General features: G+C 32.6%; 4 protein-coding genes across 8 annotated transcripts in view; 3 read left to right on the top strand and 1 right to left on the bottom strand.

Annotated features, from left to right (window-relative positions):
• LOC126702192 (uncharacterized) overlaps window positions 1-988 on the bottom strand; it is a 2,631-nt gene extending 1,643 nt beyond the window's left edge. The window contains exon 1 of the mRNA XM_050400848.1: window positions 1-988. This exon is cut by the window's left edge and continues 1,643 nt beyond it. Coding sequence (XP_050256805.1) covers window positions 1-439 — 439 coding nt within the window. The 5' untranslated portion in view covers window positions 440-988.
• A 23,394-nt stretch (window positions 989-24,382) lies between these two features.
• Window positions 24,383-40,065, top strand: LOC126701490 (CMP-sialic acid transporter 2). Of its 4 annotated transcripts, none has more exons than XM_050399620.1 (16): window positions 24,383-24,725; window positions 25,459-25,680; window positions 26,446-26,562; window positions 26,949-27,005; window positions 27,961-28,038; window positions 29,301-29,345; window positions 31,112-31,171; window positions 31,365-31,487; window positions 31,649-31,726; window positions 32,566-32,635; window positions 38,060-38,167; window positions 38,405-38,538; window positions 38,642-38,721; window positions 38,871-38,916; window positions 39,007-39,071; window positions 39,665-40,065. In XM_050399620.1, exons 2-15 carry the CDS (start codon window positions 25,513-25,515, stop codon window positions 39,055-39,057), a joined length of 1,215 nt encoding a protein of 404 aa, XP_050255577.1. In that variant the 5' UTR covers window positions 24,383-24,725; window positions 25,459-25,512; the 3' UTR covers window positions 39,058-39,071; window positions 39,665-40,065. The 4 variants fall into 4 exon arrangements, with proteins under 4 accessions (XP_050255577.1, XP_050255576.1, XP_050255575.1 ...); XM_050399619.1 differs by having other exon boundaries at window positions 25,472-25,680; XM_050399618.1 differs by having other exon boundaries at window positions 24,383-24,720.
• Window positions 40,066-45,079: 5,014 nt separating this feature from the next.
• Window positions 45,080-56,171, top strand: LOC126703723 (uncharacterized). 2 transcript variants are annotated; one of them, XM_050402805.1, is made up of 8 exons: window positions 45,080-46,017; window positions 47,849-47,904; window positions 51,790-51,899; window positions 52,008-52,167; window positions 53,426-53,518; window positions 54,494-54,625; window positions 55,182-55,235; window positions 55,826-56,171. In XM_050402805.1, the coding sequence occupies exons 1-7, from the start codon at window positions 45,243-45,245 to the stop codon at window positions 55,230-55,232; spliced, it is 1,377 nt and encodes a 458-aa protein (XP_050258762.1). In that variant the 5' UTR covers window positions 45,080-45,242; the 3' UTR covers window positions 55,233-55,235; window positions 55,826-56,171. The 2 variants fall into 2 exon arrangements, with proteins under 2 accessions (XP_050258762.1, XP_050258761.1); XM_050402804.1 differs by lacking the exon at window positions 55,826-56,171 and having other exon boundaries at window positions 55,182-55,322.
• A 2,024-nt stretch (window positions 56,172-58,195) lies between these two features.
• Window positions 58,196-59,302, top strand: LOC126703855 (mitogen-activated protein kinase kinase kinase 20-like). The gene has a single exon (XM_050402921.1). The coding sequence runs from the start codon at window positions 58,196-58,198 to the stop codon at window positions 59,300-59,302; it is 1,107 nt and encodes a 368-aa protein (XP_050258878.1).
• Window positions 59,303-72,089: the final 12,787 nt, after the last annotated feature.

Consider the following 72,089-nt stretch of genomic DNA (forward strand, 5'->3'; position numbering starts at 1 on the left):
CATGAAAACTAGTCCCAAAAATCTCTCGCAAAACAGAGTTGCCAGCAACACATTCATACCTCTCCTTATTAATCTTATCAACAAAACATCGTTTAAGCACTCCAAACGAAGAAGTGGGAACTGCACCATCTCTCAATTCACTCTCTTCAGATTGAATTTCTGTAAGGGATGAATTGCTCACCTGGGCCACAACAGCATCAGGTCTAACTTCCCTAATTAAACACTCAGCATCTATAGCTGATCGCTCGGATAAATTCTGAGCAGCCAATATATAAATCACAGACTGAGTTTCGGGCTCACGAACCGCAAAAATGAAACGTTTTGTATGTTCGGGTACCGAAAGTTTACGAACCAGTTCATCAGACAATCTCAAGTCATCATATTTCAGCAAAGAAAAAGGCCATAGATTTTGTATGTTCGAGAAAAACCCAAGTGCCATTTCACAAACATTAACACCCTGTTTGGTTACTCAAGAAAACCCCGGAACAAAAATTCCTGTCTTTAACACCCTATTCTCCAAAACTGTTTGTTGGGCAAAATTGAGTGGACATTCACATTACTGCTTTTATAAGACCCAGATAAAGAACAAAACAAAACGACTTCAAAAAAAGATAAAGAACAAAACCCAACTTTAATTTTTTCGATTCCTACCTTTTTTTTCTCAGCAACCAAACGGGGAATAATGAAAAACCCAATATAAACCCTAAACTTTCATAGTGATTAGTTGAACCCAGAAGAAAGAATCATCAATAAAATTTGGAGATTGAGATGGAGGCACAATCTTAAAAAACAAAAATAAGATTTAGATATGATTTGGGTATTGGGTTTTGGTACCTGGTTGTTTGCGTTGAGTTGTGTCTTTGTCTACAACGATCTCTCTGTCGATGTCCAAAGTGCACTCGTAGAACTTGAGAAGTGCCTAGTACTTTGGTTCCGAACATGCGTGAGTTTTGAGAAATTACAGAATTTGATACCAGGTCAGCAATGTTACGGGTCCTCTCAATTCAATAAAAAAATTATTAGTGTTTTTTTTTTTCTTTTCTCTTTAGAATCAATAAAGTGTTTGTTTTTTTTTATAAAAAATAATAATAATTAGTGTTTTAATTTATTAAAAAAAAATAAGAGTTTTAATTTGATGACTCTTTTGTATTAAGACCGATACAATTTACTCGTGTCCAAATGGTCGTGTGTTTGCATCATGTTTCGTCTAGTACATTGAAGTGCTGAATATAAGTTGTTTTGCCCTAATTTGATGCATCGAATCAAGTTGTTAACTGACTTTATACAAGATTGAATCATTTGTATCTATAATTGGGTCTCGTTGAGATTGGTTACATCAAGATTCACCTCAGTCCAATCCTCAGGATGCCCACTTTAGTCTCATCTCACATTTTGTTTGAATCAAAAGTCATTAATAAATTGTGAAATTTATTATGTTTTTATTTTTTGTCAATGTGAAATTTATTATGTTTGTAGTATTATTCATAGTTGTCAAAAAATGAATCCATTCATGAATCCATTTTTTTAATTTTTTTTTTTCTATTATGTATCAAAAGATATACAAACACTATATAAAATTTATGAAAAATTAGAAATATATATATAATGTATTGGATTCGGAAAGTTAGTTACTTGATCTTTTAATTCTCTTTAACACCCCTAATATTTAATTCAAATAAATAAATAATTGAGGATATAAAAGTAATTTGAACTTCTTATATTTAGGATAAATTTAATTTAAACTCAAATGCAAATACATGTTACACGAATTTCACTATCCCACGTCTTAACTCATATAAAACTGCTTTACTGACAAATTTAAAATTTTTAACTGCTTTTTTCTTTAAAAATAAAAATAGCTGCTTTACTCACAAATTTAAAATTTTTAATTGCTCTTAACTTCTATCTACGAAAAAATGTTATTAACTTTTGATACTTATCCTCTATTGTTTATCTTCAAAAATAACTTCCGATACTTATCTAGATTTTTTTTTTTTTTTTTTTGGTCCCAACTAATCACAAAATTTGGCCAATGTAGCAGCGAAGCATAAAAGACCAAACTTCGGTTTTCTCTAACTTCATCGTCACTCTCACATGGTTGGCATGGTCTCTCTTTTGTTGAAGGTTTTTTTTTTTTTTCAATTTTAATTTTTTTTTGTGTTATAAATTTTTTCCATGATATTCACATAAGTGTTATTCCAAATTTACAATCTCTCCTTTTTTGTGCTTCTTTATTTTTTATTTTTTTTTATTTTTTAGGGTTTCTCTCCGCGTGTTAGATTTACATTGTAATTAATCGAGAATGAATGGCCGTCTAGAGCAAGACAATGGATTTTTGACAAGAGGAAGCAAACGATATTGTAATGTCCTTCGTGTAGGAAAAATATGTGTTTGTATCACATACAAAACATACGCAGTGGAAAATTAACAGATTTACTTCATTCGCAATTAATAACATGTACTATGTAAATTTCAAAATATAAGAACAAGAGAGTGTACCTTGGTATGGTGAATTTCAAAACAAATATCAGAAATACTTGGGAACACTTTTAATCTTCACTCCAATTCCACTTGATGCCCAAGAAGTGTAGTCTCTCAATCAGTTTATATGTTTGTGTTCAAGGGAGAATTAGAGAGTGTCCAACACTCGCATACAAACCATTTCAATTTTTTTTTTTTTAATTCTCTATGTTTCTCTCATTATAACTGATTATCTAATATGGCTAGCCTCTTCAGCCATTCCAATTGGCTTTAATATGTGACTTGGAGTGGGACCAAAAGGGAACAAATAAGACATTAGCTCCAATGAGCCTTGGGCTTTTCTGTCAACTTTTAACAAGTTCAAAATTACCATTAATTATATTTAATATCACTATATAAATATAATTGCACTCTAATCCTTATTAATAAATTATATCTCAAGACTTTATTGTACATGTAACCCCTTCATAAAATATTTGTAGTAATACAAAGTCATAAATATAGATTGTCACTTTGAAGATTACTGCATCTTAATCTTTGAGTACCCAGTTTAATCCTTTTAAGTTATTCATCATATATTTATGAAATCCAATTTCATAAATATATACTTTAGTAACTTCTTACTAAAGTGGTTAGGCCTAACACTCTGAATAACTAAACCCAGTAAATTTATCTCAATGGAATATTTTATATCTCCATTAAGAGATTATGAATTCCATCTTGAGAATATATGTTCTATCAACACTAAATGTGGCTACCCAACATGCTGAGGTTTTGATCATAACTTTAGATCTCACTTCTGATATATCAAAGTAACCTACACTTCATGATCAAGTTTATTATTCTCTCAGGATTAAGAGTTCATGTAAATAGAAGTCGTGAGATTTATTATTCAATTAACAGTCGTTAGGAGAATAATAAATCTCACAGCGGTCCAATTCAATATGTCTTAACTCTTAAAACATATCAACATACCAACTAGAAGTCTCCACTTCCATGATCAAGACAAATCATTTTAGTTAATATGTTATAGTCTTCGCAGATGAAATGCCCAATTTTATCACCGACTATGAACTAAAATTATGAGTTTACAAAGAACTTATGATTTATATCTTCTGTGACTAAATCACATAAATCATATACTATGCATTTTATGGACTATATGATAATGTCCAAATATTCATATTACCATTATTTTAGATAATAATAAAACAACTTTATTAATCACAACATTAAGTCCTGCATAATGTCATACATAACATCATATAATAGGATTTAATGGTACTAATCCTAACAATCTCTCACTTGCCCTAAAGACTATTGTGCATTAATCTAACTCTCATTCTCTCCAAATGTGACTCAAAAGTCCTTTGTGGCAAAACTTTGGTAAAGGGATCTGCTAGATTATTTGCACTGTCTATCTTTGCTACTACTACATCTCCACGAGCAACAATGTCTCAAATGATGTGGTACTTTCTTTCAATGTGCTTTCCTTTCTTGTGATTCCTTGAATCTTTGGATTGTGCAACCGCTCCACTATTGTAGCAAAACAATGTGATAGGAACTTACTCCATTCTCACAACACTAAAATCAAAAAGGAATTTCTTGAGCCAAACAGCTTCCTTTGCTGCTTCACAAGCAGTAACATATTCAACTTCCACGGTGGAGTCAGCAATACAAGATTGCCTAACACTCCTCCAACTTATGGCTCCACCTCCCAAGTTGAATACACAACTTGAAGTGGACTTTCTGAAATCAAGATCTGATTGAAAATCTGAATCTATGTAACCAATGGGAATCAAATCCTCACACCGGTACACAAGCATATATTCTCTCGTTCTCCGTAAATACTTGAGAATATGCTTCACAGCTTGCCAATGTTATGGTCCTGGATTTTATTGATATCGGCTGACCATGCCAACTAAATAATAGATATCTGATTTAGTACAAAGCATGACATACATGAGACTTCTCATTGTAGCAACATAAAGAACTCATCTCATCATATTTTCTTCCTCAAGAGTCTTAGGCCTTTGGTCATCAGACAGAGGAACTCTATGTCTGAAAGGAAGTAATCCTATCTTTGAGTTTTGCATGCTAAACCGTTCTAAAACCTTATCTATATATCCAGCTTGTAACAAGCCTAACATCTTATTCTTGCGATCTCGCCAAAACTTGATCCCTAGAATAAAGTCAGCCTCACCCAAGTCCTTCATATCAAATTAGCTTGACAACCAAATATTTACTGATAACATTACCCCTACATCATTTCCAATGAGTAGAATATCATCAACATAAAGCACTAGGAACATTACTATTTTATCTCGATGTCTTTTGTACACACATGGTTCATCAAGACTTTGTTCAAAACCAAATGACTTGATTGCTTAATCAAATTTGATGTTCCATGACTTAGATGCTTGCTTAAGTCCATAAATGGACCTTTTTAACTTGCATACCATATGCTTTTGGTTCTTTGCTATGAAATCTTCCGGTTGCAACATATAGATTTCTTCTTCAAGATTGCCATTTAGCCATTTAGAAAAGCAGTCTTGACATCCATTTGCCAAATCTCATAATCATAATGAGCAGCAATGGATAAGAGAATTCTAATAGATTTAAGCATTGCTACTGGTGAAAAGGTTTCTTCATAATCAATACCTTTTTTTTATGTTGTTGAGGACAAATTTTTTACACCACACGGCTTCATTTCATTGGCGACCCACACTACGTCAACACTATTATGGATTTTGGGAAAATCTCTTCTAAAGCCCAAAAGAAACCATATTTACACAAAAAGGTGTCAAAACCCATGCTTCAAGCTCATTGCACATCATCTCATTTTTTGGCTCATGATCCAAGCTCATGAGTCTCACTGGGGGAATTTTGGGAGTCGTGGTTTGGAGGGCCAAGAAGTATGTTTAATAAAACTCCAGTGGTTCAAAGTTGATAAAGAAAAGCATGTTGCTTGGCATGTCTTCCCCAATTCCCTGAACTTTGATGAGTCAGTATGCAATAGGTAACATTTAGTAAGTCTCTCATATTACATAATACTTAAAATGATAAAACTCCTCATACTCTTTACATAAAAATTAATATTCATCATATAATATAAGTTTAATTATAGTATTTCATATAAATTATATTATTATTTTCATTTAAATCAATTCCATGTACATGACTAAATATTTATTAATATCTCATATCTAGCATTGAATACTCTCCTTACTCTCCAAGCAATGGTGGCGCCACATGCATCTCAAGGTGTTCCCAAGAACACCCTGGCCTGAAAAAAAATTTATATATAATAATTAAAATTTTTGTTTATTTGATTTGTATTAGGAACACCCTCAATCACAAAATTAGGAACACCTTCAAATTATTTAAAAAAAATAAAAAATAAAAAAAAAACCCAAAAAAAAATTGAACTAAAATCTGAAAAGAAAAAAAAAAATTTAACAGAGCCAAGCCCACAACAAGCCCATTACAAAGGTAGCAAACCCACAAATTCTCAAAAAAAAAAAAAAAAAAAAAACCAAACCCCAATACAGAGCAAATCACCACTAAATCAGAAATCACTAAAGCCTAAAGCAAACCTAAAGACAGACTGATAGTGCAACGTCTCAGCTCGCTTGCAGCTTGCTCGTCACTCGCCTTTCATCATAGATCGCTCGGCACCTCAACTGCTCCGATGCTCAATGCTCCCTCCCTCAAGGTATTTCTCTCTGACTCTCTCCCAATCTCTCACTAAAATGAAAAGTGAAAACTATAAAAATATGAAATAAAATTAAAGAATGATAGTCTCAGTCTCTCTCTCTTTATTCTTTAAGAGTCTAACTCTCTCTCTTTTAAACTGTGAGTTTGTGATTGGCTCATTGGCTGGCCGAATCTTTAGCTTTATTATTATTTTTATTTTTTTATTTTTTGCCTTTTTTTTTACTTTTTGAATTTGGCTATATCTTATCCGTTGGTGTTGGTGTGTGTTGGTGTTGGTGTTGGTGAGAGATTAATTGTTTTTTAGCATAATGTGTATTGTGATTTGTGATTGTGAAATTTTCTGATTGGCAGCTAGCTCTTGTGATTGGGGGCATCAGGCATGAGGCTTGTAATAAATCACTCTTTTTTAGACTTGGACTTAAGCTATAGGGCCTATATATTTTTGTGCTGCACAATTTATTGACTTTTTTTTTTTTTTTTGGGTTAAGTAATAGTGTGATATTCCAAGTATCAAACAACCATAGTAATTAGTTGAACTAATTAATTTTGTTTGTTTGGGATATTAATTAACCAATAATTAATTGGGGAAAGCAACTAATAAATAATAATTAATAATTTAATTAATCAATACATTATAAATAACAAACAAACAAATTAAATTATGTTAGGTTAAACAACAATTAATAATTTTATAATTAATGAAACAACAATATAACAAATTATAGTTTATAAAAGACAAAAAAAAAATAAAGAAACAACTAAACAACAATACATTTGAGAAAAATTCCTGGAGTCGTCACTGGAAAAAATTATGCTTCTTAAGGAACACCCTGGGAAAAATTCCTAGAGCCGCCACTGTCTCCAAGATTTGGTTAAAATACAAAAAGACCATAGGGACACGATTTTCTTAATGGCCCCTTTAATGATGTTGGGCTCATACATGAAAGATCCCCCACAATATGATTTGTAGAGAGTGGGCTTGAAAGGCTTGCCTTTGATCACGGGGTGATGGTCCGGTCCTGTTTTTAGAGAATTTCATGTGAAAGATAAGAGTTGGATTTGAACATTTAGGCCCTATATCATTACATCCTGAGGGGTTGGACTCCTCGGACTTAGTCCGAGGATCATTAAGATCTTCCTCCGGTTATCTGGCGGTGATTTTTTGTGGTATGCATACGTCTTTAAATGATTTTCACCCATGGAGTCTTTTTCCTTGAGGTGGGATGGGAATCTTTTGTTTCTTTTTTCCATTCTCCCCCCCTATCCAGATTACTTACTTTCTCTTTTATACTAGCCTATGTTTGCTATCCTTCGTCCACGTGTAGGGTCAACTTTTACGAGACTGATATTTGTCCCGTCAGTCTAATCCCAGAATTGTTGGGGATGGTTGATAAAGCCGAAGAATCCGGCTCTGCTGGATGTAGAGTCTTATCTGGGAAGGGTAATGAGGGCAGCTGTCCCGAGATATTTTAGATCTCCTTTCCAGTCTGATCCTATACCGTTTTTGCCCCTCTACTTCGGTGGAATTTTAGGTCTGCCGAGGACTAAACTATCCTCGGCAACATCCCCGGGCTGTTTGGGCTTTATGTTATTGAGCTTGGGCCGTAGCTTCCTTTGGCTTGGGCCTTTGGACTTCCCGTGAGCAAATGGACCTGACCCATAAATTATTGGGCCCCACAATTACATATCTAAAACTTCATCAAATATCAACCAACTAGTCTATTACTTACCAAACTTATATATGTACTAAACATATAATTTTTCAAAAAAGAAAACTTAGCCAAAAATACCAACAACAGCTCCAGCAGAAGCTGCAACAATTTTAGCAGAAGCTGCAATAGCTCCAACAAGTTAACATATGTCCTAAAATGACATCACTTGCCCATTAATGCCCAATCCCAGCAGCTTGCTGTCATACCCAAAGAAGTAAGGATCCCATAAAAGAAATCCTACCATTTTAAGTTAAGATCTTTAGCCTCGAGTTGTAGTACTAGAAATAGAAGGATTCCATAAAGATTATTTTACCATTTTTAGCCAAACCATGTATTTAATGCCAAATATTTTCCTCTAACAAAAGATGTCATTAAGATTACATCATCCAGCTATAACAGCTGTGACTGACAACTGTAACAGCAGCTCCAATAGCATTAAAGTCTCAAATTTTCTTTTTTCGGTGGAATTTTAGGTCTGCCGAGGACTAAACTATCCTCGGCAACATCCCCGGGCCGTTTGGGCTTTATGTTATTGAGCTTGGGCCGTAGCTTCCTTTGGCTTGGGCCTTTGGACTTCCCGTGAGCAAATGGACCTGACCCATAAATTATTGGGCCCCACAATTACATATCTAAAACTTCATCAAATATCAACCAACTAGTCTATTACTTACCAAACTTATATATGAACTAAACATATAATTTTTCAAAAAAGAAAACTTAGCCAAAAATACCAACAACAGCTCCAGCAGAAGCTGCAACAATTTTAGCAGAAGCTGCAATAGCTCCAACAAGTTAACATATGTCCTAAAATGACATCACTTGCCCATTAATGCCCAATCCCAGCAGCTTGCTGTCATACCCAAAGAAGTAAGGATCCCATAAAAGAAATCCTACCATTTTAAGTTAAGATCTTTAGCCTCGAGCTGTAGTACTAGAAATAGAAGGATTCCATAAAGATTATTTTACCATTTTTAGCCAAACCATGTATTTAATGCCAAATATTTTCCTCTAACAAAAGATGTCATTAAGATTACATCATCCAGCTATAACAGCTGTGACTGACAACTGTAACAGCAGCTCCAATAGCATTAAAGTCTCAAATTTTCTTTTTTTGGCTAAAAACCAAAAACTCACTAATGAAACCACTTACTTTGTCAAAAACTTTTCCTTATTTGCTGAATTTCCCTTTAACTAATTCTAATCTAGTTACATACTTGGCTCTATATAAAGAGGATCAAGCCACACACTAAAGGAGGACACCATCTCTCCCTCTCTCACTCCCTTATTCTGAAACTTCATTCATTTTGCTGCCACATACACATTTTCATACTTCTCCATCTCTCTTACAAAATCTATCTTCATAGATAACAACACAACACACATATTACAACACACCATTATCCATTACCCATCTTTCCTACACTCCATTATTCTAAAATAGCATCATTTTGCTGCTTATAAATACATTTCTACTTCTTTCTCTATCTCTTTTACAAAATCTCTCTTTATAGATAACAACACAACACACATATTACAATACACCATTATCCATTACCCATCTTTCCTACACTCCATTATTCTGAAATAGCATCATTTTGCTGCTCATAAATACATCTTCACCTCTTTCTCTAGTTTTCTTACAATACCTCTCTTCTTCTTAGAAAGCAACATAACCAATGTCATAACACAAAAAACAACTCCAACAGCAACTATAAGCTCATGTATTTACTATATTTAACCTTCATATTATCTATTTCATACTCCCATGTATTTTACAAACACATTCCTCACAAACTATTCATATATACTTCTAATATATATTTCTAATCTATCTTACAAATACCATATCTCATAAAACATATATATTTTTTTACCATCTCCATACATCTTAAAAGATACCAAACACTCTTCCAAGAACACATTACAAAAGTCCTTTCTCATGGAAGGCATATGAACATTAAAGAAAAAAGTCCTCTTAAAAGGCACAATAATTTCATATTAAAGTCATTCTCATGAAAGACATAAATTTCTAATACTAAAAGCTCTTCTTATGGGAGGCAATATCACTTATATTTGACTAAAAACCAAAAAAGTATTATATGGGGAAAATCATTTAACTGTATGATAAAGAAGATGAACTTAACCAACCTATGCACACAGTTGGACATATTCTCTCTCCCTCCAATTGCACCCATTTTCCCCCTTCAATCATGAAGTCACCATGAAATTACTCATAATATTATATTGTACCGTTGGACTCATTTTTTCATACTGCTGAAATGTTAAGTCCACTGATGTTATACAGTTGGAGCTACAAACTATGAAAATAAGTCATTATATTTTTTTCTTCAAATTTATATTATTAAGTATATTTTATTCATTATCATTATACCACTCGACTAATGTTATTATTCTGTTGCTGAAATATTATCAGCTCATTAGCGCTATACGGCTAGAGCCACAAACTATGAAACTCACTAACATTATACGGCTGGAGCCACAAATCATATAAAGAACAAAGTGATGCTGTACAGCTGGAGTCAGAAATATACAAAATAATTCAAAAACCTATCTATATTCAAGATTACATTATTAAGTATACATTAACTTATCACTATTGCACCGCTAGATGCAAGTTACTTTAATATCATCTCACTATTTAATAAACATGATCTCACTAATACTTCATTAATGAACATACATATTAATAAATCGATTTACCACCGTTGCACATATATTATTTGGACATGAACCACCCTTGGACACATATTTTTTGGAGATGAACTACCATTGAACATATATTATTTGGACATGAACCATTGCTGGACATACCTTATTATGTTGAACATGAACCATGAACCGCAACTGGATATGAACTATTGGACTCATCCTATTATTGGATATTTGATACCTAATTAATTATTTTCTAATGTTGGACATCACTTAATATACATAATAATAACGTATCAACTTGTCATTTAATCAAAACTATCATATTAAGTATATTATTTATTTCAACCATTATCATGATTCTAAAACTTTAGGTTTTATCTATTTTGTAGGCTTAAAAATATACCTAAAGTGATTGGTTTATACGGCCCAATGTCGAGTTTCGGGTTGAACTCTCTAAAACAAATTCAGGCTTAGCAAAGTCACACTTCTAGTAGAAAACACGTGGCTACGCACAAAAAATTGCCCTTGACATGTGTATACCCTTTCGCCACTAGCCTTACTTTAAAGGTTTTAACATTTCCATCTATCCCTCTCTTCCTCGTATAAACCCATTTGCAACCAACAGTTTTAATGCCGTTAGGCGCATTCACAAGATCCCAAACTTGATTGGAATACATAGAATCTAATTCAGATTTCATAACTTTGGCCCAATGATGTGTTTTTATATCATTCATTGCCTCTTCATAAGTGTAAGGATCAGTTTAAGCCTTTTCTGAGATAGCTTCATAAGTTTCTCCCAGACCTATAAATCTTATAGGTGGCCTAACAATCCTCCCACTACGATGAGGCACCTGTGTACTATACATCTCATGAGAAGTATCTTGTAGTGTATCTAATACAATCACATCATCCCTAGTTTCATCCATTGGTTGTTCAATTACAGGGTTCATCTAATTCAGCCAAGACAACTTTACTTCTAGGATTAAAATTATTCACATAATCATCTTCCAAAAATTTGGCATGGGTTCTAACAAACACTTTGTTATCTTTATGATTATAGAATAAATAACCCTTAGTTTCATTTGAATACCCTAAAAACATGCATACTTCGGTTTTAACTTCCAACTTATCAACTTCCCTTTCAACACATGTGCTAGATATCCTCAAATGTGAAGATATTTCATACTAGGCTTGCGCCCACTCCACAATTCCTTAGGTGTGTTGGGAACAGATTTTGATGGAACTAAATTTAAAATATGCATTGCAATTTTTAGTGCATATGCCCAAAAAGAAATTGGTAAAGTTGAATAACTCATCATGGACCTAACCATATCTAAAAGAGTCCTATACCTTTTCTCTATTACACCATTTTGTTGGGGAGTTCCAAGTGCAGTCAATTGGGATACAATCTCATTTTGAATTAAGTAATCCTTGAAATCTCCAAGAAGGTATTTGTCACCACGATCAGATTGAACAGCCTTTATGTGTTTACTCAATTGATTCTCAACTTCAACCCTAAACCTTTCAAAGGCTTTGGATTTTCATCTCATTAGGTACACATAACCATATCTTAAGTAATCATCAGTAAATGTGATGAAGTACTCATAACCTCCTTTTGCTTGGGTTGACATAGGATCACATACATCTGTCTGAACTAATTCAAGCAACTCTTGGGCTCTTCTACCTTTTGTATTAAAAAGCCGTTTGGTAATTTTACCTTCCAAACATGATTCACAAACTAGAAAATCATCAAAGTCCAATGGCTTTAAGAGTCCATCTTTGTTCAATCTTTGAATTTTGTTTGGATTAATATGACCCAAATGCAAGTGCCAAAGATATGCATCTTTAGTAAAATGAAACTTTTTCTTTAATGATTTTACATGAGAGTCATTATCTACTTCAGAATTGTATAATTCATGCTTATCAAGGGTTAAAATATAAAGACCATCAACAATATTGCCAGAACAGATAAATATTTTACCCTTCTTTATTACAACATTGTCTTTTAGGATAACACAATATCCATGCTTACCTAAATAAGTTGCAGAAATTAAATTCCTACAAACATTAGGTATATACAAACACTCTTTCAATATTAAAACTCTAGAATCAAAGCATAAATTAAACACTCCAACAACTACAACTAGAATTTTGCTTCTATCAGCCAAAGTAAGAAACAATTTCCCTTCATTCAGCTTTCTAGTCTCATGGAACCCCTGCAAAAAATTGCAAATATGATTAATACAACTTGAATCCATACACCAGGAATCCGTGGGATTTTGTACTAAACATATTTCAAGAAGGAATGAATTTTTCATACCCTTATTATTGGCAGCTCTGAATTTTGGACAATTTCACTTCCAATGTCCTTTCTCACCACAATGGAAACACTTTCCTTTGGTTTTCTTTCCTTTGTTGGCAACTCCTAAGGCAATTTGTTTACCATCTTGCTTGATGAAGTCCTTCTTTTTCTTCTTTTTACTCTTGCCTTTCGACTTAGGTTGAGAAGTAGAAGTTTCAACCATATTGGCATCAACACTGGAGGTACCAAGAATGCCTTCCGCCGCTACCAATTCATTCATTAATTCATACAATGAATAAATATTTTTGTTCATATTATAATTAAGTCTGAATTCCTTGAATGATTCTAGTAGTGACTGGAGTATCATATCCACTTGGGATTCTCCATCAATATTAGCACCTAAAACTTCTAGTGTATTCAGATTAGAGATCATCTTAAGACAATGCTCCCTCACTGAAGTGCCATCAGTCATTTTGGTATTATAAATTTGCCACATAGTGTCTTGTCTTGCAGAACAGCCTTCCTCACCAAACATCTCCTTCAGACTTAGCATTATGTCCGAAGTTAGTTCTACATCCTGCATTTGATGCTGTAGAACATTTGAGATAGATGATAGGATATAGCACTTAGCCATCTCATTAGATTTCAGCCAACGATCATATCACTGTTTTTCCTCAAGAGGAGCATCTAATGATTTGAAAGGTAGGACATGGTTGAGTAAGCACATACTTGTGCTCTTCAGTAGTAAGAATAATGTCCAAATTTCTTTTCCAATCAACATAATTGGATCCAATTAGTTTGTTTTGATTAAGAATAGTAACAAGTGGGCTAAATGATGCCATGATGAAATCTGAAAATAACAAACATGAATATAATAAGTAAAATTGACATTATCAATTTAGTATATAAGCATATAATATGGAATTTTAATAAAATCATAATATAAAATATGCAACGACAACCCAATCCATATCTATAATTCCTTAGTAGCAAGTTTATTATAAACACCATGATTGATTGAGAACTATTATAATTATTAGTGCTATCATGATAACTCTTATCTAATATTAATAATATGTCGTATTACCTTTAGCCTCTAAGTAATAACGACATAGCTCCTTTGGGAGGTTAACATTACACTTAGTCTAGTGTATACTATTATCTAGAATCATGTGTAGCGACATTTCATCTCTCTTATAGTGTTTAAACTTGTAGTACCATGAAACAAAACACCTCATTTGGGATTGCAAGGTATATACGCCAAGACGAGGTGCTTGTCCACACTACTTTAAACGGGTAAGTTCAATCTTGTAGTACTATGAAGTAAACACTCTCCTTTGGGATCGCAAGGCATATACGCTGAAATGAGGTGCTTACCTACACTACTATGAACCGATAATGGAGGTCGTGAGATCCAACCCTTGTATCTCTCTCCCATTAGATGTTTTAAATTAAAGGTTTTTAATTAGAAATCATGCGTAATCTCATTACACATAGCGTTGTACTTTATATGTCAAAACACTTAGAAAAAATTCTAAATTTCACAGTTTTTGATCGATCGAATGTAAGTCTCGATTGGTCGAAAAAATTAGAAAATTCATACCTGACAATTTGCCTTGCTCGATTGGTATTCGATCACTACTCGATCGATCGAAAAAGAAAATTTGATTGATCGACTAACAATCGAATATCAATCGAATAAAATAGATTGGTCACTGTTTCACTCGATCGATCGAAAACAATTTTCGATCGATCGAATCTTTTGAAACTTGAATTTTCCAGAATTTTTCTGAAGCAATTTTCAACGGTTTTTTATGAACAAACAACCATCATATGAACATAATAGACAGAGATTGATATCAAAACTAAATTCCATTGATGCTATAGCCTTAAAGTTCAATTTTTAACATACTTAATATTAAACTTAAACAATATCATAACATCAATATCAGTTTTTATCAAATAATAATTTCAACAATCATGCAGAAAATTAAATGTATAATCTTCTAACAACATGAAACTATTATCTCTAATTCCAAAACTCACAAAACATGTTATACAGATTCGAAATTGAAGACCGCTCTGATACCAATTGTAGGAAAAATATATGTTTCTATCGCATACAAAAAATATGCAGCGAAAAATTAACGGATCTACTTCATTCGTAATTGATAACATGTACTATGTAAATTTCAGAATATAAGAACAAGAGAGTGTACCTTGATGTGATGAATTTCAAAAAAAAGATTAGAAGTACTTGGGAATACTTTTAATCTTTACTTCAATTCTGCTTGATGCCCAAGAAGTATGGTTTCTCAATTAGTTTATATGTTTGTGTTCAAAGGAGAATTAGAGAGTGTCCAACACTTACATACAAACTATTTCAATTTTTTTTTTTTTTCTGTATGTCTCTCTCCTTATAATCGATTATTTAATTGGGCTAACCTCTTGGGTTATTCCAATTGGGTTTTAGTATATGGCTTGGAGTGGGACTAAAAGGGAACAAATAAAACGCTAGCTCCAATGGGCCTTGGGCTTTTTTGTCAACTTTTGACAAGTCCAAAGTTACCATTAATTATATTTAATACTACTATATAAATATAATTGCATTCTAGGCCTTACTAATAAATTATATCCTAAGACTTTATTGTACATGCAACCCTTCATAAAATATTCGTAATAATACAAAGTCATAAATGTAAATTATCACTTTAAAAATTACTACATCTTAATCCTTGAGTACCCGGTTTAATCCTTTTAAGTTATTTATCATATATTTATGAAATTCAATTTCATAAATATATACTTTAGTAACTCCTTACTAAAGTGGTTAGGTTTAACACTCTGAATAACCATACCCATTAAACTTATCTCAAGGGAATATTTTATATCTCCGTCAAGAGATTATAAATTCCATCTTGAGAATATATGTTCCATCAATACTAAATGTGGCTGCCCAACATACTGAGGTTTTAATCGTAACTTTATATCTCACTCCTAATATCAAAACAACCTACACTTCATGATCAGGTTCATTATTCTCTCACGATTAAGAGTTCATGTAAATAGAAGTCGTGAGATTTATTATTCAATTGACAATCGTTAGAAGAATAATAAGTCTCACAGCGGTCCAGTTCAATATGTCTTAACTCTTAAAACATATCAACATACCAACTAGAAGTCTCTACTTCCATGATCAAGACAAATCATTTTAGTTAATATGTTATAGTTTTCGTAGATAAAATGTCTAATTTCATCATCGATTAAGAACTAAGAACTAAGAACTTGTAACTTATATCTTCTGTGACTAAATCATATAAATCGCATACTATGCATCTCATGGACTATATGATAATGTCCAAATATTCATGTTACCATTATTTTAGATAATAATAAAAAAACTTTATTAATCACAACATTAAGTCATACATAATGTCATACATAGCATCATACAATAGGATTTAAGGGTACTAATTCTAACACTACGCAATAACATTTAGGGGACCATGAAGTATGTCATTCATATATTTAGAGTGGCACTGGCACAAATTAGATCTTAGGTGGTGTCCTCAAGATCATTTTGGAGAATTTGATTTGGGACATCCTAAACTACACAGAATATAGGGGTAAGACTATCACAACCATGGACATTTTATGCCCTCAAGAAGAAGGTGTTGTAGTATCAAACGTATGGGTTTCTAGGGTTTGGTTTAAGTTTTAATTAGTTGTAGTTGTGGTTGGTTTTCTTTGCAATTTAAACTCTGAATTGTAATTTCCTATGACTTAATGCAAGTTAGAATTTTTATTCTTTTTTATTGTTTATTTGAAGTATGTGAAAGACTGATAAATTTTGATGAATTGTTGCTATGGAAGTTCTATTTTGTGTCCTAAAAACATTTGGAGCCATTTTGAATTTTTTTTTTTAATTATACTTTAAGCTTTGTAGCTTTGTTGACAAAGAAAGAAATAAAGTGGCAGTGGCTTTTGCAAGTTTTGTTTAGATAGTACTGCTATTGTAATTTGATTTTAGGATGATCATTTGTGTTTTTCTCTCTTATTTTGGATAAAAGTTAATAATTTGCATCAATTATAATTTGAAATTATTACATTTTTCAATCACAAAATACTTAGGGGTGTGATGAGTACTATGCATTTGTAGGTGAAATAATTTTTCATCATACCCCTAGGTATTTTTGTGATTGAAAAATGTAGTAATCTCAAATTATAATTGATGCAAATTATTAACTTTTATCCAAAAAATAAAAGAGCCTTTGAGCAAAGGCTAGTATTTATTATAAATTTGGAATATATTCTTTTTTTTTTTTTTTGCTAAACAATTTGGAATATATTCAATATCATCATTTATGTAATAACATTTAACAAAACTAACTAAATAAATTATATTAAAATATATTTATAGTTCAAATTAATCAAACTCAAATGTAATAATACATAATATATTAACTAAAATAATATTTTGTTTTCTCATTGTATTAATCATCTTGCGAAATTAGTTTCATCTCTATAGTTCAAGTCAATATCATCATCATTTTGATCATCTTAAAATTCATCTATCTATTGAAATGTTTTCTTTTTCATCCATCCATTAATATATTTTGTTTGTTCTTTTATTTCAGTAACTTTTTCTTTATTTTTTTCTTGGCAGTCAAGTTTTTTTTTTGTTTGTTTGTTTTTTTTTTTTTTTTTTTGCAAGTTTCTTGGATTTATAACAATTATAAGAAAGTAATAATAATGACAATTATATGGTCATTTAATAATTTATTTAAAATATTGATAAAAAATGGAAAATTCTTAGGTACTTCTGGAATATGGAGAAACTATGCTCTCTTCTTTCACATTCATAGTGGATTCCATTATAAATTTAATGAGTGAACCCCACTATGAATGTGAGAGAAAGGAACATCATTCTTTTAGTTTCGAGAATACCTAAGATTTAGTGTGCGTTTGAGTTAGGATAAAAAATGAAAATTATTTCACTATTCAGCTTATTTTTGTTACTATTCATGGGTCCCACTGCACTATTTGGCACTATTCATAAGCCTCACTGTATTCTTTCAACTAACTTTTACCTTTATCTATAGTACTTTCAGTAATAATTTTTCAGTTTCAGAAAAATAAACGGGATCCAAACACACGCTTAGGGTTTGTTTGGATACCGCTTATTGCTGAAAACTGAAAACACTGTTGTAAAATAATTTTTAAATGTGTGAATAGTACCGTAGGACTTAGTTTTAAAATTGATTTTACCAGATTCCTTATTTGTGGGTCTTGTGAACAGTACACGGGACTCAGGGAAAAAAACGTAGACGCGCAAAACGTGTAACCTGCCGCTATCCAAATGAAAGCTTAGTGTCCATTTAACAAAAATTATTTTTGCCAATTTATTTTACTATTCAACTTATTTTTGCAACTATTCATGGATCTCACTGTACTTTTTGATACTATTTATGGATCCTACTGTATTATTTTAGTTAACTTTTACCTTTATCTACAGTACTTTTAAGTAAAAAATTTTAAGTTTCAACAAAATAAGCAAATTTTAAATCAACCCTTGCTCTAAAGATATTGTAAATTTGAAAGTAAAATGTCTCAGTGTATTCCAAATTAGGCAACAGGTAGGACCGTAGGAGAGAAAGGATACATAAAACTCATATACGTGCCACTTTATTGGGTTAAACGACGTGACCAAATAATTTTGTGTAGAAAAACAAGTACAACAACTTATTGAACTTGAGTCAAAGCACACATTTCATATATATATATATATATATATATTGTATAGAACAAAATATTTTATTAAAACCACTAATGGAAAAACCAACAACAAAAGCACCTCAACAGGAGTTGTTCCTCCAAAATAATTTTTACAACAGTATTAAGAACAAACATAACATCAAGACACCTTAACCAAGCAAAATTTAGAGACCAGTTAGGAAAAGAGTGATTTGATTTATTTGCTTCCCTTGTGACCCAATTAAATAATATGGTCGGATTTTTCTTTTTTGGCAAATTATAACTTATTCATCTATAATTTAGTTGAAATTTAAGTTGTCTACTTGTGGTGATAGTTTACTTATCTGAGATTAGTTCAATTAGATTTCCATAGCCCAACATGACTAAATATGTAATTTTGCTCCACTTTTATATCTCTCTCCTTCAAAAATACAAAAAACATCAAAATATAAGATAAAAAAGAATCTAACGGAATACTTGCATCATGAGATTTCAAACTACAAGTAGGCAACTTGAATTTCAGTTAAACATTAAGTGAGTAAAATGTCAAATTTCAAACCAAGAGTAGGTAATTTAAATTTCAACCAAATCATATGTGGGTAATTTGCAATTTTCCTTTTTTTTTTTTTTTATATATAATAAAATTTCTACTTTAACTTAATTTAAATATATATGGATGTGAAACTCCCTTTTTGACACTTAAACCTTATCCCATGTTCCCCACTCCACAAAAAATTTGAGTTGCCTTACAAACAGTATCAGCAATAATGGCTTCAATTCTCCAATGGTTTAACATTTATGGATTTCTCAAAGCATCCAGGCAATTTTTCCTAGTCCCTTTCCATTACAACTCTTTGAAATTATAACTACCCAATTGGTGGGTTGCATTTATGGATTTCTCAAAGCATCCACGCAAATTTTGAGTCCCTTCTATCACAACTCTATAAAATCATAACTACCCACTAGATGGGTTGCCCAATTAAACTCTGCTTTGAGAGGGAGAGTAGTTTTAGCTTCTTTTATTTTATTTTTTTTTAGTGGGCAATATAAGAACAATTTGTCCCCTGTTGCATTAACATTTACTAACCCATCCATCATCCGGAGAGGACCATGATACAGTGCCTATAGGTTGACTATTTTACCCACACCGACACATTACTTGCCAATGCTCAAAAAATAATTTCTTCAAACCTGCACAAAGGTTATCATAATTTAAGACTCTGCGCTCATGGAGGGGTTGATTTCTACATCTCCATACAGAATCTAGGACCAAAGCGCCAAATGATAAAAATCAGGGGCTGCGCTATGTATGATTCAGGGTGGTCCCAAAACTTGGGAATTTTTTTTTTTATACCTTAAAAAAATGAATTTTAAACTAATATGGATTGTTGATTACCAAGAAAAAAAAAACTTGACCACTCTAAAAAAAACCTTGAGTATCCTAAATAAAAATTTGAGTCTATTAAAAATAAATTGTAACCTCTCCAAAATTTTGGTCCATTAAAGATTGAACAAAAAAAAAAAAAAATGCGAAAAATGCTATATTCACAACATTTTCACAACAAATCTACTTAGGCTGTTACCGGTGAACAAAAAAACAATTTCAGTGATATGTAAATTAGAACCAATAACATTTGCCAACTAGGATTTGTTGTGGAAATTTTGTGAAAATAAAATTTCTCAAATATTGTCCAAACAAATAAATTAGCCTAAAAGATCAAATCAAATATTTAATTGTGATATTTTAAATTATTTTTTCAAAAGACGTATTTTTAAATATAAAAAGTGCATTTTTTCCAATAGCTAGTTGGTAAGTGCTTGCTTTAGTTTTTAGTTGAATTTATTGGATTTATGTGATACATCTTATACATTTGCTTATGCACTAAAATAATATTTCAACACTTTATTGAACATGATTAATGTAACTGTTTAATGCCTAAGTTTAACATTTTGAATGAACTTATAGTTTACCCTTTATTATTTTGTTAGCACTATTGACAAAATTCTTATAAGGAAATCACTTTTATTGCAAAATTTATCTTCTAAGCAAATTCGTATTCACTTGAATAATCTTCTTTCAGATCCTAGGTTATGAGAAAATGTCTCATCTTTTCATCCTAATGATAAGGAGAAAATAAATAGAGCATATCTACAAAGATTTTCTTGTCAACCTCTTAACAATGATTTCCCTAAAAAAGAAATTAGTGGAGCATTGCATTGATTTAATCCTGATTAGTTTAAAGAATACAAAATATTGGTTGGAACATATCATAAAAAAAGATGATGCATTTTTTTTTACATTGTTACTTATTTAGGAAAAATTTTGGCAATTGATGATTACTTAATTGTGTGTATTAAAAAAGATGTAATTGATAGCATTAATAATGAAGCTATCATATAACAATTTCAAATATGAAAAACTTATAGAAGGAAATTTTAAAACTTTATATGTTTGAGATTTTTTTTTATGTTAATATATTCAAGTTGTATTTTTATTAAATTTTGTTTAATTTAAGTTCTTAATAACCACCTTGAAAAAATTCATAGAGCCAAAAATCTACCTCTCCTGGGCATTAGAAACAAATTCCTTTGGATTTCGACAAGTTGCATAGATGAATTCACCTGGTTTCTTTCAATTCTAAACCCCTAAGGGCTACAATTCATAAAGATACACATTTGATTCATGAGTATAATCGATGCATATCTATGATCCGATACTTTTGTCACTTGATTTTATATGTATTGTACTATATTGATAACTATGAGTTTTTTTTTTAATTAATTAATTTATATTTATTGGATGAGTTTTTTTTTTTTTTTTTGATAACAATGCATAACCCTTTTACTTCTAAGATCCTGTTAATTACTTAATTTTTTATAATTCGATAGTAGGAGGAGAGGATTTAAACCCAAGACGTTTTTGTTAAAAACATTATGAGGTGTTATTTGAGTTACAAAACTCTTGACAGTTAACTAATTTATTTAATTCCACCTTAATCCAATGTATTAAAAAACTCACAAGCTTATTTGACCAATCATATATCCAATTGGGTTGGAACTGGGAAATTATTTTGTGTATCCTTATTTGTTATAGATTTGATATCCAACCAAAATTGAGAATTTCAATTCACATGTTCCTATGTGTCCAGATGTGCTGAAAATTTCCACATTAGCCAATTGATTCACTTGAAGACAAATTAGTGTCGGCTTGTTACATTTTTTTTTTTTTTTTGGAAATTTACTATTTAAAAAGTTGTACATAAAAAAGTGCCATTTCAAAACGAGATGCCAAACGTGCACTTAATCATTTTGGCTTATATATTATTTGACTACCAATACTCTTAACACCATGTGAGAACTTATTCTGTCTGATATTGTTTGGCATATACCTGTTGTTGGCAAGAATAAGATACAGTGTTTAGATGGCTCAATCATTTAGCAGAAATATTTTCAATTTATCATTCACAGATTAATATTCCCCTTTGTAATTTACTAAATTTTGATGGAGAAGAACTCAAGAATCATCAAGAATGAGGAGCAGCCGACAAATGAAATTTGAAACCACTCTGCAATATTATTGGAGACTTCCAAGCTTTTACTTCAATTTTGGATTTTGATATATTTCTTTTTCAACATTTAAGGTTCAGTGTTTGGTGCCTACGTGTCTTACACTTCTTTTCTTTGTTTAAACTTTGGGTGGTTAGTTTTTTGTTTTGTTTATAGAGTCGGCTGTACGAGTTTTTCTTTAAAAACACACTTCTGGTTAGGTTTTTATAAAATAGTATTTGATATTCAAAGGATAAAAAAAATGTTGGGCCTTACCCTATGCCAATTGCAAAATTTTGCAAAATTGCAAAATTGACTTCATGCATAAGAAAACAGTTCCTTTTGGACTTCAATCACAAATTTAATTATTAATTAATAGTATCATTACTATTATATATATATTATTATTATTATTATGACAAAAATTTAATCACCAAGAGCTAGGATGGAGTCAAGATTGGTTACACATCAAACCTATCAAAAAACAGATTGGGCTAGATAGATGAGGTTGGGGACCATTTCTAAATTTAACTAGTACGATAAGCATAATAAATTATTAAAGACACCAATAGTCCTAGTTTGATTATTCTTCCCACTCGCATAGTTTAATGCTGTTTCACATGACATAATAATTAAACAAAAAACTTTACTTGCCATTACAACTAATTAAAGCGAAAGATACAGCCAACCTGAAAAAAAAAAAAAGACAACTCTGAAATTAATTAAAAAGCAGAATGAATGAGTAAAATAAAGTGGAAATAAAGAATAAATCTAAGGGACAAACCAAACTTCACCTCCAATTTCACAACATACTTAATGAACAGACTATAAACAATAGTTACTTTCTACCAACAAATTTTTATCTGGATCTATTTTTTTTTTAGAAGTATTACTTCTACAATATTTTCACAACAAATATTAGGTAGTAAGTTGTTATTATCTTATTAGTTCTAACTATTTAGAATTTGTTGCGTGAGTATTGTGGATGTAATATATATTTTTTTACCATTCACAATAAGTAATGCTACAAACATAGGCAAGTTTTTATGGATTTTTGTAGATCTAGAATAAGTTTTTATGGATTCTTATAGATCTAGAATATTAATGCTGGTAAATGAAAAAATAAATAAAATTAAAAGACAAAACCAATTGCACACCAAATTTCACAATTTGTTAACTTCTACAAGTACTATTTTTTTTAGAAGTGTAACTTCTACAACATTTTCACAACAAATATTAGGTAGTAAGTTGTTATTATTTTATTGGTTCTAACTACTTGGAACTTGTTGCGAAAGTGTTGTGAATATAGTAATTTTTTTTTTTTTTTTTTTGCCATTCACAATAAGTAATGCTACAAACATGGAAATTTTTTATGGATTCTTATAGATCTAGAATAAGTTTTTATGGATTCTTATAAATCTAGAATATTAATACTGACAAATAAAAAAAAAATTAAAAGACAAAACTAATTGCACACCAAATTTCACAATTTGTTAACTTCTGCAAGTACTATTTTTTTGTAAGTATTACTTTTACAACATTTTCACAACAAATATTAGGTAGTAAGTTGTTATTGTTTTATTGGTTCTAATTACTTGGAACTTGTTGCGAAAGTGTTGTAAATATAGTTTTTTTTTTTTTTTTTTTTTTTTGCCATTCACAATAAATAATGCTACAAACATGGCAAGTTTTTATGGATTCTTGTAGATCTAGAATACGTTTTTATGGATTCTTATAGATCTAGAATATTAATGCTTGACAAATAAAGCAATAAAAAAAAAAATTAAAAGACAAAACCAACGGCACACCAAATTTCACAATTTGTTAACTTCAGCAAGTACTATGAATGGTGACACTTTTTGGTAATGAAACCCACCATTTTTTGTCGGCTACTCAAAATCGCACAAAATCAATAAGTTATGAAACTGAGTGCGGGAATCGGTTACCGTTAAACAAATGGAACTTTTTTTTTTTTTTTAATTTTATTTTTTAACTAAAAAAAAAATGCTAATAATAAGAGGAATGATCACAATCACATAAAAAAAACCCAACTTTGACTCCGCTTCTTTGTAATACAAGTCTCTGGCACCTAATTGGTCCGTCACCGACTACCCACCTTAACATATGCGTCAGTAAGTCGTTTTCCCTTCCTCACATAACACAACGTGTGATTCGTTTGTGTAAATTCAAAGCAAATGGATTATTTGGAAAGTGAATTAAGGACTTATTAGACGTAAAAGATCCAAAGCTATTTCAACTAAAACACTCCAAACTCTCTTTCTCTCTCTCTCTCTCTCTCTGCATATTCCTCGCATCTCTGGGAATTCAAAATCCCATAAAAACAGAGAAAAACGGAATTCCAATTCCCACACATTCACAAAAACACGAAGAAAAGAACTCAAAATTCTCGGACTCTCTGTGAGAGAGAGAGGAGGAGAGGGAATTTGAATTCATTCCGGCCTCGGAGTTGCGGATCTGGCGGGAAAAGTTGGGACGAGTTTTCTTGGATAAATGCGATTTTTGTTTTAAGTTTAGGTGTGGTAAATTGTTTTACCATTTTTTGTTTGGTTGATTCGAAATTTGGCTCTTTTTTTGTGTGTTGGTTTTGACTGTAGGAGTTGAGCTATGGTGATGAGATAGCAAGATCTGAGCTCTGTGTGTGTTGAATTTGATTCAGTTTGATTTTGGTTTTAGGGTTTTCACCAAAATGTTTTGATTTTTGTTGTCTCAGTAGTGAGATCTGGTGGATTGTGTTTATTTGTGATTGCGTTTTTTAATGAAAGTTGATTGAATATTGGTATATCTGCCAAATTTTGTATCTGGGTTTTTATTGGTGATTGATAAATGATAATCTAATTCGAGTTTATACTCTGTTTGGGGAAAAGAAAAAGATTATGGACCTTAGAATTTCACTTTTGTTCAATGAAAAGGGTTACCTTTTTATTGAGTGGAGTCTAGTTGACAGAGAACTTTCCATTTTATCCCATAAATTTGATTTTTTTTCAGATTGAAAGTCTTGATTTATTTTTATATCCCACATTTCCAATCAGCCAAATGGGTTTTTTTTTTTTTTTTTTGGTTGATAATTAAAAAATGGGGTATTAGCATTTCCTATGTTGTTTTGATGTGAGTCTATATCATATAGAGCTTATACTTTTAAGGTTATTGACACAGTTTGTGGTTGGTAGGTATGCTTATTCTTTGGATAGTTTTAGTTTTGGAGCTATTTTATTTTGTTCAATCTATACAGGGCTGGTGATTATTTCTTATTAGTTTTTGTTTGTAGGTACAATTTTGTGTAGAGTGTGACAGTTTGGGGGAAAATCAATGAAGAACGGGGTGGTAGAATGCAGTGTCTGCCATTCGAAGTTGGTTTCCCCAACAACCAAAACCGTGTCAAGGGCTTATGACCGATACAAGAACAGGGTATCGTCAAAGCAACGCGCCCTCAACATCGCTTTGGTTGTTGGTGATTGTATGCTAGTTGGTCTACAGGTGAAATTCATATCTAAACCAGTAGAATTTCTACTATCATAAACCTTACGTGTTGATAATTTACAAAATGTTTGATAGTTATGCGTTATATGCTTATACTAGTTTATATATCTCTTGTACCCCCATGCCCTCCCCAACCAACCAACAGAAAAGAATTTGTCTTTTTGAATTCTATGTCTTATATGCTCTTGGGCATGTGAATAACCTGTCTTCCACTTATCATCTTATGGTTATGGGTGTGGGATTTGGGTCAAACATGCAACATGTAGTGAATAGTTATGTTTCATAAAGTAAGCTAATAAAATTTCTTACTTCAATAGGAATTCTTTAAGATGCTTTTTCTTATTGTTTATGATGAGACCATAAAATATGGCAAAACCTGTACCAAGAATTGGTTTCACATGTTGGTTTGTCAAGCATATGTGTGTTTAAGGATTATTTAATTTCAAAGGATGTGTTTTAGTAACTCAAGTGCACTTCCCATGTTCCTAGGTTGCAATGTTTCTTAGATTGCTACCAATAAAATTTCTTACAAAATAAAATGTTCCAATATGCTTCAAGTTACTTACTTCCTGTTAATAAGAAGAGAATACTGGTAGCAAAACCTGATGGGCTCTTATATTGTTTCAGTGTACTTAATTGTGAGATCTTGGTCCTGAATATTATATTGAATGCTTTAAACTTTGCTCTGATTCCTTTGGGAAGTTCTCTGTCCTTTTTTCAAGGTTGTCTGATATATTTAATGCCTTTTTTATTCCCCTGCAGCCTATTCTAGTTTATATGTCCAAGGTGGATGGGAGCTTCAAGTTTAGCCCAATTAGCGTTAATTTTTTAACAGAGATTACAAAGGTTTTCTTTGCTATTACTATGCTCTTGCTACAGGTACATTTGAAACTTCTTTATCTCTTTTTATTTGTTATTCCTATAAGAACATATATAAATTGAGCTTCACAAGTAAGGCAAACCACTTTATTGACAGGAAGATCTTGAGTCAATTGAGTTTTTGTTATTCCTTAATGTTGTTGGGTTCTAGCATATGATGGAGATGGTAGTACAGTTTGTTTTTGTTTTTGTGTGTGCATGTGTAGGAGAGAGTGAGAGGATTTGGTGGGTGGGGGAAGGGAGAGAAAGGTTTGATTTGATAGTTGGAATAACTTTTTCATAGCCTATTTTATCTTGGGGGTAGTTTTCAGAAAATCCATTATGTTACATATTTTAAAGGGCAAGAGGTTTTATTTATCTTGGTGAGGTTTTTGTTGATTTTTCAGGCAAGGAATCAAAAAGTTGGGGAGAAGCCTCTTCTCTCAATTTCCACATTCGTGCAGGTAATAGTCTGTCATTATCATCATCCAATTTATGTTTTAAAATTTTGAAGTAGGATGGACTCTGAAAAAAGGCTATTCATATGTTGCAAAAGTCTTAGCTTTTAGATGTGAAATATTTTAATAACAATGAATTTAACCATGCTTTTGCAAGTTTCAGATTTATTGATGGAGAAGATAACTGTTTAGAATTAGAGTTCTGCATTTGGGGTGTTATATAGTATTACATTGCACACTGCAAATTGTGGTTGACCTTGGATTCACAAATTATTAACAAGGGAACTAAAATGATATTTAATAATGGATGTGTGAATGAATATTTGCTGGATGTAAATATGAATTTTTCAATATGGCTGCAATGGAAGGCAACATGAGGTTCCCTTTTTTATACAGTCTCCAATTGTATCGGACTCCTCAGGTGCCAAGTTTCAGAAGTAATCAGGCACCATTTTGATGGTGATGAAATCAGTTTTGTAGTTACAAGTTAAAAGAAGTTATTGCTGTGCCTTTTAATTTTTCCTGCACAGAAAATTGTAGATATTTGTTCCCACTTACTATCTGCTATATATGAAGCTCAACAACATAGATCTTTGACATGGATATAAGATGATGGGTTTGGTAAACTCTGCATGATTGGCCAGTGTTGTTTGTTGGGCCTTTTTATAGGCTTCTAAGCAATGAAACTGTGGTAGATTACTCCTGTAAAACTTCTGGTAGTGTAGGCCAGTTGAGTTCCCCCCCTCCCCTTTGCATGTCATGATATTGTGGTACTTAGATTATGAGTGATCTTTTTCAGTTTGGTCTGCTTAGTCTCTAATTTGAAATTCGGATTTTTATGTTTTAAAAAATATTCTCATCCTGTGTATTTGTCACCCATTTTTGAGTTAGCATGTTGCTTACTTTGACATCTCACATTGGAGACCTCTAATTTCAGAAGGATGTTTTCTCATTCTTGCAGGCAGCTCGAAACAATGTGCTTCTTGCTGTTCCAGCATTTCTTTATGCTATCAATAACTATCTAAAGTTCACAATGCAGGTAAGATTCCTATATAGGTCCTCTTACCATATGTTTATGCTTTTAGATTGCATTTCTATCTCTCTTTTTATCTATCTATTATCTATCTATACAATATAATTTAATAATTTTTTTAATCTTTTCTTTGAATATAGACTTGATTATTCTGCAAGCTTTGTATGTCAATACCATGCATAGACCAGTGTCTGGAATTGTTGGCCACCTAGGCTGTCTTTTTTGGGCTAAGAGTCTGGGTGTGTTTGCACTGCAATGGCAGTATTCTAGATACTCAATGGCTTAGGTTTGTCGGTTTGGAGATAGAATAATCTGAGTAAAGAGACTGGAATGCTGCAAATAGCAATTGAAAAAGAAAATAGAGAGGGGAGAAAGATCAACTTAATATCACCTTAGGGTTCTTGAGCATCACACCCAAGTGATGGGTGCATCATGTATCAAACAAGCAGCTGGGTTTTCCATCCTTTTTCTTAACTGCTGAAATATCAATAAACTATATATAGGCATCTACCTATGCAGCTTTGGGACCAAGTTTCTCAAAGTTAATTGAGCATGCAATTAAAGTGCATCCAAAATGGCCCACATATCAACCAAAATCTAGAAATGAAAATTGGCCATATGTATAATTAGGTGCAACTAAAGCTGCTGGGAACAATACAAAAAATCCAAAATACACCTGAGTATCTGACTTGAAAAATTATTAAAATATATCTTGGAGCAATATTTCAGCTCCTTGAGCAAGTTCCATTTGAGATTATAGTGAAATTATTTTGTTGGCCTTTGAATCAGCTTATCTCATGTAATAATTTTCCACCTCCATTACATATTTGGGTCATGCTCATCCACATGAATAGACTCTGATTACGACTGGAATATCTATGGTCTATCTCCTGTGATGGTCCTTGGGCTCTGATTAGACCAGAATATTAAGCTCTTAGAGCCATTGCAACAAGAAAAGGATTAGTGGTTTGTGCAAATATCTGGAAACAATGTTTGTAGATGTAATGTGTGGTGTTCCTTCAATGTATATTATGTATGCCATGTTATGTACATATGGCAGCTGGTTACCTGCCTAGGCTGGTGTCTGCAGTCTTCACTACCAAATATGGTTGGGTGTGTAGGCTTCCTAGGTGTTTTGACATCATTTGCTGCTTTTTATTTAGAATAGAACTGTCTTCACCATAAGTTATTCTGTTACTGGCATTTTCAGGACTTGTGTGTTTGTCTAAAGTTATAAATTGATTGATATAAGGTCATCTGTTATGCAGCTATATTTCAATCCTGCAACAGTGAAGATGCTGAGCAATTTGAAGGTATTTTGAGATTTATTTCTTTTGTAAATGGTATTTTAGTGATATTACTTGCCATTTTCTTAGCTTTGCTATTTGTATCTCTCATGGCCACTAACATTACCTGCTGTGAAAAAAATGCTCATTTGTATTACATTTTACATTGTTCACTAATGATAATAGTTTAGCTGGATTCAACAGAATTCTCCTTACTTGTGTTATATTTTTGGCATATATGTCAAGTGTCATTTTCAATATCCTGTAAAAGCATACTTGTTATGGGTGTTTATGGAGAAGTATCCGGAAAGGCTGGGAGGTGTTTAGCAAACACATCCGGTTTGAGGTAGGGGTGGGGGATAAGGTGAAGTTTTGGACAGATCAGTGGTGTGGGGACTTACCTCTCCATCTATCCTTCCCGGTAGTGTATGGGATTGCTATTAATAGGGAGGCATCTGTAGCCTTGTCTCTCGAGCGGCTGGGGACCGAGGCCCGGAGAAGTTGGAAGGTTCTTCTTAGAAATCTGAATGATTGGGAGTCGGGTGTTGTGGATGATTTCCTTCATTCCCTGGGTTCCAATTTACCTCTTTCTGAGCAAAGAGACCGTATGATTTGGAAACTGTCAAAGAAGGGGGATTTTTATGTTCGCTCGTTCTATGATAAGCTTCGATGTCCCTTGCCTATTATCTTTCCTTGGAAAGGTGTTTGGAAGGTTAAGGCTCCTACGCACGTCTCCTTCTTTGTTTGGTCTGCAGCTTGGGAAAAGATTCTTACAGGGGACATTCTGCGGTGTAGAGGCTATGATTTTGTTGATTGGTGCATTTTGTGCCGCAGTAATGGGGAGACGGCGAATCACTTGCTTCTGCATTGTGAAAAAGCTTTTCAATTGTGGAGCCTGGTTTTTAGATCTTTTGGGATTTCTTGGGTCTTGCCAAGATCGATTGCAGATATGCTTTTCGGTTGGTGGAACTGGCTCGGAAAGCACTCTTCTAGAGTTTGGAATCTAGCTCCGTTGTGCCTAATGTGGTGCATTTGGAGGGAGCGAAACTGGCGTACTTTTGAGGACATGGACAAAACCGATGACCAACTGCTCGCTTACTTCAGTGGCTCTCTTTTTGATTGGTCTAGGGCTTGGGGACTCACCTCTAGTGATTCTATCCCTATGTTCCTTAGTTCTCTTCTTTGTAATTAGTTCTTTGTTGGCTTCGCTTGTTTTCTTGTTTTCTCCTTTTCTTCTCCCTTTTTATGTTTCCTTCTCTGTACTCTCTATTCTGCCTTATGTTTTCATGAGGTTTTTTTAATATAATTTTCTTACTTATCAAAAAAAAAAAAATCTTTTGATATTGAACATTTTTTTTTATCAATATCAGAGGTACACAGTATCAGCAATTTCTTACACAGTAATTTTATTATGTGTCTTGCTTTTTTATAATTTGATTTTGGTTATTATGTGGGCCCTTTTACAGTTTTGATCTTTACTCTTATTCAAGTTAGTTTTGAAGCTGAACTTCCACTTGGTATGATAGATGGTGTATTTGAGTGAGAGCAAGGAAACAAAAATACACAGGATCATATGGCTCCATCATGAGCTTCCATTATTGGCCCTTGTCATTAAGAGTAGGAAAAAGGAAACTCAAAAGAAAAAATGAAGCCTTGTAATATTGTTGCTTAATCTGAACTTTAGTTTAGTGATTTGGTGAAAACTGTCTTAATGTTCATTTTTAGTCTTATATATATTTTGTAGAAATAGTGAAGGTCTTGTAAAGATTTGATGTTTGGTCATTGACATGCAGGTTTTAGTAATTGCTGTTTTGTTGAAGTTTATAATGAGACGCCGGTTTTCCATAATTCAGGTTAGTATCATATATTAGTTGCACCTCATCTTGCTCAGAAATAAAAAAAAATTTCTTCTTTCTATCATCATTTGTTCTTCAATGTTGTATGAGAGCTTGGCAATGTTAACACCTTTGGGGTTCTCTATTGATAACACCTCTCTGTGCCTCGATAATTGTATGGTATGTTGCTGATTCATTTGTTTTGCTACAGTGGGAAGCTCTTGCTCTGCTGCTCATTGGAATTAGTGTAAATCAGTTGCGTTCTTTGCCTGAAGGTACCACTGCTTTGGGTCTTCCAGTCGCAACGGGTGCATACATGTACACGTTGGTCTTTGTAAGTAACTTCTGGTATTTATTGTCCTCTTATTTAACATGGAAAATTGGAATTCTTGATAAGAAGGAAGTTTGGAAAAACTACTCTGTTTACATTGTGTTTCTTATTTTCAAAACTTATTTGTGGATTTTGGAGGCTAATGTAAATAATTCTATTTACAGGTAACTGTTCCATCTTTGGCATCTGTCTACAATGAGTACGCTCTAAAAAGTCAATATGATACAAGCATTTACCTCCAGGTAACATACTAGGATCATGTATAATTAATTTATTAGTTTCACTTGGTGCAATGATTTGAGGTTTAAAATTGCATTATTTGATCAAGGAATATAGCAAGTATGGTCTGTGCTTGATGTATAGTAAATATTGCTCTTTTATCAAACTATGAGTTATATGCAGTATGCCTGTTTTTCCCCTTGTATCATATGAAAATGGTTCATTAATGCTTTTATGAATATCTGGGAGGGGCTACTCATTATGTTTGTCAAAGCATATTGAGTGAAATTTGGGTGTGGTTGTTCCCTAGGCTGGAAAGTGAAATTTTTGAAAATGAGATATAATTTTAAGTTATAGCATAATTCACCAAAGAAAGTTGAAGGGCTCTTCGGTTCTGTTGTTGGAAGTCAAGAAAGCAAGTGTTTGTGGACCATGTCTGCTGGTGATAAATTCATTGGAGCTCCTGGTCCTGTCTTTTTGGGTTTGTTAGGGTCAGTTTGATTTAACTTAAAACGCCAGCTTACTTTGGTCAGCTTATGTACAGCTTTTTAAAGCCTCGCCATTTCTATGTACAATTGTACTTGCACACAACTTATTTTTCAAACAAAATAAACCAATGAAAATAAGCTCATCCAAACACACTCTTAATTGGCCTGAAGGAGATAAATTAGGAATTGTCCATTATATTTGGGTCAATTGGCCTTAGATTCAATCTACAAGATCCTAATTCTGTTTGTAATGTTCTTTCCATATCTGACATACAGAATCATGTTGTATTTCAGTTGCAATATCTGTTAATTAATGAAAGTATATAAAGGAAGTTAATGTCTACAATTTGAATCTCTGTAATTTTGGCTTGCAGAACTTATTTTTATATGGGTATGGTGCTATATTCAACCTTCTAGGAATATTGGTAACTGCCATTGTCAAAGGTATGCACATGAATCTTTATTTTTAATAGCATGTCATTTCAGATAATACCTGAAAAGAAAAAAAAATGGCATTTCAGATTATATTGGCATAACCAACAAATATAGCTAAATGAAGGAGTAGTATTCTGTATCATTATTATATAAAAAACTGGTTCTTTGCGGATACTTCCCAATATGTATATGATACTTGGACATATCCAGGATTTAAAACTAGATCTTTTAGCACTGAAATTCATAGAAAAAGGTTTTGGGCACATCTGGTTTGGTAAAATACAAATATATTTTTTTAGTTGTAGAAACAGGAATATAATTGTCAGGAGAAATGTAAGGAGTTTTTATGTCAACATTTTCTTTTCCCTTTTTCCGTAAATGGTTTGTTATTCCATTATGTGTGTAAATGTATCTGTGCCATACCCTTTGTTCCTGCTTCATGGATATTAAGGGGATGTTTGAGTTCTATTGAAATGAAGCCTCTGATAGTATATTGGCACACAGTTGTCCATTTTCCTTGTGGGGTTTTCTCTATTTTTCATGCTTGTATGCTATCATTCAATTCTGTTATTATTTATGACTCTATCCGTGTGAAGAGTTTTCTGCTTCACTCAAGTTCATTTGTCATGATTATTTTTTATTTTTTTGGATTAGTAAAGAAAATATTATTCAAATTCATAAAAAAGAGTCACCCAAATATACAAGAAGTATGTAGTAGGGGACCAAAACAAATAAATACACAACATCCATCAAATCATAAACCAAAGAAATAGAAGGACTTCTTATGATAGACATCCAATCCGATAGTGTTTTAAAGAATTTCTTTTTTTAAGTCTACTATTGTCCTTTCAGAGTCTTCAAAACACTAATTATTTCTTTCCCGCCAAATGCACCATATCAAACAATAAGGGACAACCATCTAGATAAAACCATTATGATGGCAGCCAAATTTTCCTTGCCAACATGCTAGGAGCTCAACCACAGTCTTTTGGCATTTCCCAATATAATACCAAATAAGGTGAACACCATTCCTTTTGTACATATAACACCAATCCAGAATCCTCACCTTCCTCCTACATAAATTATCAATAGTCAAAATATTTCCCAAAGCTGCAGCCAAATAAAGAGCGTAACTTTGGAAGGAACCTTTGGCTTCCAAATGCTTCTCCAAGGGAAGGATTGATTACATACACCAAACAAGGCCCAATGATAACTGCTCACCTCAAAGCCCCTACTCTTAGCAGGCATCCAACATTTCTTAACCTCACCAATACCCCTCAACGAGACTCCATATATAGCATCCAAAAAATTAGACAAAGATTCCCATTCCTAATCCTGAATTGCATGCAAGAACTCCCAAGTCCCAATAATGAACCCCATTAGGGAATTGCATGAGATCAGCCACATAAGCCTCCTTGACACTGTTGACTCTAAATAATTTTGGAAAACACACACTCAAAGGATTCTTCCCACAGTAGACATCATGCCGAAATTTCACTCTAGTCCCATCTCCAATCTCAAACTGAATATAGAGAGAAAAAGTAGACCAACCAATACTAATAGTTTTCCTTAAACTCACCCCATAGGAGCCTGGAATAGAATTAGAGCACCAACCTCCCTCCTCACTTCCTTATTTAACCCTTATTACCCTTCTCCATAATGCTTCTGTTAGACCCAAATCTCCACAGCCATTTTCCCAACAATGCTTCATTAAAGCATCTCAGATTTCTAATTGCTAGACCCCCAGACTGAATAGGAGAACATACCTTAGACCAATTCACCAGGTGAAGTTTTGAATCATCTCCCAAACCACTCCAAAGAAAATACTGTTGAAGTTGTTCTATATGATTTGCTTTATCCGTTGAATTTGGAAAAGGGAAAGAAGATAAGTAGGTAGACTATATAGAGTACTTTTTATGAGAGTAAGTCTACCCCCTTATGAGAGATGCAACCTTTATGGTGGATTTTGGGTTCAAAATTTTGGTTTTTGTGGAAATGCGTCTGTCTTGATAGGAACATTTTTGTTTAACATTCTTGGTAAATAGTGGTACTATTTTTGTGCATTCAATTAAAGGGTTGTAGGAATGAAAACTTAATTCCAAGTGCCTCTGTTTTTTTTTTTTTTTTTAATTTTTTTTTTTATATATTTTTTTTATCTATGTGTTCTGATCATGTTATATTTTATAAAATATGTTTGAAACTTATATATTTGGACCTGAATTCATCTATATTTATATCTAAGGTATACAACTATTATGTTCAAAAGTTACTACAATGTTAATCTTTTTTTTTTATGGATTTGAACCTAAGATCAGTCTACTAACTAATTTGCCTCTGAATGCTAAATTCCTGCTTAAATCATTGGAAGATAATCCTATTTTGTCCCGGTAGGCTGTGGTTACCTGATTAAACTAGTCCTTCCAAGTATATAATGTTCATAGTGTACGCAATCAATAGAATGTGGAAGTCATGACAAGGGACGTGTGAACCTGACACAAGTACTAGCTCTTTATGTATAACTATTTACTTTAAACTCAGTTTATTTGCAACCAGATGGCATTTATCACAAAAAAGAATTTCTACCCGTGAAGGCAACCACACAAATGATAATTTGATTATATTTCAATCAAAATAGAATGGGTCAAGTAAATTAGTAAATAAGTGCATCTCTAGTGATGTGTGATTGAAGGCACCAAATAAAATACAAAGAAAATCTTATGAGGTGGTGTTTTGGCCGTCACTGATTTGTGATGAAAATTTTGGGTAGGTAACATCCAACATATTCAGATAATAAGTTCAGCTGGTGGATAATTGGCAATAATAAAAGGAGAAAAAAGATTCAGATTGCCTTTGTGAGAAGTTGGTGTGTCATTAAGGGCAAAGAAAGTGGAATGTTGTTTGAGATGATCAGGCCACATGAAAAGAAGAATAAAGAATAGGCTAATCAGAGAAGTGAATGTCAAGAAAAAGGTTTCATGTTGCTGATTGCAAAAACTAGTTGGGATCATGGCCTTAGTATTTTACATAATTATGTGGCATTCTCTTTTCCTTTTCTAATAAGTTTTTTTTACTTATAAAAAGAGAAAAAAAAAGAAAAAGAAAAAAATTTTGCAGTTTAATTTATTCAACTGTACTTTAATGTGGTTAGCAGTTCACTTCCTCACCATTTGGTTGATTATGTTACATAATTAACTTGCTTAGTTGTGGCTGAATATCTTCGTGTTTCCTTCTCTTCTTTTAGGAATTACTTATATTCAGTTAGTGTAGAAAATAGCTTTAGTTAGCCTTCACAGTTTTCTAAATCTAGAAAGATAGGTACATTTAGATATGTTTGGGAAAAAGAATGATCTGTTGTAAGTCTGGCAGAGAATAAATTGTGTTGATATATTTCTTGTCAACCTACTGTGCAAGTCCCTCAGCCAAAGTGAGGAAATTAATGAAAATGAAAATGGTAGTCCATCATGGAAAATGATAGTAAAATTTAATGGCTGCTTCTGATACTATAATTGGTTTTGGCTCACTTTTTCTGAACATTCTGTTTGGAATAGGGATAGATGACCCACAGAGACCCATCCTGACCCACGCCTAATGGTTGAAGGTTTGGGGTGGGTCGTGTGTACTCTTCCTCACCCATCCTGGCTCCCCTGCCCTGCGTCCAAACTGATATATTAAAAATATTAAATATTTTATTTTTATGGCTTAAAAATATTGAAAGTTATGTAACAACACTATCACTCATCACTTTTCATTCACAAACCCTAGCCACCCTTCCTTCCCTCTCTCTCTCCCTCTCGTTCTCCATTGATTAGTTATCAAAACCTAGCCCCCGTCCCTCCCCCCTCTCTCTCCTTGCTGTCAATCTCTATCTCTGTTGCCATGGAGGCTATATTCATCAACGGTAATATCCTTGTCTTCCGATGACCCCAAATCCAATAACTCTCATTTCCAAAGACTCCTATGAGGCTATGACCTCAAATCCATAGTTTGTGGCTGGAGTTGTATGATTTGCAGAACATCCTGCCAAGTTAGGATAAATAATGGTTTGGTTGGTGGGTATTATGTGGTTCTGTGTTGTGAAATTCAATGTTTGGTTTGTGATGTAGAAATTTTATTGTGAAATATATATGAGACCATATTTTTCTAATTTTGCCTTGTTAGTTACTTATATATATGAGACCATATATATGTGAAGTTTCTACATCACAAACCAAACATTGAATATATATTTTAATGGTCTCATATTTCAATGGTTGGTGGGCCCTTCATTTGCCCTTTATGGTCTCATATATATTTCATTTGCCCTTTATGGTCTCATATATATTTTATTGTGAAATTCTGCGTTTTTCTTGTTGAATAAAGGTCCCATTACTTATCAAAAAAAAAAAAAAACTCTCTGCTTATTCTAAATTGTTTTATTCTGTGAAGAGTTTTGTTCCGTGTGTAATTGATGGATGGGGTAGTGAGGAATGATGATTGGATTAAAATTTCTTCATTGAATTTCATTATTTCCTTTAGAAGGGGTTTCATGCATGTTCTGAGCACATCCAAATCTGGGTCAATAAATTTTCTATTTTCTGTTTTCTGTTTTGCACAAAGCAATTAAATAGTGTTAGTCAAAATCTATTAGCAAGTAGTTAATTATAAACTTTGAAGGGGGATCCAGAGTATGTAAGTTCAGAATTTGAAAGCAATTGTCAAGAACAGATGAGATGAGATTAGGAGGAATTTTGTTAGTTCCAAATGATGGCAATAGGTCAGGTTGTGCAGGGGCGATGGTGGGGGTGGGGTCAAACCCCCTACCTCGAAGCAGGGGTGGGGGCGTCACCTGTCCCGTTGCCATCCCTAGTTTGGAAGGAGTGGAATAAGAAGATCTTTAAAGGATATTTCATCTATTCCCTTGTTTGAGAGTTTAGTGTGTAGGAATGAAATGGCAGTGAGGGAATTGCCGATTCCATTCCATTCCCACGTAAGCATTCCTCCCAAAAATTGGAGAAACACTCATTCCTGAAGATGAAATACGGATTTTATTCTTTTTTTTTAAGAAAAAAAAGGGCAAATGAAAGTTGAAGGGTATATACAATTATATATTTCTTTGATTTCTATTCTGTCTTTGATAAACTTCCACACACTAGGAAAAGTACACCGTATTTTATTCCTTTCCTTTATGATCTACCTATTCTATTCTTTTATATGCTCCTTGTCCTTAAATGTATGTGTTGTATTTATCAAAAAAAAATATTTTATATGCTCCCAAATATAGTGTAAAACTAAAAGCCCATTTTGATTTTTTATTGATCTTTGTCTTCAAGAACAATGTGAAGTACAATGAAGTCATTTTTATCAAACTCGTAAATGTACCCTTCAATAAACTGTTGCATTTTTTGTAATAAAACTAAGCTGTGGGCCTCAGAGATCACAATGTTAAATTTTCAGGTCCTAGTAGCTTTGATATCTTAGAAGGTCATTCAAAAGCTACCATGCTTCTGATAGCTAACAATGCAGCACAAGGAATTCTATCATCATTTTTCTTCAAATATGCAGGTAATAATATGTTTACCTATTTGTTAAATGTATTTAAGGACTAATTTTATTTAATAAAATTCTTTATTACTTATAAAAAAAATTATGTATATAACTATTTCTTCCTCTCTCTCTCTCTCTCTCTCTGTGTTTGTGTGTGTATTTTGTTTTGTCCCCCCATCCCCCTCACCACCGGTGGGTGTATGTGTTTAGCAATCATATTTATTGAGCTTATTGAGATGCATTTGAAATTTTCAGATACAATTTTGAAGAAGTACTCCTCAACAGTTGCCACAATCTTTACGGGCATAGCATCTGCTGTGATGTTTGGTCATACTTTGACTGTAAACTTTTTGTTAGGAATTTCTATTGTATTTATCTCAATGCACCAGGTAATTTGAGACAAACTTTTTGGATGGATGAAAAGTGAGAAAAGAGAGAAGTGTTTTATTGTTAATCAATCTTTTTGATCTTCTGCTTCTTTTTTCCCTTTAGTTCTTTTCACCCCTTTCTAAAGTCAGAGATGAACAACAAAATGGGAAGCTTGAGCTAGTAGATGTTCATGAAAATCAAAGGTACAGGCTCATTTTTTGCTGATTTTTTGTGCCTTGATTTTTAAGTAGTATCATTGGGCATTTGCTTCAGTTGGGGGGTTGGGGAAACTTTGTGACCTGTACATTCTTTATTCTACATTTTAATTATGAATTTATTATTCCTTCTTCAGGCCAAAGGATTCTTTTATAAATATGGCAGCAGGAGCAAGTGAAGAGGTGTGAACCTGCAGTCCTTGTTTTGCAGAGTCGAATTCTATTATGTTATACTTTTGCTCACTATGTGCATATTAATTTTCCCCTCTATAGGCAAGTCATCTTGTAGGATCTGATGAGAGAAAGCCACTTCTTCCCACCTGAGGTTACTCTTTTAAGTATGTTACTGACTCTCTATATGCTCTTGGTTTCGTCTCTGTCGCATTTGCTATCACAACATGCATATTGGAATCTTTTGAATTTAGACTAAAGCCAAACACTTCAATTTAGACTGTACATCTTTGTTTCTTTCTTGGGTGTGCATTTCGGGTGCTGGGTATTCTTCGGGAGCCAGATATATCTATTGATCTTCATACTTTGGAATAGGGACAAAAGGTTAATTCATCGAAGCATCCAATTGTATTGCTAGTTTAAGTTGGTCTCAAGAGGGGATGGTGGAAAGTTTATGCCTTACCCAGCAATTTTAGTTTAACAGGCCAACTAAAATTGTCTTGGTAATGCCTGCTTTGGTGGAACTGATGGGTAGCTGGAGATGGGAGGCTTGGGAATAATTTCCCTCATGATTCTATATTCGAATGCTACCCGATACAAAAACATTAGTGATATTTTGATCTTTAATCTGTTTTTCATTTACAAGGAAGATGCTCTTATTAAGATGTATGTATGACATTAGAATGGTATACTTTCTGTTTCTTCATTCAATTGCCACCCAATATATAATCAAGCTGTATTATTTTGAATGTTATTGCAGGAACTTTCTTCGAAGAAATTCTTTTGGCAGGATTTATAGGATGGTACAAAAGATAGCCAGGTCTCCAATCACTCAATAAAATAAAATTAAGAAAAAATAGCCTTCTACTTTTTTGGGATCCCTTGCCCATTAATGGGATTTTCTAGTTGGGGCGTAAAGCTTTTCATGGATGAATGTGCAGTATAGAAGCTGGTGGGTGACCTGGGTTTTTGCTGCTCTGAGATTTTGATAGGGAGACATACCTGTCTTCCTGCCCGGATCTCCAACTTCCTGCCCCGAATTCAATACACCTATTCAGTTTTACTAATGGCGAATGTTTTTTTTTTTTTTTTTAAATATTAAGAGTTTCAAATATTTTTTTGACCCCGTTTCTTCCCAATATATCATTTTTTATATAGAAAGTGTTTTGATATTGATACTAGACTGCTGCAGGAAAAAAGAAGAAAAAAAAAAGAAGAAGAGAACTGTTCTTTATTCATTCACAATATGAAAAGTGATATTTCAATTGTACAATTGAAAATTTTATACTTGCTACCCCCATTCTTTTCTCTTTTTCTTCTGAGGAAGTAAAACGTGGGAGTCCTAACTTTTTGCTTAAACTGAGCAAAATGGACTTGTTGAGTCCTGGTTGGTTCAATCATGCATGCCTAAAAATTATTTAACTTATTATGGATACTAATTCCTTTAGGGTATGCTTGGAATGGACAGGGCCAGCCTGACGAGTGGATGGTGGGGAAGGTGACTAAAATATACTAAATTTAGTACATTTTGATTTTTGTCACCTTCACTCTCCTCATCCTCGTCTTCCTTCGTTCAAATATATGGTCACAGTTTCTTTTTCACAAAGAATAAGAACACTAAGTCAATATTTTCTGGTCCCAGTTACTTCTGGGATGGGTTCAGAAGATGTGTTCTTTTTCACTAATAATAAGAACAATAAGGGACTCTTAACTATGTGTAACAGAAGATTAGTTAAGTCAGTTACTCTATTTTTCAATACGTTGTAACTTGTAACTAATTGGAGTTTGTCAATTTGTTAGAGGTTTGTTTCTTGAATTTTTTAGAGCTTGATTAAGATGAGTTGTAAGGGCTCTTCTTCATGGGCTATTAGTATAAACTAGTTGCAAACATCGAAGAGCCACTTTACAAAAAGAATTGTAAATGATCTAGCAACAAATTAGTTATAGTATTGGATATCCAAACTGGACATGTCATAGATTACTGATTGAACCTTTTTGCCTTCTCTTAAATCTACCTTCTTCTACAAAATTCACCACTTCTCACTAGAGTTTTAATGGTCACTAGTCGTCGGCCCAAGCAATGACTGAGACAATTTACAATTCTGTTTTTTGTTTTCTATATATATATATATATATATATGTATGTATGTATATAAATTTGTATTATGTAAAAATTATGGTTCTTCTTCCAACCAACATAAAGAGCTTGTTTTGCATCATTTTGTTTTTTTATTTTTATATTAACTATTTTGAATGCTTGTATGAAAATATATTCTATCATTCTTGTTAGAGATTGAAGAGGATAATAAATTTTTTTATAAAGGAATTTTTGTCATGGTATATCGAATAACTTATAAATTGCAAGATGAGATTCGCATGTCAATAGAAAAAAAAGCTTTCATTTGCTTAGGTGTATCATTTAAAAGTCTACGAAAAACATAGTTATAGCAATCTTCTAATTTTTATTTGACTTAGAAATTGGACTTCTAATTCAAATTATATCATATCAAAACACTAAAATTGTGTAATCCACTAAAAAAAAAAAAACTAAAAAAATAATATTAGCTAAGATGGAAAAAAAAAGCATAAGAAAAAAAGATAATAGCACAAATCATTAAATTAAATAATTAAAAATAATACCATTTTTTCATCTATATTTTTAAATAAATTCAAATATAGAATAGACACTTTCAACCCAAATCTGTCTTTTCTCATTCTTAAGTAAGTGCACTGAAATGGAACAAAAAAATTGGATGGAATGGATCGAAGTATGACCAAATGGATTAAAGTGGACTAGAATAGACCACATTAAATTGAAATAGATTGAAGTGGATTGAAGGGGACTAGATTAGACCTAATGGACCGAATCATCAACCACGCCACCCTCTTTTCTTTTCTTTTTCTTTTATTTAAAATTTTAATTTATTGATTTGTTCTTCTAATTTCTTGATAATATCAAATATATTAACCAATTGACCTTACACATTCATCTTGGATGATTTTTTCCCATAATAATATCTTGGACGATTTAATATTACCAAAAGATATTTAGAGGAACAAATCAATAAAAAAAAATGGTGACATGGCTGATGATATGGCTCAATATGAGTGAGGCCAGTGGCAGAGCCAAGATTTTAATTCAGGAGGGTAGGATTTAAAGACAGAATTAAAAAAGAAATTAAAAAAAATTTGATATAATAACAAAATAAATAAATAAAATCAATTACAAATATATATTTTATCTCGTCAAAATAACAAAACAAAAGAAACCAATTCATATTTACTAACAATCAAAGCAAGAGAGTAATCTGAATATATCATGTTTAGACATTTAATTTGATTCTTTAAAATAAACGGAGAAAATAAATTAATGTAAAAGTATTAAAAATGTAGCAATATACCTGTAGTTGTATACATGTGTTGATTAAAGGTTTGTTTGGAAACAACCTATTTAGCTGAAAATGAAAACTTTTTATTAAAAGGGTAGAAAAAAAAAAAAAAGTTAAAGGCTACCAGAATAGTACGATGAGACCCATGAATAGTACCAAGAAATAATAGGATTCATGAATATTACTAAAAAGAAGCTAAAATTCTAAAATAAACTAAAACTTTCATCATCTCCCAAACCGACACTAACTTGATTTGCTCTTAAAAAATATATATTAATTTCAACCTTTTTGTTCTCTATTCTTCAAAGTATTGAAAAGGCTAGAGTTTGAAAGTTGAAATAGAAAATTCGAGATGAGAGGAGAAAAAAAAATTAGTAGAGGCTTTAGCGTTTGAATTTGTTAAGGGGCATTAATTAGTTAGTTTTTTTTTTTTTTTAAATTATTTTGTATAAATATAAGACCACAAACAAATGAAATTCCTTAAATGATAATAACAATAATAATAACAAATAAATAAAGGAATAAGCTTTCAAAATGTTGTGAATAGTTGCGAAACCCTAGAACAAGATGAATATTATATAGTACAACTTGCCACATACTCCATTAAAAATTACCATGAATTAAGAAAGGTATTCTTTTAGTTTAATTTTTAATTAAAAAAAAAAGATTTTAAACATCTTCGTTTGCCAATAGATTTATATGAAAACGATTGGATTGATGCAGTTTTATAAGGCGGTAGACTAAATTGACAAAAAAGAAGAAGGAATAATTCAATAAGGAAAGAAATAAGTAATATTTTATACCCTAAAATATAGAAGAAACGAACCGTTTCTTATAATCATAAGGCCACTTTTTTATTTTTTGATAAAATCATAAAGGCCCTGTAATTGTTTACTTTAATGTTAGTCATGGTTCTTTCTATTGCTAGATTTTTTTTTTTTTTTTAATAGAAAGTTTCTATTGCTAGAATGATTTAGAATAAACATTACCATTTATGCTACAAATATAATTAATAATCTTTGGCCTCTTCATCACATTTTAAAGATAAAGATGATGTATCTTACAGTCATAGAGGACACTTTAATAGCTTACTTCAATGTTACTTGTAATTCTTACCACCACTAGAATGATTTAAGAATAAGGTTTGGGTAATAGGTGCCGTTAAAAAATTTGTTAATGGATCATTTTATAAACATTTTAATACTATTTTTATGAGAAATATAAAAATTTGTCATAAAAGTTACTTGCTTCATTGTTACGTTTGTTTTCTTGTTTTTTTTTTTGTTAAAAAAAATATATTTATTTATTGTTTTGAAAAGAAAATATTAAATGAATATGCTTCGTTGTTATTCACTTATTCGTTGTTCTTTATGCCTAGGAATAAATGTTTATCTTGTTTGATCGCCATATACCTGTAATTTATCTATTCATGGAGGACTTCTTGTGGGTAACCGTAAATAATCTTTATGTCATAAAAAGCAAGGTTCAAATTCAATTCTTCCACAATTTTCATCTTCAAATTATTCAACGTCTTCAACTTACGACGTATCACCATATAATAGGACTCGATACTCGGCCCTTTAAATCGGAATCCATCAATCTCGTTAGGATTGATAAGGGGTCCACCGTAGTATATATTTATATCAATTATCTTCAGTTGTGATTATGAACCTATTAGAGTAAAGTGTAATATGTTAGTGAAATATTTTATCTCTTTCATTTAACATCAATTACAAAACCTTTTATCTAGTGAAAGTACAAAAATTAAAACTTGTTACAACATATGCATATACAAACACACCCCACATTTGCATATACTCACCCTACATCACGTAAAAACACACTCATTATCATTTCATACTCAGATTGGGTTTACAATTTTACATGCCTTGTTGGGTCTTTCCATTGAAACAAGAAACTTTGACAGACCCCGCCAAAAAAAGAAAAAAAAAACTAAAGATGCAACTGCAAGTGAATTTGGTTGTTCAACTATGACAAAACTCACACCCATTATAGAATTTCAAATCATTCTAACATAAGTTTTGATAAAGAAAAATATCAAACCAAATCAAAACAAAGAGTCATGATCCATTACATACCCATCATAAAAACCTAACAATACTAATATATCCTAAAGAATTTTTACTTTTTATAAAAAACCTAGCGAATATTTACACTAACGACTAAATAAATATGAATAGTATTTTGAATGATATCTTAAAAACCTCACTCAATTAATCAATGAAATTGTTAGAAGTTCTGAAGTGTAGATATATACCCTTACCTATAATGTGGATTTATGAGCTGTGAGTGTTAGGATTGTATGAGAGAGTGAGAGTACAAGAATGAAGAGAGAAACTTCTTCATTGCCTGAGAGACCCACTACAGAGAAGAAGCTGGGGTCTAAAGTGTGCTTTATGTGAAATAGGGATCCATCGAAAACCATGTGGATTAATATCCACCAGACTTTGCAAATCAAGCCTTTATTACACTTTAAGAAATCGAGCCTCTAAGGATTGATTTCAAACTTGAGCCTCTAAGGATCGAGTTCCAGGCGAATTCTACGTGGATTAAAAAATGACGTCATCTACATTAGAATACTAAAACCATGTCTCTTAAGCTCGAGTTCTTAAGGCAAAATTGAGTCTATTAAGTTTGAGATGCTAGTTTAGTAAATAGTTTAAAAATATTACTAACTAACGATAGATATTGTTTGGAGATTGGTGTCATTTTACAAAATTTTCCCCTTCTCGGGGCAAACAAACATATATTTCTCCTCCAGCCATCATCAAGGAGGAAACAAGTCAACAACAACAACAAAAATCTCTACCTATACAGTCTATACTGAGCTCCCATAATTCACAACTCATTCAGACAAAAATCTCTTTAACCCCAAACCTTCACACTGATACATATACTACTACTCTATAGTCTATACCAAATTCATTTATGAACTCTGCAAACACGCTCATCTACACTCCCTTTTCTCTCTCGCAATACCAATGCCACCACCACCACCTCCTCCTCCATATCTCTTGCTCTTCTTTACCCCCAAAACGCCGCCGTACTTATCGCCGGAACCCCAAACTCTCTTCCCCCTTCACCACCACCACCCCCACCACTATCGGCACCACCTCCTCCTCCTCCGACAGCTCAACGCTCCAAACCGTGATCGACCTCAACCAAACCACGTCGTTCCTCCACGCCAACTTCCAACGCTTCATTTCCTCTTCCCTCGACGCTTACCACGACTTACGAACCCTAATCACTCTCGACGATAACCGCCGAATCCTCGTCTCCTGTCGCCGCTCGACTGTTGTCTTCGCCGGGAATTTGGTCCTTTGCAGCTTCGTTCTCGTTTTCGCTTTTAGGGTTTTGGGGAAATTAGGGTTATGGCTTATTCGGGGCCGGTCCGGGTTCGGGGATTCTGGGCCGGTCGTGGTGCGGAGGGACCGGAGTCTTGGGGGAAGAGAGGTTGTTGTTGCTGTTGGCGTTGGGAGAAAGGTCAAGGAGAGGGAGAATTTGAAGAGGGTTTCGAGCAATCCGTTGTCGCCGGCGGTGGCAGCTTCGGCAACCAATGTGGGAGTGTCGGAGAGGGTTTTGGGGACTCGGGTTCGGCCCCGGGAGAAGAAGTTGCCGAAATGGTGGCCGGTTTCTGTGCTGCAGCCGGGGTTGGTGCTGAATGCGGAGCAGTATCAGAGGGAAGCCAACTGGTTGATTCAAGGTCAGTGCTTAGTGGTGATTTTGGGATTTCTAGTCCTATGATTGGCATGAATTTTTAGTTCTACTGCTAATTTACATATATTAGAATGGTTTAAACTGCTTATTTGATTGTGCTGAGTAATGTTGTGCTATAAACATGAATTTTTCCTAGGAGATTAGTCTTATTATCCTAATAAACTTCAGATACAATACTATTAGGAGGAATGGTATGGACTACTGTTTGGTCTGTAAGAAACAACTAACTACTCGTATTTGAGTGAAGATTGCACCTTGTTGAACTGAATCCAATGGAATTTTTTTAAACAAGGACCATGACACTGTTTATTTATTTTTCTCTTCATGACAAGTATTGGGTTATAGACCAGTTACTTTATTGAGGAACTGGTGGTGGAGATTTGGAGAGGAAGGCAATTACTTTTTGGACACTGAGGAAGTGCACAGGATTGGGATGTGATGCATTCATGAGTTGTACTGGTTATGTGGTTGGGGATGGTGATAGGTTAAGACTATGGCATGATGTATGGTGCAGTAATGGTGCTCTATAAGAGCTATATCCTGATTTGTACTGTATTGCAGTGGGAAAAGATGCATCTTTATACTCTTCCTTGGAGCATCTGGTTCGAGGAGGGTCTCTATCATGGAACATCAGTTTTGTATGTGCGTCCAGTGATTGGGAATTGGAATAAGTCAATCTTTTATCAACACTCTTTACTCCAAAATCCTGCAGTTGTGCTCATGATCTTTCGAGGTGGACACCTAAAGTTAACAGTGAGTTTGATGTCAAATCCTATTATAAAGTCCTTTGAGGGGCCAAGTATGTAATTTTTTTTTGGAAGAGTATATGATGCACAAAGTTACCAAAGAAAGTTCTTCTTTGGACTACAGTTTTGGAGAAGATTCTGATGGGGGAGAATCTGACTGGAAGAGTTATCACTCTGGGAGATTGGATTGTATGAATTGATGTAGTAGCAAGACAGTGAACCATTTGATAGTTCATTTTATAGATGCTTGTGAGTTGTGGGCCTTCATTTTAGCTATGCTTGGAGTTCAGTGGGTAATGCCAAAGAGGGTTACTGTTGTATGACTATTTTTCTACTTAAAGGTAGGTTGATATCTGAAATTGAAAAGGAGATGTCTCATGTGTATTTAGAAGAGGTCATTGTCTGGAACAATTCTAAAATGTTTGGCTGCCAAGCACAGATGTTTCATTTCAAGTCTTTTGAGCAGTCACTTCAAGCAAAAAATGTTGAATGGTGGAACATTATCCAAACTTTCATTCTTAGGACTCCACTTAAGTGGGAGCAGCACTGGGCAACGATCCTTAGTGACCATTGTGGTTGTCCCATTTCTTGACGAAGTTCCAATGTGGCATTCCTGCTTTGTTGAGGGCTTAGCACCAGTTGCTTGCAGAGTGATTCTTATTTGACTAGGTTGGGAAGGGAAAGGGGTAGTTGGTGTTTAAGAAGGGGCCAGGGTCAGCCTTTCACTTTCCTTTCTTCAGTTGAAGTCTTGAAGAATGAACTTGGTTTACATTTTTGCCTTCAAAGACCCTTACACAATGGGAAAAGCCCTAAATGATTAAGGCCAAACTAAGGCCTCAAACTTATGCTAATTTCTTTTCCTAACTTGCCAATGTGTTTTGTCGTTCTGATTGTTATTTGATATAACTCTTGTGGTTTTATGTCTATCAGTATATAAATATTTTCACAAGCTTGGTCTTAGTGCTAGAATTTTGCCTTTGTTGTAGGTAAACAAATGCATTTCTCAAGTTTTCATGTTGTTATGGTCATTCTATACTTCTTCAAGTTGCAACTCATCCACTTGATTTCCAGTGATCACGGACAATAGAATCAATGGGAGGGACATAGTGGAGGATGATATAATTCAAGTCAGTACTTCTTTTATGTGATATCTTTGATTGTCAAATATATGCATATATAATTTCACTTAGTTTTTCCATCAAAAAATTCTTTTAGAGGCATATAATTTTATCCATTTTTACCAGCGAATTTGTTTTGAGTTTATAAAGTTCAAAAAAAAAAAAAAAATTGGAGATAATCTGTTTGGTTTGTCTAGTAAGACACATACATGTGAGATAAAGATGTATGGATAGTGAATACCTAAATAAATAAATACAATTACATATCTGAGTATTGATAAATGGATGGCATTTTTAACTTATCAAAAAAAAATAATTGGATGGTTATGTTTAGGCACAAGCATGCCTGTGCATGTGTATGATATGATAGGGGAAGTGCAAAGAGTTATTTATTGAAATTTAGTTTTATTTAATTTTGGAGAGTCAGTTGTATTTTATTTAAGAAATTGGTTATTTTATTAATTTTCTGGAGTAAGGTTATTTAAAAAAAAAAAAAAAAATTGGGATTTCCCAATTCAGATAGTATTAGGGTTAAGTCTTTAATCTATATAAGCATAACATTGTACTCTAAGTTTTAGTTTGATGATTAATAAAATGTCTCTTGGAATTCTCTAATGGTCTAGTGTTGAACCTTAGATGCTAACTTCTAGAGGTTTATTCTCTCCTGCTTGGTGCTGATTCCAAGCAAGCCTAGGTGCTGATTTCTAGGTTACCTATTCTTTATTTTTTCTGTTTTTTCAATTTTATTCTGTTATTGTTTTGATTTTGTCCTATGTCAAATTTAGTATCTGAGCAAATATCTGATTAATTAGTTTCAAGCACTGTCGTGCATCGCCCAAAAAAAAAAATTGAAGCCCAGCCATGCTGGTGACCCCACACAATTTCCTAAGTACCCATTGCTGTTGCCATCGATGACTTGAGAGCCCCATTTGATCGCTCCTTGTGTCAATGGACAAGCCTCATCTTCATCCCGCAGCCTCAATTTGGTCTTCGCCCTTAAAATGGCATCATGTTGAGTTGGATGGCCCTGATCATGTTACTGCTCTGATTGCCTTGTCACTAAAGTTTCACTGAATGCATCTCATCGCTGACTCACCCTTCGTTCTCAATTGTAAAGTGACAAAGAAGCATAGGTTTGTTAGCCAGACCTTATGACTGCATTGTGCCACCACCAAAGCACCCAACTCTGCTTCCCAGACTACACCTGATCCATCGCATGATATCACCAGACTTTTTAGCTCTCATTCATTGTTCAGTGAGCCCTCACTTGCTTAGCAGCAACCCCATTCCCTCAACTGCTGCCGTTGTCAAGAAGCCACTCAGTGGTCAACCATTCTCACAGCTTATTAACCTATCAGATACTCTAGAATGGAAACCCAATCAAACTCTATACCCAAATCCAACTTATTAAACACAAACTTTTACTTGACCCAGTCAAAAGAAAAAAGACAGCCTAGACATCCCAATACTCAGTCTGACCCATTACCTAAAAAATAAACCAGGCCCACTCACATCAACCCCTAATCCACACAGTTAAATTCCTTATCTTCAATATGTGCACTTGACGAATGCTCATCAAGGCCCACACAATGACCAGTCCATAATACATAAATCAACAGCCCAGGTCAACAGTCCTGGTTCTTGTCACAATTTTTTGTCTGGAACTGTATTTTTGGTTGAATTATGGTTATATTAGAGGCATGTACTTTTAATGGTCATCAATACTCTTGGCTGTTTTTGATGACTAAATAAAATTTATTGACTAAAGAGAAGTCACCTCCAAGTACATGGGTTGGGTATTAAAGTTGCACCACAACTCAGTTAAAAATAAAACAATAAAAAAAATCCAGTAAATTAGAGAAAGAATGGCCACTTAAAGCAGCTATCCAATCATATAAAATGTGTAAAATTTTTTTTCAGATCCATCATAGGTTGTTCAAGACCTTTAAATGTTTGGTTATTCCATTCCTTCAAAATAATCCACATGATGCAGAAAGGGATTGCATTTCAAGTATCACTGTTATGGTGCCTAGAAAATTTCCCCTTCCAACAGGCCATCAGATCAACTACCCTTTTACGCATAACCCACTGAACCGCACCCCAAATAAGCACAACACTTTTTGTTGGCATCCAACAATCTTTTCCTTTTCATTTGTTCTAATTTATGTGGGTCGATAAGATTAAGGAACTCTGCCTGCATATCCAACTCCCAATTTTGAAGAGCTAGATAGAAAGTAATATCCATTGGAGATGACCTGCATTCCAACTCACACACTCTGCAATAGTGGTGTAGTGTTGATGTGGAAGTACAAGTACTGATAGATATTGCTACAATGCTACAACGAGAAGAGCATATTGCATCACTATCACAGCCTGATGGAATACCTAAAAGGGCAAGGATTTGCTGCAAACATGGTTGCAGCAAATCCAGCATACATGATTAAGTGGCAACTAGTGGGAGTGGCAAGTGTCCCTAGGTCATGTGCATTGCACATGACCAGTTAAGATGACTAACAGTGTGAGTTTTTGCTTTAAAACCATTTTCTCTCTCTAATCAGTCTCTCTCTCTCTCTCTTCATCCAAGCCCTCTGTCTCTCATCCTTTGTGCCACTGCCCAGCCCTGCCGCTTCCCTCTCCACCGACCTCACTCCGCTGAAAAGCACCGCTCCAGCCAAACCCATACCCATTTCAGTTTAAGACACTTGCACACACCAGTACCCAGCCACCATTGCACACATCAGTACCCATATGGGCCATCTCTGCCTGACCCAACCCCTTCCCTGCTGCTCAAAATCCCAAACCACCACATCTCAAACCCAATTTTGCCAAGATAGTGAGACACCATAAAAACCACAGCCTCTGCACAAAATTCTCTGCCAAACTCCACAGATTGCAAAAAGCCACCATTGTATAGATTGTTCAAAACCATGTTTGCAGCAAATCCTTGCCCTACCTAATATGTGTTCTAGATTTAATTTAGCCTGTTGAAGTGTCTGATATGTTGCTTACTGCTGAGAAGGAAGACTTCCCACTTCTTAATGGGGAGAAAAGTTAACTTAGGGAGTACACATGTTGTAAAAAGTGAGTTTGAATCATCTGCTATTGGTCAACCATCTATGGTGCATGAAGTGACAAAGTTTGATGAAGTGGAAATAATTGATACAATGGTGCTTTATGAGGATCAAGAGAAGGTTGTATCATTTGCAAAGATGATGCCGCACATTGATTTTGTAATTTTTTGACGAATTTAGTGATGTGGCAGAATGCAAGTTTTCTTTGTAAATATTAGGTATTCTTAATAAAACTAATGTGCATATACAAGATAATTAATGAATATATATATATATATATATATATATTTTGACAAGTGATAATTAATGAATATATTGGATGTGCTTTATATATCTGATTTCAACCTTTTATATATATTATCTAAGTTCATGATTTAATATTTTATATATATATATATATATAATATGTTTTATTGAATCGGAAACATCAGGTACACAGGAAGTGTACTAGATGAATCTCCACATTATGATCTAAGTGTACAATGATCCATAAAATCTAAAAAATTAGAGAAAAGATATGTCACTGAAGCCAGCAGCCACTCAAATAGAGTTCTAAAAAATTGTTTCTTGAAGTCTAAAATAGTCCGTTCACACCCCTCAAAGGTTCTTGCATTTCTTTCATGCCATAGACACCACCACATCAAACAATGTGCTTCTCTTGATTTTATTTTGCAGAATTTGAAAAGAATTGCATAATAAAATTCACTTCATTAATGAGGTAACTTTTTTGCTACTATTGTAACATGTAATTACAATTTTTTGCTTTTAGTAACTGATATTTCCATAATGCATTGGACTCTTCTTTGCCTGTATGGGTGAGCAGTTACGTCAAATATGCAGGACATCTGGAGTACGGGTCTCCTTTGACACAACAAATACACGTGATTCCTTCTATCGTGCTTCTGTTGACTTTGCTTTAAATGTTTGCAGCAGGTGTGTTTTTAGACCTGCATAAATGAAACAATTTAAATATATGCTACTTCCAATATTTATCTGCACAAGTTTTCTCCTGGTGTTGTAACTTGTTTGGGAATACTGCAGGGCCCCGAGTCATTGTACTTCTGTTCAGATTGATGGTGAAGATGCTCGGCAATTTGTTGCTGGGCTTGCTGAAAACATTGGACTTGAAAACATTCGTGCTGCAATAATTGTGTCAGCAGCTGTTGCTGCACGTACTCGTTCACGGTTTTTACAGGCGTGGGTAATTTTTCAGCTCTTCTTAGGATTCAATTTTATATATGGTCATAGAATAAGAGCTGGTGGGGAAGTGGAGAAATGCATTGAAGGTATTATGTAACTAGCATATCTATAAAGTTTTAGTGAAATATCTATAAGATCAGTTCATGGCCTGATGATCTATGGTAACAACAACAATACGGTAGTCCCATTTCTGGGTTGGCTGTGGATCCTCACTAGATTAGTTAGGGTCGGCCATGTGTATTATTTTCTTCCAATCTATTTTATTTGAAGTTATACTCTTTGTTACTTTTTTAATTGACATGTCTTTTTTTACTACTATTATTATTTGGGGTCTTCCTCTACCCTTTTTCGCTCTCTTAACTTGAATTAATTCACTCTTTCTTAAAAAGTTACATTCATTTAAACTAAGCTAGGATGAGAATGTTGACATGGTTGTTTAAGAATAATAGGAAAAATATGATAATGAATTCAGTCATATGGACAAAGGAACAGATGTCATATTGATGGTTTGTTCATGTGTGGGGAGATTGATTAATGCATATGAGAAAGAGTAATTTAAAAAAACTCTTATTATCTATCAAAAAAAGAAAAAAGCTGACAGAGGGAAAAGAGGTAGAGAGGCAAATCATGTGGTTGATCTCTATTAGTTGATAGGCTGAATGATGGGAAAGAAGCACTTGTGGTTGACTTCAATTAGTTTATGAGGACCGTTGAATCAGTCCCAATTAATTGGGATCAAGTCTTGGTTACTTTGTGTTTTGAACTGAGAACCTGTTTCCTCTTTGTTGTTACCACAACTGTAATAAGTTCTTTGAGGGATTGATTGATTTGGAGGGAAAGAAATAGTATACTTTATCTATATTTTATTTGAATTTTTCTATATGCTTGCAATGGCTTATTAAAATCTTCCATATAGTGATCATATTATTTCTAAAAGCTTGGGTACAAAAGACAGATTTTTAAAAATTATGGGACTTAAGCACAGTGATTAATATCCCATCATTTAAGAATTATTGTCACGATTTTTCGTTGGAAACCTAAATTTCAATACTCCCTGTCAATCTTAGTATTTGTGGTAGCCTCACTATAATTCCTACATTTTTTAACCTCAACATTCTTGTCCTTTTGTGCAGTTCCTATGTAAAGAATTGTGCATTCCTTTTGTCTTTATTATAATAAATAAGAACTAATAAAAACAATTATAGTCCTTTTATTTCTTCGTTAAATTAATGTTTTATGTGATATCCATTTCACCGCAGGCTTTGGAAATTCAAGGCAAACATGCTGAAGCAAAATTAGAACTGTCAAAGATATGCCTTATGCTGCGGATATTTCCTCCCGAGGAGTCCTCTGTATGTGATTTGGTTTTCCTATATTTACTCTATGAATTTTAGAAATTTCACTCTATAATTGTTTCTTTTTGAAATATATTTGTGGAATTTATCATGGTGATATATTGAAAAGCATTCTTCTTCTTGTATTTTCTGAGTTGAAAGTGTCTCTGACTTCATATGTAGTTAGGAACACAAACACACTCAATTTCTGCTCAGTTTCTTGTTATATATATATATATATTTTTTTTTTTTGATAAATAGTTTCTTGTTATATATAAGTTCACTTGTGGCTGTGTTTACCTGGCCTTTGTGGTAGCAGTCTTTATAATAGTTCTTTGGCAGGTCTTCTATGCACATGATTAGATCATATTAACTAGTTGGTACAAGTTACAATATCTTGTACTTGCTTGTGTCCACAGTTTGGTAACTTGATATGGTTCTAAACAAGCCCATTCTTAAGCTTTTCCAGAGTTGAAGCTGTAGTAGCAACTTTGATTTTTTGGTCTTTAATTGGTTGAACCTGAAGGTTCTTATTATAGTGTAGATGCTTAGTGAGCATAGGTCTAGAAATATTGGTTGTAAGGACAGCTTGTTGAATGGTCTATTTAGTCTGTCGTTATTGGTCTGTATGGTGGTCTTTGAGATTGCCATACTGTTGGCTAATCAAATACTTAGCAGTGAGCATCATGGCTGCACTTTTAAAAGGCTGATTTTTTTTTTTTTTTTGGGTATGTTTGTGTGTGTTTTCTTAACCATTTTCTTTATATGGACTCTGGGCCATTTGTCTAAAATCAAATTTGTGTGCTTTTGAATGGGAGTTATATAGGTCAATGACTTATGACCAATCCATATATAATAATGCAGTCTAGATAAAAAATTTCATGGTCGTCTTGGTATAACTGCTTTAGGATTCATTTAATTTGTGCATGCAGTGGTTTTGTGAGGAATAACCTCTAGGTTTCTGTGTCACTCACTTGGAATTTGTTTCTGCAGCCTGAGATGGAGATGGTGGCTCGAGGCTTGGAGAAACATTTGAAAGTGGAACAGAGGTTATTTCTGTTGAATATGCTTGTCGGGGTTTGTGGTGAAGAGAGTCGTATAAGTGCAACAGAAGCTCTCGGTTTGGTACATCTTTATATTTCTCTCTCAACAAATAGCAAATTCTAAATTTTAGGGAACATGTTTTTTTTTTTGGTATAACTTAAATTATTTTGACATAAAAAAAAATGTTTTGTGTTAGAAATAGAGGCAGGAGTAACACAAATAACACAAAACCAATGAAGTTGATGGAGAAAAGGGAGCTTGGGGGGAGGGGGGGGGGGGGAGAGGAGAGAGAGAGAGAGGCTACTTTCCATTCAGAAATGCCACACTTTTGGGGCTCTAGTGGCAGAAATGAGAATGGAACTCATCTTCAAAACTTGTTTCAAATACCAATCCAAATTCCATGAATGCACAAAATGCATTTTAATGTATCCTGCGAGTGGGTCTCTTTTAGGAGATTAGGGTAAGTGTTTTTGAGAATGACAGACTAATATCTTCAGCAGTGTTGTCATCACTCTTCTTTTGCCAGTTTGGAAAGTCAGTAGTTCTACAAGCAGCTTCTTAGGGTTTCTATATGCAGCTTCTTCTTCTTGTGCGTGTGTGTTTATTTTTCTAAACTTTTTCACCTTCTCCTTTGTAGGTGCCCTCTCAAGAGGGTATTGGCGATGGGCAGGAATGCAAGTATACATGAAAAGTATGTAGCAACACATTGAATTGTAAATTCTTTTGAATAAATTCTTTCATGGGTTTATAAATGTATATCTGCTCAGTTCATATCTCATTGTTTTCTGCAATATATATATATATATATATATATATATATATATATGTATGTATGTATGTATGTATTGTTTTTTTCCTGCATTTTTCTTTTTTGGATGGGGTTGGGGAGGATAGGTGATCAATTATATTATTCTAATGCCATTTGTGACTCTGTAGTTTACAATCTCAACTCATTTTAGTTCTTTTTCCTCTTTTTTAATTAACTACGGGATAATCTTCCTTGTAACAATTATTATGGCCACACTAGTTGTTTTAAATAAGCAATAATTTTCTGCCCATCAGGTTTCCATTCAAGTGAGTTATCATACCATACATGTAAAGTTTTGCAGAATTTATTTCGGTTAGGAAAATTGATTGAAATAGCAACACCTCAGCTTATCCTTAATGCCATCAATAAATGTGGATGAAAGCTGGCATTAAATGGCCATCAAACCTAAGGTAGAAATGAACTATTCATCAAAAAAAAAAAAAAAAAAACTAATATCCTCTCCAATATTGCAGGTGGTATCTTGTACCCTTTTCGCAACAGATGTCTCACGTGTGGTCTATAGGCATGTGGCATCTGCTTGCAACTGATGCATGCGTAAGATAAGTTCTCCCAACCGTAGAGTCTATATTACTTTTATCCCTTATGGTTTTGATCCCACCAATTAGGATTCTTTTAACTTGATATATTTAATAAACCCCCCTATACTTGTCCAGTTAAAAAGTTGGACAGTTCTTTTTTTTTCAATAATTCGGTAGTTATACTAACCAGGGCACTTAACTGGGCTGTTCATACTTGGTTAAGAAATTTATGTACTTCCCAAGTTAGAAGTCAATTTATATTTGAAGTGTTTTTGGATATGGTATTTTGTTAAAAGCTAGTTAAAATATGGTTGTAAGATTTAAAAGGTTGCATATAGTCAAATAAGCCAAAAAAATAAAAAGCTAAAAAGCTAAGTTGTGAGAATGATTTTTTTTTTTCTTTTTTTCAATCCAGATGTAGTTTTGAGTTAGTGTGCATTTGGGTATCTCATTAGCTTTAGTTGCTAATTTGCTAAGTATGATAAAAAGGAAGAGTTTTTATTTTATTTATTTTTTAATTTTTTTTATTGCTTTTATGCTAAATGTGTGACAAAAAGTTAAAAGTTAGTTTATTTTCTAAAAAAAGATAATTTTGTTAAATATTGTAATAAAACAAAGAGACAAAGATCAAAAAGTTAAAAAGCTTTTTTTTTTTTTTTTCAAACAAACAATATTGAGTCTTTGCACTCTTTTTTTGAATCAACAAAAATCATGTTTCAAAGACACGATCTAGTGTCAATTTGAAATATTGTCTCGGAGAAATAATCTAAGTTTAAAGACCCTAGAAAGCTCGATCTTGCCAAGACGTACAATTATGAACCCAATTTGCGTCCTTAAGCAAGGTGTGTGGCATCATGCCTTGAACACCCCCTTAATTATATTGATACGTTTGAAAGGGGTTTACCATTTTATTATTTATATCGGTCTGAGCTTCCGTAACAACAACAGACTACTCATTAGATAATAAATCATTCAACTTGAGAAAAAGTGGCTTTTGAAGAAAGGAAGTCATCACCTTTGCATTTATTGTTTTCATCTATTAACAGCATTTCATTTGATATTTATTTTTGTTTCGCTATTTAATTCGACCATTTATACAATTGAATGAATATAATCCACTTATTTTTTTCATCAATTGAAAAGTAAAAATAATATATATTTTAAATTAAATTTCTTATACTTATCTTTATATTTGACCATATCGTTTGATGAGAGTTTCATTTGTTCAACAAGTGATCCAATAATCTGACTCCTTAACTGGATTAATAAATAGCTTTTCAAAATTATTTTTAATTTATTTTAAAAGAACCAAAAAAAAAATGAGGGGTTTAATTTTAAAATTAACTAATGTAAAAATAAATATAAAAATTGTAAAATTAGTAAATTATCAATATTTTTTAGAATTTCAAAACTTTTTTATATACTTATTTGTCCTTACTATTCTATCAATGACAACTAGTTCAATTAGTGAATTAATAACCCGACTCATACCCTAAATTAAAAATTGTTTTTAAACCAAAAAAGAAAAAGAAAAAGGGATTCATGATTTTATAACTAATTAATTTATTAATGTAAAAAATAAATCAAAAAATTTTAAAACTATCTACATTTATATTTTTGAAATTATAAGATTTTTTTTTTCCTTTCCTTAAAGAAAATTTATAAGACTTTTTATCCTGGGACCGACTTTGGTTAGTTTTAAAATTTGTTTTTATATTTATTTGTCCTTACATTTATAATTTTATAATTAATTGATATATTAATGTAAAAAAAATTTAAAAAGTACCGTACCTACATTTGTTTTTTGTTTTTTTAAAATTAAAAGAGTTTTTTTTTTTTTCCTTAAAGTAAATTCATAAAGACTTTTTATCCTAGGCCTCCTGGTACCGACTTTGGTTAGTTTTAGCGTGTAGAAAAAGCAACGCAGTTTTCCGAAACTAAATTCTTATTGGCTATTTAAAATTTAAAATAAAAAATAAAAGTTTCCGAAACAGATTCTGAGTACTTCGAGTTTGAAATTATCCGACCGTTAACTCCAGCCCTTAAACCGACTTATATATATATATATATATATATATATATATATATATATTCAGCGTTGAAACAAGAACACATTTTTATTTCTCCTCAAACCCACTTCTTCAAATCAATTTTTTTTTTTTCTCTACCATTATTACCCACCATCAACAAAGTTACCATTTTGTATAACCCATTTCTTGTTTCTCTTCGAACCCCACTGCTTGATACAACCATTGTTCCACAATCAATAGAAATTCAGAATTTTTTGGTTGTATCGTTGGAGGGATGAAGCGAACCAGAGAGGACTACACTGCCGGTGGTGAGGTTTCTCTGGGTTACGGAGCACCGTCTTGGTGCAGAGGTCAATTGCTTGGCCGTGGAGGATTTGGGTCTGTTTTTGTTGCGAAATTGAAGAAACCCTGTTTTGGATTTCCTCCAACCATTGCTGTGAAATCAGAACACGCTGCTTCTGGGTCATCTTCACTCTTGAATGAAGAACGGTTTCTTCGGGCTTTAAAAGGGTGTCCTAATGTGGTTCAAAGCTTTGGATCAGACATCACAACCACCAACTCTGGTGACATCATCTACAACGTTTTTCTTGAGCTTGCTTCAGGAAGCTTGGCAGATTTCATCAAGAAATCTGGTTCTGGTACTGGGATGCCTGAATTTCTAGTCAGGAATTATACTCGTTCTATTTTGATTGGATTGAAGCAAGTTCATGACCGTGGATTTGTACATTGTGATATCAAGCCTCACAATGTCCTCTTAGTGCCTAATGCAGATGGTTATGTTCCTAAAATTGCGGACTTTGGGTTGGCAAAGAGGCGCCATGCGAGAGATACTAGTGGTATCAGAGGCACAGAGTTGTTCTTTTCTCCTGAGATGGTGAGGTATGGAATTCAGGAAGCGCCTTCAGATATTTGGGCACTTGGGTGTAGTGTGCTGATGATGTTTACGGGAAAACCACCGTGGGCTACTACACCTAAATCTGAACTTAAGTCTCGGATAGCTACTGATTCACCCATGATTCCACCCCGTATCTCAAAAGCAGCCCAAAACTTCTTGAGTTGCTGCTTTGTGAGGCATCCTGCAAAGAGGTTGACGGCTACAGAGCTATTGGATCACATCTTTTTACTAGAATCAGATGAGGCTGAAGAAGTTTACATTCAAGAAAAGGCTAAAGTTTCAGAAGAGAAGAGTCTGGGAGTAAAACCTCAATCACATTGTTGTCCTTCAGCTTTGCCGAGTTTTATACCACTTCCTTCTTCATCATCTGAAGAGGAAGAAGAGGACATCCCTGCTGCAGCGAAGCGAACATGTTACAGACAGATCCATCCTTTGGCAATCATGGGCTGCCAACCTCCTGTCACTTTTACTGTTTGTGCCAATTGAGACATAGCAAACATTTTGTTTGCATTTGTAAATCATTTTTTCATTGTAATTGGTTCTTTTTTTTTTTTTTTGGGTTTCAGAAGTTGTATACTATTGATTTAGTAAATATAAAGAATTTTGCATTTTTGGTTCTTCGATGCTTACTGTTTTAGTGTTTTTTATTTTCATTGTTCATTTAGATACTAATAGTGGTAGTTTCCTTAGCCCTTAAGCAGGTTGGCTGGGAGATGCAGCCTAAAGATATTAGTAATCTACTTCAATTGTAGCCTTGATTAACTTGTGTTCTGTTTCCACTTCAATCATAGTAATCCTGTTTCCATCTGTATTTTACTGTGGTATCAAAGATGTTAGTAAAAGAAGAGAAGAAGAAAAAGATAAATTGATGGTGTAACAAAAAATAGAATATGAGTGTTAAGAAAGATATGGTGTTTTCACTATGCATGTAATGGTAATACAGTTTGATGATGTGCTTCTTGTTGGTTTTGGTGATTGGCATTAAAAGTGCAGAATCATTGTCACCAGGTCTGTAAGTTATTTTTTTTTTTGGGTGTTAAATCTGCATTTATTTTATTTGAATTTTAAACATATTCTAATTTGGGTTGATGGATTGATAGGTATGTGGAGGAGTGGTAGAAGATAGTGTGGAGGATAGGGCAGTGGATTGACTTCAAGGATGAGTACGGGCCCATGGACTTGAGCCTCATGGAGTGTGTGTGGTGGGTCTTTTCCAAGCCTTTGAGAAGGGTCTTGTTTATAAGGGTTTCAAGGTCTGTATTTTTGTGAATCGGTTAATGAAACTTGTTTGTTATTATTATCAGTTCTTTTTTCAGTGAATTGGGTAGTGAAGCGGTTAAGCATGTGCTTCTTGATATTTTTAGAATTGACTTCCTATTGAATTGATGCATGTCCTTTGTTGGTTAATGAATCATTTTAAGATTTTGAATTTGAATTTTATTCTGAGTTCCTTTCAATGTGATATGATGGTTTCACTCTGTTGCTGATGTTGCATTTTAATGGCTGCTGGAAAGTTTTAGTACAAGGAAGAAGTCACAAGTTTTTTGGTTTTCATGTTTTTGTCATTTGCATTTTGAATGAACTATCTATTCAACTCAAATGCATCAAAGGTTGTTAGGTAGAGATTTATGTTGGCAGTCCATGATACTTAAGGTTATAATATCCTATTTTGTCTCACACGCCAATGAAATCTAGTTTAAATGGCATCTCTCCCCTGGTATGAACAAGGTGAAGGTCACAATTTTGGATTCAAGACCAATAAAAGATATAATTTTTGCATGTTTCTTACATTTTCTAGGTTTGAAACGAGATATTTTGAGATAAATTTTTTTAAGATTATAATTTTTTTGGTTTTTAAAGATAGGTTAATTTTTGATTTTTTGAAGTGGGTTCAAATGAATTTCCTTGATGTCGTTGTGTTCGCAGGTCATGCCATACTGCACTGAATGCAAGACACCAGAGCTGTCTAAATTTGAAGATGGTAAGAAATAGAGGGTTTGTTATCTGAAACTTCTGTTTGCCATTCATATGTAGGTGTTGGGTTGCTGAACTATTATCATCTAGTGTTGTTATCAAGCTTTTTTTGGTTTGAGGTAGTAATCATTTATCCATGATTGGTGAACTAGGATCAGGCCACTGTAGTGTTGTGGTTGAACTATCATTTTGGTTTAACGTGATTTTTATGATCATTTTATAATATTAATTCTAGAACCTTGATTCATGGCATTTCAATGATGTCTAGCTTTCCTGGAGTGACACGGGATGTCCCTGCCCCTGAAATTATGGTGACTTTTCCAATAATCAGTGATCCACATAAGGCAGCTTCCATAGACTGGAAAACAACGCCATGGATCCTTCCTAGTAATCTTGCCATTTGTATCAAGGCAAAAAAGTTCAGTTCGTTATGTTTTGTCAACCTGTAGGTTGGCTTCTGTGGTAGACTATTAACACAACTAGACTGAGTATTATGATATAAATTATCCAAATTCAGCCTTTACATCAAATGATTATGTTGGTTGTCGGATTGCAAAAAAGTTCTTGTATTTGAATGATTCTCCATTTTTTACATTTATTAGAAAAATAAAATAAAATTATTTTCAGTATTTTACTCAAGTCGGGTTGAAGGGTGGCCGTTTGAAGCTTCTTTTCTTTACCTTTTATTTGAAGCTTTTTCAATGGATGTTGGGTAATTGGTGGCACAAGTTTGATGCCTCAACCTTATGTATCCGCACGTGCATAAGGTATTGTCTCTGTGTACGATAAACTTTGTTGATTGCTTAATTTTCAAATGAGAAAGGCAGGGGATTTAGTTAAATCTTTGTTTTCCCTTTATATACTTGTTACTTATTTTGGAAACACTTGTGAAGTTTAAGGTTTCAATTTTATCCTTCAAACGTGATATAGCTTAGACTGCTGACTTCGTAGATTGGAAGAGCAACAAATCTGTTGCGAACCCTAAAAGTTATGTTTAGCCACTTCTAGTCTGGACCGAATTGGACTGAAGTGATCGGAACTGAATCAAATGGACTGAAGTAGACCAAAGCGCTATGTTGATGTGGCTCAACAAGAGGATGGCAACAATAAATTCTATACTTCAAATTTTAAATATGATATAGATATCTATATGAAAATATAAGAGAATTTGTGATTTTTTGTTTGTGCCAAACATCAAAATATGTTTTCAAAGGATTTTCACTTTTTGGGAATTTTATTAAACAGCATAAAACAAGTAGTTTGCAACATTTTTTAAAAGAAAATATTTTACATTGAAACAAAACAAATCCTAAAGGCCCTTTAGAATGCCAAGACAGAATATTTTTCGTTGTAATACTATTTGGATGACAAGAACAAAGGGAAGTACTAGACCTTATGACTTCAAGTTCTCAAATTAACAAAATCTACATTGACCATTTATTTTCTTGGGAAGTTACAGGAGGAGACAAATCAAGAAATAATGAATGGGATCCCCCTCCCCTGTATACGAAGGTTAATTTTGATGCATCCGTTAGAGAAGAAAAGACATGCGTAGCTACTTTTGGGAGATACCGCAAGAAGGAAGTTATTTTAGTGACTAGTGTACTGAACATAAATAACCCCGCTTTAGAATCATTCTTCCCAACCCTACTAGGCTATTGACAGTTTAATTTTAGAAGCTAGATCTTTACTTAAATCTCTCTCTAAATGGTTTGTTAGCTATACGTTTAGAGAAGCTAATTTTGTTGTCCACAATATTGGCACATGGAATCTTTTTTGAAACTTCATTAGAACGATACATTTCTCCTATCCCTGAATCTTTTGCCCTCATTAGGGGATATGGTGATACTTCATTTTCTTGTGTTTTGGACGGTTCCTTCTTTGTTTAATGCAAGTATTAGTCAGAGAGAGAGAGAGAGAGAGAGATTGGCCTGAGGTTTGGGAGGAATTTAAGGTATGCGATCAACCAGCCTTAAATTTACATGATAACAACTATGTACTGTTACTATTCCTATTGAAATGAAAAATGTAATTTAGCTTTTGTCTCATTTGCTTGCCAAGTAGTTGATTCTAATTTGTTTGGATGAGATTTCCATTCAATAAACAAGCTAGCCTGAAAAACCAACTATATTCTAACATTGATAGACAAAGTTATTATCTTGTCCTTTTAGGCTTTGAAAGAAAACTTCAATTAGCTACCTACAAAATTCTGTGTAACTATTTCAGATGATGGTTCATTTGGGGTCAAGGGGAGCCTGATTATGTACGTACGCAATGGTATTATCGGTGTGTATAGCTAATCCTAAAGTCCATTAAAAAAAAAAAAGAGTCAATATCTTGATATAGACTACATCGATGTGTACTATCAGCATCTTGGTGCGAAAGATATTGTCTTCTTGACTTTATTATATGTACTAATTTCAAATATTTCAATGTGTCAATATATTGCATTCAATTTTGATTTATTTATGTTTCATCTACAACCAATTTTGGCATTGTAGATGGGGTCCTCAAGAAGTTGGCCGAGGAAGGAAAGATAAATATAGCAGACATTGGGTTATCCGAAGCTAATGTAGACACAATGACAAGAAGGCTCTTGTTTTGGGACCACACTTTTTAGGATCAAATTAACATAGTTGGTTTGAGTTTATTACATGGAGTAGGCTTAGCAAGCTGGGGATTAGTTGTCATCAGGAAGCCAGAGAGTTAATTTTATACTTTCATTGTAATTATCATCAATATTTGTCATTTTTCTCTCATTATTGTTCTTTTGAATATTTTCTTTTAAATAATTGGATTTTTCACTGTAATGCCAATTGAAAGTTCAAATTGTCTTGTTAATTAATTACGACTTACAACAAACCAAGTGTACACTCTGTAGTGGGTTCCAGTTAGCTCAACAGATAAAGTCTCTGATGGTTGAATAAGACATTTGGAGTTCAATTTCTACCTACACAAAAAACACTGATTGTTGTCTTGGTTTGATAATAAATATTGAATTCCTGAGGGTGAATCATTTAATTTTATTCTTGATTGTAGATGTTTTAAAAGAGATAAAATGAAATAAAGATCCATAACGTGTCATAAAAATGTATAATGTTAAAAGAAAATAAAGGAATCTTTTTTTTTTTCTCCTACATGAAGTGGGAGAAGAGAGATTTAAAGTTTAAACCCAAATACTGCTTTCAGAAAATTGGACAGCATCAATGATTTAATTACAAGAATTTTTAGAGTTTTTTAAAATTTTAGACCCAAAAGTTAAGAGTTCCCCAAAATAAGAGCTCCCCCCACCCTCCCCCCCCCCCCCCCTCCCTCCCTTTAAAAAAAAAAAAAAAAAGACATTGAACAACTGATCAATGGTCTAAAAATATTAGTTGTTAAAAAAAATCGTCCATTTTCAAACAAAAAAAAGTACTACTATAATAATGTTTCTCCGTCTTAATTTTCCCCTCCTCTTTTTTTTTGAGAGAGAGTTTCAATCTATGACGTCTGCTCTTGATGATAGCTCTTTATCATCAGATCAAGACACCAATCAGTTTTTGGTGTAGGCAGTGATTGAATCTCAGATCTCTTATACAACCATAATAAATTTTACCAGTTGAGCTAATTGGAACCCACTTCCCCCCTCTTATTTCGTGAGTTCAACCAGTTTGTATTTAATAAAGAAAATTTCCTCTTGGAGATTCTTCTTCTTTTATTTATTTATTCTTTATTTATCAATCTTTTTTTATTTTATTTAAAGTTTGAGAGTAATTTGGGACTAAGCCATTTGTTTTTGTTGTTATTGTTAAATGAAAAAACTACAAATAGGAGATCTATTGTTAAGGTCGGGGTGATAACACTTCATTGTTGTTCATTTTTGTTTATTTATCAATTTTCTCTTGGTGGATTTGTTATATATTTAATTTAAGACTAAGCCTTTCATTGTTGTTGTTAAGTTCCAATTGTTGTCAATGCTTGATTTAGACTCAAAATTTTAAATGAAAAAAAGACTAACTAAAGGAGATTTTAATGTTAGCGAGTGATACCATTAAAAAAATAGAGATGTGAAAAAGTTACAATAAAATAATGGTTTTTTTTTTTTAAAATATTTTTTTTACATATTGATTGCAAAGTAGGCAATTTGTGTAGATTAAATGTAATTGTATGCATGCATGTATTTTGAATTTCTCTGTATTGATATATCAATGTGTGGCTCCCGAAACCAATAGTAAATATATAGTACCAAATAGCTTGAGCACTAAAAGTGTTCAACAAAGAGCTACCTGAACACAGCCAATTTCTGGGAACAATTTTATTTATTTTAGGTTAAAATATATTGATGGTCCAGGTTAAAATATATTGATGGTCCCTAAATTTTAGTCCATGAACAATTTTAGTCTCTAAAGTTTAAAGTTATTGTTTTTAGTCCATAAAACACTTAAATGTGTTACTTTTAATCATGGGGTCAATAGCCTTGTAACTCAATTAGTTGACATCTTCTCTTGTGTTCATGACATCTAGGATTCAAAGCCTCTCTACCCCATTATAACTATTGAATTATCAAAACAATTTATGTGATTGATTTTACTCATGAACAAACTAAAGTGGTCACCTTTTATACATTTGGAATAAAAAAAAGTCAGTTTTTAGTTTGACCACATTGACTAATGGACTAAAATAGCTATATTTCTGTTTCTTGGCATACAAAAATAAGCCCAATGTATTTCTAATTTATGTTACATATGTTCGTTAAAGTGTCCTAAACATGTGGCAAGCTGGAATAGTTCATGTTGGTGATTGAAATTTCATTAGTGGTTTGTTTGACACTATCATGTCAAGAAATTGGGATTCTAATTTTTATAACAAATATACATATGTTTATACATTAAACATTCAATTCAATTTTTATTAAATCTTGAAAAACTTGGACACTATTTCAAAGAATTAGTTATATGTCATGTCCCAACCAAATTATATGGTCAAATTATGGATATTATGTAATAACTATTTTTTAAGTGGTTTATGTTCCATTGTTTTTTAGAAAAAAAAAAATATTAATAAAATTTTATTACTATAAAATGCTTTAGATAAATCATGGTAATTTTTAGAATATATTAAAAGAATAAGGAATATATTATTATATTTTTAAATATAGAATGGATATTTTACTTGATTCATTTTAATTTTACGCTAGGTATAAATAAACATAATATATTTGTTATTTATGTTATATATGTTCACTAAAGTGTTCTAAACACGTGGTCTATATGTCACTTATGAACACATTATATACCATGGTTGGGTGTATCTTCAGTGCATTATGTGAGACTTATTTGATTGACCAATTTGAATGCAAGAAGAGATATTAATTAGGGACATATTCTTAATGTTAGGCTCAATTATCAGAGGTGTTTTACTATTTGACTATTTGTATGAATTATATTCCTGGGCCAATCCTTTATTGGAATTGGCTTAGGGTTGGCTTCTTTGGTCTTCTATTAGCAAAATAGTATCAGTGGTACTGGTATCCATTTGTCAACTTTAACTATAGGTTGTCACTAATCTCTTCGGAGTAATGTACAAGCAGCACATCTTATTTGTGACGCTTTTTTTTTTTTTTTTTTTTTTTTTTTTTTTCTATAGTTAGATTTTAACAAGTATAAGTAATTTAATTTATAATAGGTTAGTTTTTTCTTTTTTGGATAATAAATTGTTGAGGAATTTTTCCTAAAAAAAAATTTGTTGATGAATTATGCTGGGCTTATTGATGGTGCTACCCACATTGCAAATGTGGTGCATTACATCAAATTTTAGAATCTCCTAAATGGCTCCCTGTCAAGTCTTTTTTTTTTTTTTTTTTTTTCCAAAAAACATTATATATATATATATATATATATATTTATATGAAATCATGTGGTTCTTAGTTTACAATTTAAACGAACAGTTTAGGGTTACTCCAAAACTGAAAATGATTACACAAAATTGTATGTGTTTTCCTTAAACAAATGGAGAGCTAATTTTAGAATGCCCTTAGAAATAAATGCATAAATATATGTTAATTAAATATGATCAATATTAATCTTCTGATGTTGTGATCATTATTGATTTAAAATATAATTGCCCTTGATTATTTTCAAAACCGTTGTTTGATGGTTATGAAACTCAAAATCAATTCTAATATATTAGTACTCTTGAATCAACACTAAAATCCAATTGCAATTACATTAGTGCTCTTTCAATCAATTCCTTGGTAAGTTTTTTCCTGGTCGATAGGTTAGGTAAAAGACACCTAACCCTAACATCTTTTTTCATGCTTGTAAATATGTCTTGCTCTTTGGAATCTAGTAGTTTTGTGTTCATTGGTGTACATAAATAAAAATAATGTATTTGTTCTTTTTATTACATATGTTTGCTAAAGTGTCCTAAACATATGCTAAGTTGGAAGCATTAATTTTGGATATTAAAGTTCCAGTAGTGATAGACCCTTTTATAATAGTACTTTGGGTTAAGTAATGTGTTTGAGTTTGATGAGAGAGTGTAATTAAGTGTGTGTATTTTTAATAGTTAGTTTGTTTCTCAAAAAAAAAAAAAAAAGTTCCAGTAGTAATTTGTTTTACACTCACGTGTCAAGAAAGTGAGATTCTAAATTTTTATTTTTTTGTGAGATGGGATTCTATTTTTTACAGTATATATATATATACACACATATATTTATACATAGGACATTCAATCCAATTTTCATTAATCCTAGAAACTTGGATAGTATTCCTAATTATATGGACAAATTATGGAGATTATATAATTAGTTTTATTTTACGTTGTTTATGTTCCATTGTTTTTTGAAAAATGTGAATATAATTTTATTACTATAAACCCTTTAAACAAATAAGTCTAATATTTAGAAAATATTGATAGAATAAGGAATATATATATATATATATATATAGTTTTCTTAGTTTGTTTAAAATAAAATTTTTGAAGAAAAAGGAATATGACAAAATGTTCCAACTTATCAGAGCTTTATATCATTAGTTTTATATATTATCTACATGTTAATATTCGTGACCTTATCAGAGCATATATGCTTAGTTGAACCTAGCATAAAGATAGTGTAATGGATAGTAAATATAGAAATCATCCACTTACATATAGGAGTTGATGATGGTATTACCGTTATAGGAAATTTATTTCCAACCTCATGGTTAGTCACATCTATGAGATAATTACTACCGCGCACCCTTGGCGTGATAGTCACTTTATAAGTATAAGTGTTTATGGGGTGTGGGAGGTAAGGGTCGAGGTTCAAATCTCTAAGAGAGAGCTTCTCCCACATATACACTTATATTAAGTTAGATTATAATTTCTATCTTGTATATATATATATATATATATATATAAAATTGATGTAAAGGGCATATTGTTTTGTTTAACCATTATCTTCATATATATATATTTTTTATGATAGTTTATGTTTATATGTGCTTTCCTAAATCAAATGGAGAGCGAAGCCTTTATAATATTTGAGATAGAGTCCTCCTGGGGTTCTTCATAAAAGAAAAAACAATAACAACAAGAAGCAGCAATCCGAGCCTCCATTTACCTAATGCTTCTAGGTTAGTCGAACCTTCCCTAAGGGGAAGAGATAAGCATGGTGCTAGAGTTTGTAGTTTTTGTTGGGAAATTTTAGACCCTGATTGATAAAATTAACTAATTTTAAGTCAAGTGATTAATTAGTTAAATTATAAATAATCATTGGTTAAACAAACATTAATATCATGCATAATGGAATAGTAAATAAGACAAGATATGATAACTGAGAAAAACCAAAATGAAATAGACTAGTTTCATAGTTTAAAAAAAAAAAAAAAAAAAAAAACTTTGGAGAACCTGTAAACTCTTCAATATATGAATGCCTTTACGGATGACACACCCACAATCACACTCAAAACTTTTGACCGACTCCAAGAACTCTTTGAAGGTTTTTTTCCACAGCAACAAGTTTGTGGTGGTTGCTATCTTTAGTAACTTCACACAAAACACCAATATGTTCTTCAATTATTGGAGTTAGAGACTTTTCTTAGTACAAATCCAAAGGTGCATAAGAGTTGTAACAATATCTCCTTTTGTTTTTTGAACTCCTAGGTTCAATAGGTGGAGGCTAGGGTTTCCAATATGTAAGCCTTAGGTTTTTAGTCTCCACCACCTTATTTAAATAAGACCTTAATAAGCCTTTAAATAGACTCTCTTATTAGGTTACACAAATCCACAAACAATTAATAGTCACTTAAATAAAACGTTGCAGTCGGTATTAAAAATCCCATAACTCAATAGATCAAGAGGTGTCAAGCTTGGTATCAAGATTCATTAATGATAGGTGGACAAGTATAAAGACTTGCGGATTCAAAAGTTTTTGAGCAATTTCTTGAGTAGTTGTGAGTTTTCACTAATACTATTTTCGTGTTTATATGTTCTAATAAGTATTATTGTTTCCTTAAAAAAAATAAAATAAAATAATCTTGGACTCGATTACATAATTTGATCTCAAATATGGCAATATATAAAAATATGCCTCTTATAGTTTTGAATTTTTTTTTTGGGACAAAATTAATGTGTGTGAGAGCGTGTAATATTTTAACTAGGTTTCTAAATATAGAATGAGTACTTTTTTTTTTTTTTTTTTTTAATTTTTAATTTTTTTTGGAGAAAGGAATGAGTACTTTACTTGATCCACTTTACTTGTATACTAGATTTCTCAAAAAAAAAAAAAAAAAAAAAAAAAAAAAAAAAATTGTTTTTGGCAATGGCGGAGCCAACCACCCCCACCCCACTTTTTATTTTTAAATTTAATAGATAAACTAGTATGTGAGTTATCCTAGCAATTTTTTTTTTCTTTTTCCAAAGTATATGTATGCTTCCGGCCCCAAACCCAATCCCCTAATTTAATCTACCCTTTTAAAAATATATAATTTTATAAAGTTACTTCTATTCCCCCCCCCCCCCCCCCCCCCCCCCCACAAAAAAAAAAAAAGGGTTGTCCAAATAGGTTTACAATCCTACTAGATAAATTGTATGTATCACTAACTTAAATCAATCGGGTATTAAGAAACTTATGATAAAAAACATAGTTATATAAAATTGTTAACAAATAATTTTAAAAAAGTTTTAATACCATTTTCATGGGAAATATAAAAAGCCGTCAAAATCTTCTCAAAAAAAATGAATAAATAAAAAGATATCAAAATAATTAATTACTTTTTTCTTTTCCCATAAAAAATTTCTAAAATTTTTTCTCAAACTAATACTCTTAAGGCATCCATTAACTTTTCTCTATAAACAATATCTCAAAAAATACAGAGAAAAAAGGTTCCAATTTTTTCTCCTTCCTCATATATATATATTTATATATATAAACTTCTCTACCTTTGGAGTTGACGGTGGAAAGAGGCTGGGTTTTGCCACAACAAACTTGATAGCAAGTAGCAACCTGTCTCTTCATTTTCATCTTCAACAATTGCACCAACCGGTAATCGCAGAGCATCACCACTAGGCTAGAGCCTCCCATAGATTTGCATCTAGGCAAAAAACAACATGCCTCTCTTTCTATGGTTGTCAGATTCCGATCTTAGATCTTAAAGTCTTAAGATCCTGATCTTATCCCATAAAAATAATTCAAATTTGTGTAGAATCTTTTATGGGGTAGGATTTACATGGGATCACAATCCTGGACAATGGAATGTAACACCCTACCCCATAGAATCAAGTTGGATAAATGTAGATTGTTCATATAGCACAACAAAATTCACATCTATTAAAGTCATTATAATTATTATTTTTTACTGAACATTATAATTATTTTTAATTATGTCTATTTATGGTGAAATTAGGATTGCCTAGTCCTATTGATAAAGTTCTAATAGGTTTTCAAGGGTTTGGCATTTCTCATTATCTTAATACAATTGAAACATTTGCAAAGTCTTTGCAACTTTAGAATTTGGATGAATTTTCTTTTTGTAGCCAATGACAGATTTGTTAATTTGAAACTTTATGTATATTTTTGGTATTGGAACTTGTAAATTTGAAATTTGAAACTTTTCATTTGTTCATATATTGGCAATTTACAACCAAGTAATTAGTACATTTTATGAGTAATTTGTGTTACATTTGCCATTTCTCTTAAGATTTTTTTTTTAACATATATTATCATTACTAATGATTTTTCATTACTTTTTTAATTACAGAAAAGTAAAATATTTTGATTCCCCATCGGATTCCTGAAACCCTCTAACCAATACTATATATACAGGATCTCGATCATGATTACCTTGTCTCTTCCTTTGATTTATCTTCCCCGTTTGGTTCACTTGGTGTGATATGTTTTTCTTTTTTTCTAATAAGAATAGTAAAGAAATATTGTCTGTTTATGAATAAGCAGACAATATTTCTTTACTATTCTTATTAGAGTTTCCTAGACCACGTGTATATATGGCTTACATTTAAAGTCTCCAGAAACAAAAGCAAGGTTATTCACCCCAAGTATGACTTTTCTTCTCATCTATTTTGAATTAAATTAATAAATATATAATATAATAAAATACTATTAAAATTGATAAATATAGCATCAATATCATATAAATTAAATAAACAAAATAATGTGTAACAGGTTATTTGATTAGATTTCTTTGAGTGCATTCAAGGATTATTTGTCTACAATTTAGCAATCTTTAATTTTGTATTTTTTTTAATTATAAATTTTAGCCATTGTATTTAATGGATTATAAATTTATAATTTAATTTGGAAATCTAGATTCCTATGCAAGTTTAAAACTATTGATTGATTCTTCAAAAGAAAGAAAGATTGTAATAAGAAAATAATACAATTTTGAGTTTAATGTCAAAACTTCATCCTACACTACCATACATAAGAAGAAAAAAAAATATAACACAAATTTCTAATTCCACTAGATTCTAACCCAAATTCCGCTAATATCATGAGTAAGTAATACCACTCAATTACCACCATCATTTACTATGTTTACTAATTAACCAAATCTATATATTTATATATAATAATAATAGATAAAGTTGAGAGAAAATTCAATTAGATTTCAAATTGGAATTCAATTAAAGTTTAATTTTGCACTACGTGTCCCATCTAATTTAAGTTTTTAAATTTTTGTGCCAAGTAAGTTAATTCAATGTAAAAATTGGATTTCACTTAGAGTTTAATTTTGCAACATGTGTCCCATTTAATCTAAATTTTTGAACCAAATGAGTTAATTTAGTGTAAAAAACGAGGAGTCTAGTATAAGTAAACCAT

Source organism: Quercus robur, chromosome 10, assembly GCF_932294415.1.
Source record: "Quercus robur chromosome 10, dhQueRobu3.1, whole genome shotgun sequence".
Classification (NCBI taxonomy): Eukaryota; Viridiplantae; Streptophyta; class Magnoliopsida; order Fagales; family Fagaceae; genus Quercus; species Quercus robur.

What these genes read in the sequence shown, in the direction of transcription:
- LOC126701490 (XM_050399620.1), top strand. Translation starts at nt 25,513, where the DNA reads ATGAAGAACGGGGTGGTAGAATGCAGTGTCTGCCATTCGAAGTTGGTT. An exon ending in ATCTAAAGTTCACAATGCAG is followed by an intron (nt 28,039 to 29,300) that starts GTAAGATTCCTA and finishes TCTGTTATGCAG; the next exon opens with CTATATTTCAATCCTGCAAC. An exon ending in ACATGTACACGTTGGTCTTT is followed by an intron (nt 31,488 to 31,648) that starts GTAAGTAACTTC and finishes TTCTATTTACAG; the next exon opens with GTAACTGTTCCATCTTTGGC.
- LOC126703855 (XM_050402921.1), top strand. Translation starts at nt 58,196, where the DNA reads ATGAAGCGAACCAGAGAGGACTACACTGCCGGTGGTGAGGTTTCTCTG.
- LOC126703723 (XM_050402805.1), top strand. Translation starts at nt 45,243, where the DNA reads ATGAACTCTGCAAACACGCTCATCTACACTCCCTTTTCTCTCTCGCAA. An exon ending in AGCCAACTGGTTGATTCAAG is followed by an intron (nt 46,018 to 47,848) that starts GTCAGTGCTTAG and finishes CTTGATTTCCAG; the next exon opens with TGATCACGGACAATAGAATC. An exon ending in GCTTTAAATGTTTGCAGCAG is followed by an intron (nt 51,900 to 52,007) that starts GTGTGTTTTTAG and finishes GGAATACTGCAG; the next exon opens with GGCCCCGAGTCATTGTACTT.